At 40.9% G+C, this 58008-nt stretch overlaps 1 protein-coding gene across 2 annotated transcripts; it reads left to right on the top strand.

The window, feature by feature from the left end:
- The first annotated feature begins 21941 nt into the window (after positions 1-21941).
- On the top strand, positions 21942-35101 carry tmtc4 (transmembrane O-mannosyltransferase targeting cadherins 4). Of its 2 annotated transcripts, none has more exons than XM_080902167.1 (18): positions 21942-22373; positions 22471-22672; positions 22760-22875; positions 24576-24792; positions 29371-29458; positions 29644-29744; positions 29951-30043; positions 30244-30405; positions 30706-30908; positions 31163-31229; positions 31676-31807; positions 31956-32035; positions 32128-32235; positions 32332-32473; positions 32920-33034; positions 34310-34422; positions 34560-34629; positions 34840-35101. In XM_080902167.1, the coding sequence occupies exons 2-18, from the start codon at positions 22511-22513 to the stop codon at positions 34986-34988; spliced, it is 2118 nt and encodes a 705-aa protein (XP_080758293.1). In that variant the 5' UTR covers positions 21942-22373; positions 22471-22510; the 3' UTR covers positions 34989-35101. The 2 variants fall into 2 exon arrangements, with proteins under 2 accessions (XP_080758293.1, XP_080758292.1); XM_080902166.1 differs by having other exon boundaries at positions 21943-22373; positions 31163-31337.
- Positions 35102-58008: the final 22907 nt, after the last annotated feature.

The following is a 58008-nucleotide window of genomic DNA, read 5'->3' as shown; positions in this document are numbered from 1 at the left end:
CAAGATTGCTACGAACCATTCTGAAACGTAGCTCAAAAGAAAATGACGGTATAGAGACAGATTCTGTCCAGATGCAAAGAGACGGTACTTGATTGTTGAAATGTGGACCCGTATGAAATATAGCCGTGGAGTAGAAACCCTGAAGACCAAACCGCTATTGACTTAGCATGATCTACTCTCATACCTTGTCTGTGGAGTCAGAGCATACACGGCGCACCAATTTCGCAATTATAAATCTCTGGAGGCGCACATCCAATTCACCAAGGACTGGGTACAAGATTTGGCTATTTTTAAGCCTCCACGTTGTGAGTACGCCGTCATTCAAGCAAAGGTAAGTCAGCTTGAGTACTGCGAGTAAAATGCGTTTGATTCCCCCCAACATTCAAATTAGTGCTAGTAAAAATTCATTCGTGAGGGGGAAATTACAGTGAGAACATGTAGAGGCTCTGTTAGAGGGATAACATAGTGAGTTCAGTGCATTGATGTGACATTGTCCTGAAGGATTTAGTTATTCTTTATGGTTAAAGAAATTGCCCTAATTAATTCATATTTATTATAAATAATCCTAATTACACATCTTGCACACAAGAATTTCACTCACATGTGCTGTACCAATGTACCTGCACATGTGATGTGACAATAAAAAGTGATTCGATTTGTGATTTGATTTGATTTGCTTCCTTGTTTGTGTCCTGTGTCACTAAAAATACATTCATTACATACTTTAGGTTCATTTTTTGCTGATAGGTTTCTAAAAAGAAACATGCAGATTTAGAATATAACATGCAGCGTTCTATAGATGGATACATAAAAACACTTTATTTGTTACATTTATGATAAATGGGTTTGAAAGTAAATAAAACACATTTGTGTCGGACTTGGCTTATTAAAGTTCTTGTCTTTAAATGAACTTTGTCTGTGTGTGTTTTAGGTCCTGCACTCTTAAAGACTGAATTGCAGCATTGCAGCCACAGGTCATTGTGAGCATCACAGGGAAGGTTGAAGCCGCCCACTGCAGCTGTATGACTAGAGTCGTGGAGACTTGCAGCCATGTCACTGCTCTTCTGTTTAATGTAGAAGCAACAGTGAGGATCTGTGGCACAAGGACTGTTACAGATGAACCTGCATACTGGGTTTTGCTGGGTAATATGACCAAGATACAGCCAGAGGTTGGCCATAAGATAGACTTCTCCTCTTCAGCTGCCCAAAAAAAAGGTTCTTGATCAAAACATAAACAGACCATTCGTTGTGACAGGTAAAAGAAGCCATCCTCAAAAAAGAAAAGTTCCACCTGCTACTGTGGAGGAGTTGGATCAACTGATGGGACAATATTTTTCCAAGCATAGTTCTGTTCTGAATAACCCATAATGTTTTAATTTAGGGGGCCATGTAAATATTTTGCATTTACTGAATATGTACTTACTAAATACCACTGTTCAAAAGTTGAATAAAGAAACAAAGAAATGTTTGCCTATTTTTAATTAAAAGCACTTTGTCGAACATCACATCAGTTACAATGTAGAAAAAATGTTATGTATAGTTTACAAATGACAAAATGTTCACATAAAATCATGACAGCATTTGTATAATATCACCCACTACTAGCATTCTGTAATTTACTGTCTCTTTTGAAAACTTATCACTACATAAACAGCACAAGACTTAAAAGTATTTAACAAGAGCATTTTTCCCTGGTTTTACTACCACACTGGGGCACATGTTCACCAAAACGCAGCAAACCTTTGCCATCTTATCCAGGAAGGTCACCTTTTTACCCTCACATGGAAGAAGTAATCTGATTGGCATGGTGGTATGTAGCATGTAGTTTGAAGCAGGGATTTCGTAGTGCCCCATGTGTAGTGTTGGAACCCAGTCAGGATTTGTTTCATTCATTTCATAGGCTGGTTTGTTGCAATAATGCCAAATAATTAGCAACTCTATAAATAGAAGGTAGTTCTGCATGTTTGTTCTAAGTTTGTGCTATTGAAAATAAAATTAACAGGCTATAAATAATAATATGAACTTATTTAGAACTTACCTGAATGAAAATACTGGAGCACACCAACAGATATCTGTGGCTGGTAGAGAACTGAATATCAGCTCGTCTCGCAGCTGCTATCCAGGCTAGACGCCTTCTTTTGGTAACATCCAACACATAAATGGTAAATGGCCTGTATTTATATAGCGCTTTTACTAGTCCCTAAGGACCCCAAAGCGCTTTACATATCCAGTCATCCACCCATTCACACACACATTCACACACTGGTGATAAGCTCCCTCATGATGTTTCCAGGTGAGGAAACAATGAAAAGAGAGCTTGTTTTCAAGCTTATTCCTTTGTCGGTAGTGCAATCTAACATTACAACCGACCACACAGCAAGCATTTGTTTGGCCTGCTAATATGGCACCTTGACCAAAAATCGTGGCTACGCCCCATCCCGTAAGATCACGCTCCAGAGCCCTATTAACGTACGGATCTAGAAAGAAGACGCTGCATTTTTAACTCTGAGGGAGATGGAGAATGAGCCTATTTCCAAAACAGTGGAGTGTGTTCCTTTAAATACTAAATTGTATATATTGTCAAAAACTAAAGTGTACATAGCAGTTGTTGTATCTTGTTTACTGTATCACTGACAGATAATTTCAAAGTCAATGAACGCTACATTATAGTGAGATATTGTGTAATGTGAAATACTGTAAGCAAGTGAATAAACAACCTAATTCGTGATAGACCTTTGACTCTGTTTTGTTTGAATCCAACTGTTTTTTGCAGATGTGCATAAAACATGTTACTTTTAGTATTGTTATCATTATCATCATTATTGCACTAAATATATTTTAAATAAAGGATACTTTGATATACATTCTACTGTAAGGTTGGAAATGTATTTTCTTCACCCTAAAATATGTTTTGAAATGTATTTTGGTTTGAAAGAAATACATTTTCAATTTCAAAAATATATTTTTTTGGAGCATCACAAATACAAAATATATTTACCATATATTTGAAATATATTTTGGCCAGGAAAAATGTATTTTTTTACCGTATGGGAATGAACAATCCAGTTATCAAGGTAGGTAGGTAAAAATTATAACTTTCTTGTGTGGACTAAACCACAGCTTCAAACACCTTCTCAAATCCAGTGATTAATATTGCACTAGGACTGCATTATTTATTATTTACAATAAAGAAATACAGCCTCTCACACATGAATGGGAAAAGCTATTTTGCCCAGGAGTTATCAGTGCCCCTGATGAATATCAAAAGAATCAACCTGACCAAGGAAAATGCAGTAAGTAGTGGTACTGTCAAAGAAATACGTTATATATGTAACTGCGAAAGTGACCACGGAGAACTTTTCAACCCTTTGCCTGATCCACCGTAACTGTAACCCTCCCATTGTCAGAAAATCAAGATCACGTTTTATCTTAAAACATCAAAACATCAACTTCACTACTGGATCTGGATGTAATAACGCCTACTGAATATTGATTTTTGAGTTCCCTGAAGACTCTACTTCCACAACAAGGCTCTTTTTTTTCTTTTGCTGGGTAGAAGTTCCACAGATATTCTCATTATGCTAACAATTACAGAACAAGACAGTGCTATCTTCTCCTGTTTTGGGAGCGCGCTCGTGTCTTCACTTATGCTATTTCATACCCAGTGGCAGATGACTAAGAAAGCAAGGTTTATAGGGAATAAATTCAGAATCTAAGTACGATATGAGTGGATGCGTGCCTGCAGAGCTTCTTGATGGTGACTATCTGGTCTTTAAGTGATGAAGTACAAATCCTGTTTCTGGGTCCAAACTACTAAGGCTGTTGTGTTTTTAACATGTTTTAATGCTTCTTTATCTTGTTCTGTTCAATCTGAACAAGCCCCTAAAAACAGTCAGTGATCACTGTCGGTTATACAGTTAATATATATATTGTTTAGTATTAAGCTTTGCTTGTTCCATATTCAGTTTTTCAGCAAAACTTGTTTGAGTCCATAAGAAAAGATTCATTATTATATCTAGAGGAAGATTTTTTTTTCAATAAATATTAGCGTTAGCCCGCGACTTTGTTCCAGTTTTGAATTTTGGCCCACTGTGTATTTGAGTTTGACACCCCTGGTTTACAGCATCCTGCCATGTAATTGCATTTGTCCCAAACCATCGGGAACCCTCACGTTAACTTTTAGCGAGTTAAAAAAGTTAGCGTTCATCCTCCAGCTTCAGTGTGTTTATATTATGCTAACATAGCTGTGTAGTTAGCACATCGTTATATATCAGCTAGCCCAACTTCAGTAACCCTACAAAAGTCACTGCTGTTTAGTTTCCTGTCTTCATTTATGTCGGAAGTGACAGCAGAGCTGTACGTTTTAATTTTTTCAGAAATCCTTCAGTCAGAACATGCTATATTGTGTTTGGGTGGAAACTAGCGAGCTAACTTTAATTTAATAAAATCTGTTTTCATGGATGCGTGGATGTTAAACTTAACTGTTACACCTGGTAAAGCAGCATCACTGATCATTTTATTAAAGATAAAAGAATTTAGACAGTTTTTAACTCTCAGTGATGCGGCAGTGATCATTTGATTTTGGGACCTGAAGCGGAGTTTGGACCTGGAAACAACTAATGACGTCAGACTTAAAGACTAGACGACAGTCTCCCAGGTTCAGATCTTGATGTAGAGGCCTTGTCACAGAGGTCCACCATTCACCTGAGTTGTCCCTTTGCTTTTTGAAGAGAACAAAAGAATTCACCTTCAGCACCAACTGTCTAATAGTGCTAAGAGTGTGACTTTGTGAAAATACACATATGCACATGTGCTCAATATTTAACAACTGTGTGTAGAAAGCTGAATCAGTTTTATTAACTCAGATGTAATAGAAGCTGCATGAGATCATTATTATTTAGGCACATGAGGCATGTGCTGATGTTAAAAACAATAATATAAAATTATCCATGCAAACACACTGCTTTAGACTAACAGACGCACAAATTCCTAAATAGGAAAAGAATCAAAATTCAAATATTTCTAGGCGTGTGCATGATCCTTCATATAATACATCCAATATAACCCATGTTGCCCTCAGCATACAGTGCAATAATAAATACAACAATTAAATAAAACAGGCATGTTCTCACATTTGTCTGGGAATAAAGTCCTAAAGAAAAAGATGTGAATACTTTCCAAAAAGTCCAGGCATAAACATTAGGAATACTCTGAGTCACTGAGATATTTAAAAAAAGAATTTTTTGCTTATCTTGCTGAAAGGAACCATCTTGTTGTAAAAATACTGAATTTATCTTTCAACCTTTGAAAAAAAATCGATGTTTGACATGCGGACAGTCTTATAATGAAGTTGTAAACTGTCCATCAGAAACAAAATTGGCTTAAGAATCAGTTCTACTGCATATTTCCTTTATGAAGAAATTTACTTTGTTTCACCATAAAATGCTTACTTTGCACTTGTGCATTATTATAATGTGTCATCTCATCCCTTTTTTCTGTAGGCAATGGATATTAGCCACCATCTTAGCTCTTTAAGTGATAGTTTCTTGCTCCTGCCTGCTGTGTTTCCCCTCATTAATGGAAGCTATTCTCCATCACCGTCCTCTATGAAGGGACTCTCCTCATGCAGGCCAAAGCACTTTGACAAGAATAAAATTACTGTTAGCTTACACACCTAATTAAAGTGTAGCTAGTTTGCTTTCAATAGAGTTGATGCCATTCCACGGGGCTTCAACTGGAAATAGCTGCACTTACAGTCGATAGATGGATGCCGTCCGTATACGTTGCCTTCCTCCAGCTGCATTTGTCAGACAGAGTCCAGCTGTTTTCCATTCAGCTGTAGAGCACATCCATAACCCAATAACTGCAACACTTAGTGTCAACATCATGCCCTGTTTCAGATACTTTTGAAGTACATAAACTCATCCCACATCCAACTCCAGAGAGCAAAAAGTATGGTTTTGTTAGAATTTGTTCACGTTCATTATGAGAACATATTTGTCCAAGCTTGTTAACTGAAGTGAAACTGAGTAGCCAAGGCTGAGAAAAAACAAAAAACACTCCTGCTCAAGAATAGCAGGTAAAAAAAAAAAGTTGGCCATCTATTTAAATACTATGCTTTGTGCAATTTTGCACATGCGTATGTGAGCGTAGGTTTTGTGTGCTGCATATCTAAGTGAGTGACAAAAGGTGAACAAATTAGCAGTTCTTACATGCAGTTTGGCAGGGGGAGGTTTAGAAGAGCCTTGAACATCAGCAGCTACTGATGAAGAGCTTGGAAGTGCTTGAAACAGTGTTTGATTTTCCACGCAAAGTCCCTGTGGCTCAGCTCAGATTTGGATTCAGCACCTTTGAGGTGAGCATTTCAAAAGGAAGCAGTTCAACTCCATCGCATCAATAGTCGCTTACAAGAAGTTTTTGAGGAGATGAAACGCGTATAACGATACAGTGCTGTCTTTAAGCATAAGTTTGGGGATTGTGATATTAAGAAACTTTTGATCAGAAAAGATGAGGCTTACAGCTGTATCAAAATAATGAGTGAGGAGCGCCTTTTAAAGAGGTTCAGATGGGGCGTGTGACAAGTGATGACTCAGTACACAGTTTTAAGTCAATTAAATCTCCCTCACCTTTGTTGTAGATGTCTGTTAAACCTCTGATACTCAGACAAAAATAGGAATGTTTTTCAAGAACGCTTTGGAATCCAGTGACTTTAATAGGGGAAAGATGTAGAAAATAAATGGCTGTTGCATGTAGGAAAAAGACGAGAAAACTTTAACAGCTGAATACAGAATGCATTTTATGTTACTAACTAGGCTTAAACAAAAAAAGGATGAGCTATGCAAGCAGTTTTCTTCGAAACATGATTCCACTCTACCTTTAAAGTCAATCTAACCTGTTTAGTCTGTCATTGATGTACAGTATCCAGTCACGATGAAAGAAAGAACACCCTCCGTCAGTATATAGTTGATGCCCTGCCACAATTATATCAGTCTAGTTAAGGTCTGGTCATCGCTCCTCCACCGCTGTGCTTGACAGTTGGTATGAGGAGTTTGTACTGATATCCTGTATTTGTTCTTTTGTTTTAGTTTTTTCCAAAATGGGCACTCTGCATTACGGCAAATCAACCTCCAAATGTTTGCAGTTTGTTCGGATGCATCTTAGCAAACCTAAGTCTTGATGCAATGTCATTTTAGAAAGAAGAGACTTTTGCCTGTAATCCTTTTAAACAAGCCATACTTGTTTGGTCTTTCAGTCTGTTTCTTCTGCAATGTCATGACCTTTAGCATTAAACTTGTTAACTGAGCCCTGCAAAGGGTTCGACTAAAAGCCTTAAGTGCTAAGTTATCAGCTAACGCTAGCTTGGTTAGCTAGGTAGTGTTATCCATAAACTGTAGCCTAGCTGCTAATTGTTTAAAGCATCAAAATATTAAACTGCTAGAGTTTCACTAACCAAAACTGAAGCACAACATTCCTGCAGTTTTTACATTATACCCAGTAGCACAAAAGAGGTCGTGTTCAGTGACAAAAATGGCGTGTTCATTTTGATTAAAAATGTGATTTAGTTTTAGTCATAATTAAAGCATTGAAATTGTTCTAGTTTTAGTCTAGTCTAGTCTAAATATCATAGGATTATAGTAGACAAAGTTTAGAGTTCATTCAGTTGACCAAAATATAAAGCGTAAAAGTTTGTTGTCGTTTTACTAGTTGGTCCACACGGTTTAAAAATTGTGTGTTATTTTAGTTTATATCAAATGCTAAATTTATACATCTGCTCTTCTCTTTGTTGTGTTTCCACATGTTTCGTGTTTTACATGACAAACACAGAGCGTGAGAGCTAGTTGTATCCCCTGCCCCCTCAAAAAAAGCTGTGATGTTTTCTGGGGCAAATAAAATATCGAGTAATCTAGTATCACTATACTTGATCTTAGTTCTTGTCCTTGTGTATTAGTGTTTATTCAGTTATCATCTTATTTTCATCAGAAAAAATGGTTGTTAATGTAAACTATGAAAAAAATGTACTGGTCAATGAAATTAACACTGCTTCAATGAGAAGATGTGAAGGATAGCTGTTAGCAGCTAACTCGTAATAGCAGTTATTCATAAAGGCCAAACCTGTAATTTGTACCAGACATTAAGCATAAGCATTTAAAAATTAAAGTCTATGGGGACTCACTGGTATTTGAGACTTCTGCATTCATGTTACAAGTATCACTCCCAGAAACAGTAAGGGTCAGACAGAGGATATAATATGGGGTATTTTTCAGGCCCGAAAGTTGGTTCTTCAGTAGGCACAGCAAAACCATGTTAGTGGCAAAGGCAACAGAGATACTTACCTGCTCGATCATCTTGATTTCCTGCTTTCCCGTCATTTCTTTAGTGACTTGTCACCATTGTCTTGGCTGGCCCTGCTCCCAATGTTTGGGTAAAGCCAATATGCAGAGATTCTTTGTATGTGTTATGCATGGCTGTTTTTTTCTCACATTGGTGGTTAATACAGGGAGTGCAGAATTATTAGGCAAGTTGTATTTTTGAGGAATAATTTTATTATTGAACAACAACCATGTTCTCAATGAACCCAAAAAACTCATTAATATCAAAGCTGAATGTTTTTGGAAGTAGTTTTTAGTTTGTTTTTAGTTTTAGCTATTTTAGGGGGATATCTGTGTGTGCAGGTGACTATTACTGTGCATAATTATTAGGCAACTTAACAAAAAACAAATATATACCCATTTCAATTATTTATTTTTACCAGTGACACCAATATAACGTCTCCACATTCACAAATATACATTTCTGACATTCAAAAACAAAACAAGAACAAATCAGTGACCAATATAGCCACCTTTCTTTGCAAGGACACTCAAAAGCCTGCCATCCATGGATTCTGTCAGTGTTTTGATCTGTTCACCATCAACATTGCGTGCAGCAGCAACCACAGCCTCCCAGACACTGTTCAGAGAGGTGTACTGTTTTCCCTCCTTGTAAATCTCACATTTGATGATGGACCACAGGTTCTCAATGGGGTTCAGATCAGGTGAACAAGGAGGCCATGTCATTAGTTTTTCTTCTTTTATACCCTTTCTTGCCAGCCACGCTGTGGAGTACTTGCACGCGTGTGATGGAGCATTGTCCTGCATGAAAATCATGTTTTTCTTGAAGGATGCAGACTTCTTCCTGTACCACTGCTTGAAGAAGGTGTCTTCCAGAAACTGGCAGTAGGACTGGGAGTTGAGCTTGACTCCATCCTCAACCCGAAAAGGCCCCACAAGCTCATCTTTGATGATACCAGCCCAAACCAGTACTCCACCTCCACCTTGCTGGCATCTGAGATAGATAGGTGGATATCTGGAGCTCTCTGCCCTTTACCAATCCAGCCACGGGCCCATCCATCTGGCCCATCAAGACTCACTCTCATTTCATCAGTCCATAAAACCTTAGAAAAAACAGTCTTGAGATATTTCTTGGCCCAGTCTTGACGTTTCAGCTTGTGTGTCTTGTTCAGTGGTGGTCGTCTTTCAGCCTTTCTTACCTTGGCCATGTCTCTGAGTATTGCACACCTTGTGCTTTTGGGCACTCCAGTGATGTTGCAGCTCTGAAATATGGCCAAACTGGTGGCAAGTGGCATCTTGGCAGCTGCACGCTTGACTTTTCTCAGTTCATGGGCAGTTATTTTGCGCCTTGGTTTTTCCACACGCTTCTTGCGACCCTGTTGACTATTTTGAATGAAACGCTTGATTGTTCGATGATCACGCTTCAGAAGCTTTGCAATTTTGAGACTGCTGCATCCCTCTGCAAGATATCTCACTATTTTTGACTTTTCTGAGCCTGTCAAGTCCTTCTTTTGACCCATTTTGCCAAAGGAAAGGACGTTGCCTAATAATTATGCACACCTGATATAGGGTGTTGATGTCATTAGACCACACCCCTTCTCATTACAGAGATGCACATCACCTAATATGCTTAATTGGTAGTAGGCTTTCGAGCCTATACAGCTTGGAGTAAGACAACATGCATGAAGAGGATGATGTGGACAAAATCAGAATCAGAATCAGAATGGGTTTATTGCCAGATGTTGAGGTTTACAACATTAGGAAATTGCTGCGGTGCTTCAGTGCAGACAATAAGAATTAAAGTGCTATGTAGAAAGAAAGATATGTGCATGAGATATACATGAGATATATACATGAGAATAAGAATTATGAGTGCTACGTAGAAAGATATATACATGAGTGCAGGTGGTGATCAGTGCCAAACATGAAATGATGCAGTGACACAGCGTAGGGTCATGTGTTAGTGGCGGGGACAGTCATGTGGTTATTGTTCATGTGTCCAACAGCAGAGGGGAAGAAACTGTTCTTGTGGCGAGAGGTTCTGGTGCGAATGGACCGGAGCCTCCTGCCTGAGGGGAGCAGGTCAAACAGACTGTGTCCAGGGTGAGAAGGGTCAGCTGAGATCCGGGCTGCACGCCGCAGTGTCCTGGAGGTGTACAGGTCCTGCAGAGATGGGAGTCTGCAGCCAATCACCTTCTCAGCAGAGCGCACAACACGCTGCAGTCTCTGTTTGTCCCTGATAGTGGCTCCAGCGTACCACACGGTGATGGAGGAGGTGAGGATGGACTCGATGATTGCAGTGTAGAACTGCATCATCGTCCGTGTTGGCAGGTTGAATTTCTTCAGCTGCCTCAGGAAGTACATCCTCTGCTGGGCTTTCTTGATGACGGAGGTGATGGTGGGCTCCCACTTCAGGTCCTGGGTGATGGTGGTAAATACTCATTTGCCTAATAATTCTGCACTCCCTGTATTTTGAGTTTGTCCGGCCAGCCATTCTTGCAGTAGAGTTTGATTTGTTTTAGTGTTTCGTCTTTGTCTTGCTGCTCTCTTATTTGTTGTAGTCTCTCCTCTGTTGCAGGAAGACCTGAAATCACCTGATGTGCATACAGATTCATTTCGTCTCTTAATGTCTCGTCACAAACAGTTTTTTCTGGTGCTCTGGACAGCACGTCTGCAGTTGCAATGTGTTTGCCTGGGACATGTGAGATGGTGAAAGAGTACCGCATTAATCTCATTCTCAGTCTTTGTACTCGTGGTGGCAGTTCGTCTAAGTTCTTGGAGCCCAAAAGTGGTACTAAAGGCTTGTGATCTGTCTCAACATGGAATTCAATGCCTATAAGAAAATCAGAGAATCGCTCGCATGCCCAGGTTATGGCTAATGCTTCCTTCTCTATTTGAGCATACCTTTGTTCTGTGGGGGTTAATGCTCTTGAAGCGAAGGCCACTGGCTTGGTTGTGTCATCCTCTTGTTTCTGAAGTAGCACCGCTCCCAGTCCATAAGAGGATGCATCAGCTGATACTGCTGTTTGTGCTTTGGGGTTGTAGAGTGCCAAGTTCGGTGGTTTACTCAGTTCTGCCTTAATGTTGTTAAACGCTGTTTGTTGAGCCTCACTCCAACACCACATGTTTTTGGTACTGAGTAGTTCTCTCAACGGCTGTGTTTTCTCTGCTAAGTGGGGAAGGTACTTGCCTAGATGATTAACCATTCCTAGGAATTGTCTCACTCCACCCACATCGGTGGGTGCCTCCATGTTGCTGACCGCTTTCACTTTTTCTGGGTCTGCTTTGACTCCTGTAGTGTCAATGATCTGTCCGAGGAACTTGATTGAGGTCTTTGCAAACTCACATTTCTCACTTTTCAATGTCACCCCTGCTTTTGTGAGCCGTTCAAGGACTGCGACCAGTCTCTTGTCGTGCTGGGTCTGTGTGTCAGCATAAACCAGAATGTCATCCATCTGGCAGACAACTCCGTCCAGCCCCTCCAAAAGCTGAGACATTCGTTTTTGAAAATGCTCAGGGGCTGAGGATATGCCAAAACAGAGTCTATTGAAACAGTACCTTCCGAATGGTGTGATGAACGTTGTGAGAAGAGCTGACTGCTTGGACAAAGGTATTTGCCAAAACCCTGAGTTAGCATCGAGTTTTGAGAACAACTTTGCGCCCTCTAGCTGTCCTAGGGTGTGCTCAACTGATGGCAACATGTGTCTTTCTCTTTTCACAGAATTATTTAGTTTGGTCAAGTCCACGCACACACGCACTTCATCTCTGTTTGCTTTAGGTACTGGAACTCCTGTGTCAATTTTGAGCCAGCAGTCTACATGGTTAACTTTTATTTTAGTCAACCACGCATCCTCAGTTCTCTCTGAGGCTACTGTTCCCAAAAATGCTACCTCCCTTTCTTCACTGTCACCACCTGCTGCACGTGTTTCTCCTACTGCCCCAGACCTGCACACTCTTGCATAGTGACCTTTCTTTTTACACTGATTGCAGAGTACCTCTTTCGCTGGGCACAGGGTCTTGCTGTGAAAGGGTGTCTTTCCACATCGGTTGCATTGGCTTTTCACATTCCTCTCTGTGGTTTGTGGCACAGTCTTTCTTGGTTTAAAGTGTTTTATTTTTGCTTTAATGATGTCCACGTTACAAAGATTTTCCTGCTTGAAGTTGTTTTTAAGAAGATCCTGCTGCTTCTTAACAAGCTCACTTTGGCGAATCCCTATCACTGCTTTTTCTAACGTGAGCTCCGCGTCCATTTGCAGTTGCTCCGAGAGCCTCTTGTCTCTTATTCCGACAACGAGTCTGTCTCTTATCATTTCACTGTGCAGCGCCCCGTAGCCACAATGCTCAGCCAAGGCATATAGGGATGTAATAAACCCGTCTGCAGTCTCTCCTGCTTCTTGCTGCCTTTGGTTGAACTTTGCACGTTCAAAGATAACATTTCTTCTGACTACAAAGTGTGCCTCGAGTTTGTCTTTGAGAGTGTGATACTCACTCGCCTCCTCTTCGGTCAGGTTCAACGAAGTGATCACGTCTTCAGCTTCATCGCCCATTGTATATATCAGAGTGTTAACCTGGTTTTCGTCCGATTGTAGCTCGAGTCCGGATGCTATCCTGAACCTCTCAAAGCGTCGGATCCATTTCGGCCACTCTTCTGGCTTTGAAAAGTCGAACTTCGGCGGCGGTGATACTTGGAAGGCTGCCGGCGCGGCTGCCATGCTGCTCGCGAGATGCTAGTTAGCATTTGCTAATTTGTTAGCTTAGCTCTTACTGTGGCTGTTAATGCAAACTTAATTTTATTAATCCATCGGGTGGGTTCCTCCAGGGTTTTCACACAGCTGAATAAACATCAAACAGAAAACTGATTAAACAGAAGTGTGAGACGGTCGAGAGTATAAGTCAGCGCCCGGTTATATTTTAGATAGCAAGGAGCAGACGGCAACATTTCACTCTACCGAGGGAGCTCGTGACGTACTACCCGGCTTTCTTTAGAAAGGCCGGGTCCTCAGGTGGAAGCAGCCTCTGAATTTGGACACCCCCGCTGTTTCCAGGCCGGGTACATTGGGTAGGATGTTTTTCCAGGTAGGATGGATTCCCAGAACACCGGCCAATAATAATGGTGACATTTAACGTATTTTATCCGATAAATAAACACTGTAAAATGTATTTATCACCCCCCCACCCCAACAGCCCTTTTGAATATCTCCCTAATTCTGAGGTCTCAAGGTTGGCAAGTATGGTCACAACACCTCACTTTTTGTCACATGTATAGCAAACCACGTCTCAGCTGTTTGTGGAGGTAAAATAAGTCCGCACAATTACGCTAAGCCATTGTTGTGAGTTCACGCGCCAGCGGCTGCCAGACATTAATACAGTGTATTTCGCACATAAGTATGAAGGCGGAAGAGGAAGTTGTTCCTTTGAATGTAGACAATCCGAATGATGTAGTTTCTTTCCACTGTGTTCCTGTTAATGACAAACTACAAATTTACCCTAAAGTACTAAAATATCGATATTTTAATGTGAGAATCGATTCTAGAACATAAATGATTGGTACCGGAGGAATCGATATTTCAGGATCGATCCGCACATCTCTAGTGGAGACTTTACATGACAATAAAGCAGCTATGTCTGAAGCAGGCAGATGGACCCACATTAATTTTAACGGCTTCCTTTTGGAGAAAGCCGTCAGATTTCAAGTGAAGAGAGACCAGCGACTGACCTATGGGAGCATCAGGAAAAGAAGCCCTGCACTTGCCCCAGCCAGAGGGTTCAAGAAAAGAGCTTTCATTTCTATCTGGGATATCAGCAAGAATGAGAGAGGGATATAACTGAACGCCATCAACATCTTTATCAACGAGGGTACCTGCTTGGACTTACTCTTCAAATAAAGTAAGCCTGTGTCTGTTATTAACCTTTTATTAATATTGGCAGCTACTTTCCTGTTGTTGTTGCTTCTGTTTGGTTGTTCTTGGATTTTGTTATTGTAGTTTTAATGGAAATATTTATGGACAGGTATTGTGCCAAAAACTCATCTTATGTCAAAAAGCGATTTTCGGTACTTGCCAAAAAATGACTGCTAGAATTTAAAGTGTTATAAATGACTTGTTGGCCTTTAATCTGTCAAAAATATCTGAAACATGTCTCTCACGAATAATATCAGGTCATTTTGAGCCAGAAAGAATATTCCTATCACAAAGTAGAATCTGCAGTCAGTTTTTGCAAAGTTACTGTTGTTTTTTTGTTCTTTTTAAAAAGTGTCAGTGACATCAAAAATGTATTTTTCAAGAGAGATCTTTCGAGCCTATACAGCTTGGAGTAAGACAACATGCATGAAGAGGATGATGTGGATAAAATACTCATTTGCCTAATAATTATGCACTCCCTGTATTAATTGTTCTGGAAGGTGCATATATTTTAAAAGTAACCACAAATGAGTAAGCACAACCATTTTGCAAGTTGTGGCAGGGTTTCTTTCAAGGTTCTTTCCTTTTTTACCCTTTAACTGTTTGTATCCTTGTAGAATATTTAAAATTAGCTTCAGGACTTTCTGGATTGCACGTTCACAGTGGGAGCCATAGGAACTAATATGTGCCAGAGCCTTCCTTTGCTCAGAAAACAGTCTCAAATCTTTGAAGCATGTATTCCACGAGACGTTGGAAGCACTCCTTTAAGTCAGACCTTTGTCACAGCAGACATTTTGACATGTTATAGCAGGAAAAGCACAGGTGTCTTAATGATGGCTGCATTCAGCTTATGAGAATTCCAGCTGTGCGTGCTGGCTCTCTGTCATGGCTTACTGGGGCACTTAAAGAAACTGAGCCATTGTTAATGAAATTTATTTCACTTGTGCTTTTCTTGCTCCGACAAGTCAAAAAGTCTGTTGTGAAAAAGCCCTATTCTGTTCCATGTTGATATGATTGCATCACGTAATTTCTGCAAACTTGTCAGGTGCACATTGATGCTGTGAATCCTTTTCCACACCATATCACAAAGGTGTTCTATTGGATTCAGATCTGGTGCCTGGGGATACCACTGTAGTAAACTAGTGACATTTTCATGATGAAACCAGTTTGAGATGGCTTCTGCTTTGGGACATGGTACGTTATCATGATATAAGCAGCCTTTACGAGATGGGTAAATTGTGACTATAAAGGGATGCCCATGGTCAGCAACAATACTCATACAGGGTGTGGTATTCGAATCATCACTGACACACTCATTTCCACCTGATAGGTTTGCCTTTTATGGCAAATTCTGACAATAATGTCTTTGTCAGGGCAGAAATGTTTTTAAAAAACCTAACTTTCAATGTCATTAACATAGGTCAACACACATCTACCAAAACATAGAAAAGACTAGCTCAAAATATGACAGACAGAGAAAGTGTGACTTCATTACTACACTGCTGTTGCCTAGCAAATAGCTGCTCACTGCCATAATTATGTTCAAAGTGTCATACATCGAACCTTTAAATGGACAGCCATACTGGGTAGATGTGTTTTGCAGGTTAAGTGGAGAGTGGGTGTGTAGTGGTTTTTAAGCAGGGGTGGCAAAAGTACACTCATTCATCACTTAAGTAGAAGTTCAGATACTTGTGTAAAAAAAATACACAAGTATCTGAAGTACTGAACTCAACTTTTCATTTCTACTCAAGTAAAAGGGAAAAAGTACAAGCTGTGAAATGTACTCTGTGAAAGTAAAAAGTGTCTCTGCCAAATTAACTGAACCTCATGACATGTCATGGCATTTGAGTCTCTTTGTCCTTGCTTCTCTTCTGCTGCGCTAGGTTAAGTACTGTAGCCACGACTTATGGACATCTGCACCAAAAAACCCTTTAACACTCGAGTATTTTGCTATAAATGATGCATAAATTATGTATTTTTGTTGCTCTTTCATCTCTTTCTGTGTGATAAGCACCACTTGTGTGTGTCATTAGGCTCAAATCAGTTTGACTGCACAGTGATAGAAAATAATAACTCCTCTCAAATGTTGTAAACGTAAAACAAGAAGCTTGTTTTGAAAATGTAATGAGTAGAAAGTTGAGATAATTGTGTTAAGTTGTAGGGAGCAAAGTATATGTAACATGTCAACTGGTACTGCCTGCACACTAAATCATCTCCATTTGAGACTGAGTTTGTTTCTTTTTTCTTTTTATTTGGCCTGTCTTGTTTGGTACTTTAGCAATCCGAATTGTTGTCTGAAGGCCAGGAAAGAGCCCATGACATTTATTTTTTTAAGTGGAGAAATTGTTCCACTTGATTAATCTATATTATCATTGTTTATTTATTTTCTTTTATTTTAAGTTATTACAAATTGGACAGACAGAGGGGAAGGGGGGGACAGTAAAAGAAGACACTGCGAAAATCCGTTGGATCACCTGTTAAAAGAAGAAAAGAGAAAACAAACAACAAGAGAACAACACAATATAGAGAGAACAACCTAGATACGTGTAAGTAACATTAAATACAAAATATTGAATGTTATTGAGCAGCACGCAGGACCAACAGTGCACAATACGCTTTAAGGTAGCAGCCAAGGAAGATATAGTTTCTGTACGTGAGCACCCGGGTGTACACCTGTGTGCGTGAGCGCGCTTAAGTTCAAAAGGTTTCTTCATGTAACAATCTGCTAGAAGGTGTGGGGAGCCATAGCCCTCCCCCCCAGAGCATGAAGCGGCCGCGGAGGAGACCCGGGCCCCAGACATCCATAGGCTCCCCAGAGTGCAAAAAACCTGGTCCTCCTTGGGTTTGTTTCACAATTGTTCTGAGCCAATGACCGTGTTTGGGTTTGGTTAATTGTATTTGATTGCTCTTACACTCTAGTCCACTGATATGCCCCACTGCAAACACTGCTGTCACAGTTTCTCTGCGCATGTTATAAGATTTAAGATGGTTTATATTAAGAAATATTTTAAAGTAGATGGTCTTTTTGTTCTCCTGTGAGTTTTACAATGAAGACCACATTGTGGTCCCTAACGCCCATGAATAATGGGAGTCAACTGTTTGTGCTACAGGATGGAGGAAGAGTTGGCTTGCTGAGACTGGGGAGGATTGCCAGCCTACCCCGTACAGTGTGGTGGGACTAGAGAGTGTAGCTGACCTCTGGCACAGCTGGCCCTGGCCTTTGATTGTGTGTTTTGTCCTTTATGCAAGTGGTGCACTGGTCTGTTTTGGCTCTTAACTTTTATGCTAATACTGTAGCCGGGGCTGTTTCCATTTGATTTTGTGTGATAAATTATATTTTAAATTTTCTGATTCAGATGGATCAGACTGTTGCTCAGATATAGAACATGTCTGACCAGGTATCTGGTACGTGTTGCATACAGATAACTGAAAGTTCTACTTAAGTGCCTGGACTTTGTTACCTCAGCTGTTGAGTTGACTGATATGCAGTCCACGCCCTACGTGGAATTTTGGTTTTGTGCCACACGTTTTACAGTGTGACATGTTTTTCATTTACAGACCGATGACAAATTAAAGGAAAAGCAAGCACCAAGCAAGAACCTTAGATTCCTACTGTGAGGGGAGCCTGAACTACACAACCTAAAAATTAGTCTAAATAAAAACAGATTTTTATAGATCAAACTTGAGCATACTTTCACACACTTTAGGGTACTTACTACCAACTGAAAACATCGTATTCTTTGGTGAGTTACAGCAAATAAATAAGCAAAAGTAAAACTATGTATTATGATTAATTATTATTGTCTTAAGCCAATAAATATTTGATGTTTGAGGTCTACAGGGGAAAAACACATACTGGCTCAAGATGTATTTTTCTACATCAAGAAAAATACATTGCATCTATTGCATCTATTTTTACCATAATAACGCATGCTTTTCTTACATATCTAAACCGTGTCTGTCATTAGTAAACATCTCCTTAATAAACAAGACTTTGGAGACTATCACTGTATGTCACCCACTGTGATCAGAGAGAAGAAAACAGCGCCAACTAACATTAATAGTTAATGATGAAAAACACATGCAGGCTACATTGTTCATCTAAGGACATTGCGTGCTGCTTAGTCAATTTATTTACTTTCACGCCATTTGACCCTGACCTTTACTCTCTGCTGTGATTCTGTGTCAGACTGCACACAATCAATGTCTGTCCCCTTCTGCGTGATCACAAAAACAGTAGACGCTCCCTGACAGGGACTCCACTGGCAGCCCTGTCTTCTTGCATTTGGGCCACTAGATCATCCATTGGTGGTACTGGGACATCCCCCTCATTATCTCCTCCGCCCCACCATTGCCGTTTCTGAAAGCGATGCTAATAACATGAATTCCAACAGATTGACATGGGTGAAGAGCCAGGAGATGAAATCCATACTTCATGCATTTTGCATGTAGAGGTAATTAGAGGATTTGGAGGGTATTAAATGCTTCTGCCAAAGTATCCAAGTTCCTGATGAGATGGTAAAACAATCATTTTGAAGTTTATAGCATTAAAAATAGATGTTAAAAGAAAAAAGGGAGTAAATAAAGACTCATGCTAGTACTTTAAAGTGATTTTAAATGTTTTAGTTGACGAAGAACATAGATAGATAGATAAGGTCATGTTATGTAAAGCAGTGATTTGCGCCTTCAGTTTTAATGTAACCTTCAAACCTTGAGGTTTAATCCAAACTGCCTGTGACGGTACCAAGGGCTATGTTCTGAAGCGTAGCCTTAATTATGCACACTTTCTTGCTGAATAAGTGTCTGATTTTCTAACTATCCTTGAGACCCATGTTTAAAGGTCTAAGAATGTGCCCTTGACAATCTTTCTCCCCTCTCATCTCCCAGGGCCCCTGACTCTAGCCATTAGGGAGATCGCCTGCCTTCCCTAAGCAATGACAGGTGAAATGGAGCACAAAATCCCAAAGCTCGCCAAAAGCCCTCTCCACAAACGCAGCACCTCTGATTCTTACATACACTTATCTTCACACGAAAACACAGACGAACCAGTGTTTGCAACACGCATACCTATTATCCTATAAAATAAACAAAACCAAATAAAAGGTGAATAAAAGACCGCACACTCGTGCTTTTCCTACATTTCTTAAAATTGTCACTAGGTGAAACTTAAATATAATATACTGTGTTTTATATTGTGTATAGTAGAACATATAATAAATTGTTACCCATATATAATGTCTGAGGTCAATGTGAACTTGCTAATTCGGGGGTGGGGGGGATACATTCTCTATACCCAAAAACATTAAAATCAACCAACCAAAAGATCAGAGTGACACTATTTAAATGCATCACAATTTCCTTGCCTTTCCTTCAATGACCTACGGTATAATGTCACACAACAAAATAATTTCACTATTATAAGGGGAGATGTGCATATGATGCTATTCTTTTAAATGCAAATAAAAAAAATACTTGAATATATTCTGTTACACCTTACAATACTTATCTCAAAATGAAATCAAAACACATGCATAATGCTTTGATTGAAAAACACATCACATGCAGGAATGATTACCCCTTCTTCCTGTTATTGAAGCCACTTCATAATTTGCATGACCAAATCACCCAAAAAACAAATTGCCTTCCTTTTCAGTCATACTGTAACAAACCTCTGGATGGGTTTGCAGTCGAGTGCTTTAACAAAACCACAGTTTAAGGTGATAAACGAGTTACTAAATTACAGAAACATGGCAGATTGTAATTTTTTTGAATGTTTTTTTAACACGCATAACTGAAATGCTGGCAAGACTGTTTTGCACTGGTCTCTGATCTGATGTTTCAGCTGCTCTGCAAAAACAAGGATTGACAATCAATGACTGGATTATTACATTGTGTCAAAGGCTGAACCAGCGGGAGTTGCTAAACTGAGTAAGAATGTCAAAGGAGGAACACAGATACATTCAAAAAAAAAGAAAGCAACAAAAAATAATCATAGTTGAAGAAAAAGACAAATTTAACAGACCTTTTCACAGCAAAAAAAAAAAAAAATTGACTTGTCAAAGAAGAAAAGAACATGAATTGCTAATACCATTTAAAACAGTGCTGTTCTGTTCTCAGACATGACACTGCGACAAGAAGCCAGCATCAAAAATTAGATTATTCACATGCTTTTCCTAATATAACATGTGTGATTGGTAATGTCTTACATAAAACTTAAATTAAACCAGGTCTCTCCAATTACCAGGACAGTGCTTCCTTTTTAAAGGCGAATCCCAGCTAGCTCCCTTTGTGTGAACCAGGAAAAGGGTTCGTGTCATCGCAGCATGACACCTGAGCTCGATAGGAAGAGCTGATCATGGATACTTTTATCATAATCCAATTAATGTGAGATGCTTCGCTGTGTGGAGCCAGTCTGTTCTCCTCAAGGCAGTGTTCGAATTAGAAACAAAGATCCAGTCCTGTGGCCAAAATACAATCAGTCTGAACTGTAGGACAGTAAAAGAAGTTTTCTGTGGCTCATGGCAAGATAGATTGCTAAATGAAAATTGAATATTCTATGTTGAATCAACATTTTTACAGAAGTTACAGCTTACGTAGTGCATCAACATTTAAGTGCCTGAGTGTATCACAGAATCCAAACATATGTAAACAGACCCAAAAATTCTAATTGATGATCAGTAACTTTTCACAACGGTTCTAATGAATGCTATTAATGGAGAAAAGTACAACTGTGGACCTCTCCTCAGGAGATCTTGAGCTGTAAAGTGCTCTTCCTTTAGAGTCACAAACACAACTGTAACTCCATTTTCACCTCAAAAGTATGAAAGCAAAGGGACTGGTACTAATACAGTAAAGCCATTAAAAACAAATTCAAAGCCAAGAAAGACGATACGCAAGGACTGAAATGTTCTGGTATAACTGGACAGAGCCCTTCGATAAATTGGTGACCTGTACAGTGTGTACCCTTTGTCTTTAGCACTATGACAGCTCAAAGAGGCTACAACCAGGACCCTGAACTAGATGAGCGGAAGAAGGTGGATGGATGGATTTGCACTTAGTTGTCAGCACAAAACTGGAAGGCTATTATGACCTCTGTAATCAGCTAAAGAGAAGCCAACAGTGAAATCAGAAAGGTCAACTCCAACTGATCATGGCAGATGGCTACCCCTCGCTGCCTGGTTCTACTGGAACTTTCTTCCTGTTAAAAGGGAGTTTTTCCTTCCCACAGTCACCAGGTGCTTACTTAAAAAGAGGTCATCTGATTATTGGGGGTTTCTCTCTATTATTATAGGTTCTTTACCTTACAATATGAAGTGCTAAGAGGCAGTTGTTGCAGTGATTGAATGAACTGAATTGATTTGAATTGAATAGGACTTTATTCTGTCCTTTCTTTAAGGCTCATTTACATACTTATAAACTGTTGGTAATATAAAATAGAGCATCGTCTTAAAAATAATCTCCAAAGTTACCCAAAGCCATCAGCGTAAAGCTTCAAAATAAAATGGAAGTTATTCCAGGAGGACAGAGCCTTTTGATAACAAACTTTGGCCTACATTCACTGTTGTCCACCTGTTGATATTATTGGAAGAAATGTTTTTATGGCTTTAGAGAGCCTTGTACTGCTACAGCATCAAAGCGCTCTCCTCTGCTCAACCCTGCACACTCGTGTATCATTCATCTAGCAACAAGTATTGGCTGACACTGAACACGTGACTCTGACGCTAAAGAGGAAGTCGTTTACTCTAGCGTGCACATTTGTTTACAGCCTCGAGTACTCTGTCCGTACCTCGGCAGGACTGTTCTGTGCGATTCAAGGGCTTTGCTGATCAGTATAATAGTCAAACTACTGTCCGAGCACCACTGCAACTGCGCGCCTGTCATTTGTTTAGGAGCAGCAGAGACCTTTTAGCATGTCTCAGACATGCTAGCTGGCGACACACGAAGAAACCTTCCACGTTATACTGTGATGCCCCAGTGACCGCGTCATCATCGTACCTGTACATCGCCGCATTTGCATGCAGGTGGGATTCTCATGTCTCTGAGTGAGTCAACGTGTACTACCCGTTAGCTTTCTGGCAGACAAGCTAACATGGAGGTAACACAAGACACCGTGACCTCTCAGACAATGAACTGAGACGACAAGGTGTGTATGCAGCGTTTGCACTGTGTTTATTACGCAGTTATCAGTTTTTACAACCTGTGATTTGAATTGACTTCCTGCACCCATCTCTTCTCCTCAGGGATAATGAAACTGAATGACCAAAGACCCAGCAGTGCACTATGGCATTGACTGAAGTATACTGGGACCACCACATACCCTTGCCAAAGCTTGCTCCTGTTCAGGCCAAGGTCACCGTTGCCTTGGTGGCACTCCTGTGCTTCATTAACAGTTATGATGGAGACTTTGTATTTGATGATTCTGAAGCAATTGTTAACAACAAGGTGAGTTTTTCATTCATCAGCAGCTTGACTCCAGTTACACACTTACACTGGCAATAACCGTCACTCATTTTGTTTTTGTGGTTGCAGGATTTGCGCCCAGCAACACCTCTGAACAACATCTGGAGCAATGACTTCTGGGGAACCAACCTGAGTAGCAACTCTAGTCACAAATCCTACCGACCTCTCACTGTCCTTACATTCAGGTAAGGAGTCCTACTTAGTGTCTGAGTTTATACACACTTTATACATTCACAGCTAAACTAGTAATCAGATTCAAATCAGTTTAATCCACGACTCAGAATAAACAAGTCCACACTGATTTTTGTTTTGGTTGCGGAGGTGTGTCTCAAAACATCTGTACATGCTCCCTTTGTACATTGTAAATGTGTGCAGATGTGCACTTGTCTTCTTTACAAAAAGCCAAACTTGTTCTCTGTTGAGATTTTTTTTAATACAACTTTTTGGACTTCTAAAATGATTAAAAAAGCACTACACAATAACAGGCACTACTGGACTTGAAATACCTATATGCACTCACTGGCCACTTTACTACCTTGTTAGCACTATTCTGGATCCCCTTTTTCCTTTAGAACTGCCTATATTCTTCATGGCACAGATTCAACAAGTTGCTGGTAAAATTCCTCAGAGATTCTGGTCCATATTGACATGATTGCATCACACAGTTGCTGCAGATTTGTCAGCTGCTTATCCATGATGTGAATTTCCCTTCCCACCTTGGACCAAGTGATCTGACTGTGGAGGCCTTTTGAGTACAGTTACCTCACTGTCATGTTGAAGAAACCGGTTTGCTGGAAGCAGCCATCACAAGACAGGTGGAGCTGACGGGAGTGGCACCTGGTGTGTGGTATTGCATCTAGTTTCTGCCGTGTGATTTGTTTTATTAGAAATTGCATTAATCAGCAGCTGAACAGTAACTAATAAAGTGGCCAGTGAGTGTATATTAAAGGATTTGAATAGACATGTGACTAAATGTTAACACAGCTGTTGAGAAAGATAAAAGCATAGCACATTCATCATTTTTGCATTTTGCATTGATTCAATAATCTGTTCTATCAATCTAATCATTAGACCACATCGCATGTGCACAGTTGACCTGAAACCTTCAATCCAAAAGAGTTCAGTCAGAATTTAAAAAATATGTGCTTGTAATTTCAGCCACACACATTAGAGCATCATTCTTCGAATACTTACTCCTCTGTTAATTGCCAAAACCTCTACACGGTTCCTGTCAGTAGTTTAACCACAGTAAGGACTTGACTGAAAAAGCATAACATCATACTGTTTCTGTAGGTTACTTCTTCCTGCAGGAACTTGCACAATATTTTAGGTCAATCAGCACCTGTGTGCATGTTCTGACAGCAGGAAATCTCTCTATAGTTTCTCTTTCAAAGATGTTTTCAGGGTAGAGGAAAGGTACTTGATCCCCTAAAAACTGCAGGGAAGAACTCGACAGCAAACACAACCACTGGAGTCTGGTGGATAACGACAGACTCGAGTAACAGTCTTCTCCAGTCAAACGTTACCAACAGCTGCTTAAAATTATCCACAGGGAAACACCAGAGACGGCATCACCACTGCTATATCAGTCTGATGTTAATATATTCATCACTTGCAGTTTGAAGCTGTTACAAATTGATTACATCACCTTGTGAGGCTAGTTAACCTGCAGTGGAAACGGAAAGGATGATTAGGGGCCATTGCTGTAAACGTTTGTGCCATTTAGGAGTTCTGTTGTGTTTCTGTTATTGATGACCCTCACCATGTCCCATTGGCTTCATCGTGTCACATTATGCTTTATAATAGCTTCACCATACTCACACATATACTTTCCTACACCTGCTGTACATTCAGCTCTAGTTTTTCTCTTGTCTCGCTGTTGCAGGCTGAACTACCTCGTAGCGGGAGGCCTTCACCCCGTTGGCTTCCATGTGCTCAACATCATCCTCCATGCTGTCATATCCGCCCTTATGATTGACGTGTTTGCAGTACTTATTGGTGGACTGGCCTACGATGAGAAGGGCAGGATACTGAACCACGCTCCGAAGACCTCTTTGCTTGCTGCCATCTTCTTTGCCGCACACCCAGTTCACACAGAAAGTGTAAGTAGAGTTGAAGTGTTTATTTATATGCATAATATTATAAGTAAAGAGACAATCAAATAGTTCAGTATGCATTAAAATCATCATACACATGAGTGTGTAAAGATTCATATGTATGATTATTGTGTAGTTTGGACTTATTAGTAGTCTCAAAACTGAAAATACAGTTTTGCATTAAAACGCAAACAGTAAAGCTTAAAGAAAAACAATTATAGATATATAGATAGGTACTTTATTGATTTCACAACTGGAATTCATGTGTTACAACAGCAAGGTGATGAAAAAAAAACTAGAGTCTAAATAAACATAATTAAAGTGGTACACAGCCATGATGAGCACCTTATTTAGTGAAATAAAAAGGTTATACACAGTGGGGCAAAAAAGTATTTAGTCAGCCACCGATTGTGCAAGTTCCCCCACCTAAAATGATGACAGAGGTCAGTAATTTGCACCAGAGGTACACTTCAACTGTGAGAGACAGAATGTAAAAAAAAAAATCCATGAATCCACATGGTAGGATTTGTAAAGAATTTATTCGTAAATCAGGGTGGAAAATAAGTATTTGGTCAACAACAAAAATACAACTCAATACTTTGTAACATAACCTTTGTTGGCAATAACAGAGGTCAAACGTTTACTATAGGTCTTTACCAGGTTTGCACACACAGTAGCTGGTATTTTGGCCCATTCCTCCATGCAGATCTTCTCGAGAGCAGTGATGTTTTGGGGCTGTCGCCGAGCAACACGAACTTTCAACTCCCGCCACAGATTTTCTATGGGGTTGAGGTCTGGAGACTGGCTAGGCCACTCCAGGACTTTCAAATGCTTCTTACGGAGCCACTCCTTTGTTGCCCGGGCGGTGTGTTTTGGATCATTGTCATGTTGGAAGACCCAGCCTCGTTTCATCTTCAAAGTTCTCACTGATGGAAGGAGGTTTTGGCTCAAAATCTCACGATACATGGCCCCATTCATTCTGTCCTTAACACGGATCAGTCGTCCTGTCCCCTTGGCAGAAAAACAGCCCCATAGCATGATGTTTCCACCCCCATGCTTCACAGTAGGTATGGTGTTCTTGGGATGCAACTCAGTATTCTTCTTCCTCCAAACACGACGAGTTGAGTTTATACCAAAAAGTTCTACTTTGGTTTCATCTGACCACATGACATTCTCCCAATCCTCTGCTGTATCATCCATGTGCTCTCTGGCAAACTTCAGACGGGCCTGGACATGCACTGGCTTCAGCAGCGGAACACGTCTGGCACTGCGGGATTTGATTCCCTGCCGTTGTAGTGTGTTACTGATGGTGACCTTTGTTACTTTGGTCCCAGCTCTCTGCAGGTCATTCACCAGGTCCCCCCGTGTGGTTCTGGGATCTTTGCTCACCGTTCTCATGATCATTTTGACCCCACGGGATGAGATCTTGCGTGGAGCCCCAGATCGAGGGAGATTATCAGTGGTCTTGTATGTCTTCCATTTTCTGATGATTGCTCCCACAGTTGATTTTTTCACACCAAGCTGCTTGCCTATTGTAGATTCACTCTTCCCAGTCTGGTGCAGGTCTACAATACTTTTCCTGGTGTCCTTCGAAAGCTCTTTGGTCTTGGCCATGGCGGAGTTTGGAGTCTGACTGTTTGAGGCTGTGGACAGGTGTCTTTTATACAGATGATGAGTTCAAACAGGTGCCATTCATACAGGTAACGAGTGGGGGACAGAAAAGCTTCTTACAGAAGACGTTACAGGTCTGTGAGAGCCAGAGATTTTCCTTGTTTGAGGTGACCAAATACTTATTTTCCACCCTGATTTACGAATAAATTCTTTACAAATCCTACCATGTGGATTCATGGATTTTTTTTTCACATTCTGTCTCTCACAGTTGAAGTGTACCTCTGGTGCAAATTACTGACCTCTGTCATCATTTTAAGTGGGGGAACTTGCACAATCGGTGGCTGACTAAATACTTTTTTGCCCCACTGTATGCAACAGTGATTAGAAAAACAAAGACTTGAGATTTTACAAGAGAGTAGTAAAATACCATTCATAAATATCTTTACGCTATAAATCTAAGAAACAGCTGCAAGGAGGTATAATACAGAAACGTGTGATGGTTTAAGGTAGGACATTTTTAGGCTATGTGGTTAGGAGATGATACACTAGTGAATCCTTGATTCTGTTCCTATCCTGAATGACTTTTTACTGCTCTTTCACCAGTATTTTACATTTATTTCTACAGCTAACTTCTAACAGATGACATTTAGCTAGTAGTGTTTGGCCATGGTGTGTTTAGGTATTTCTTTTTATATATTTACAATATTTTCTTTCTTTCTGCATGCTGGCGAATGAGCTGTTAAGTCAGCTCCAGGTTTTTATTTGAACTTGGTTGGGCTGTTACTGTTAGGGACCTGTGCACCTCAATGAGGTAGTTTTGATTTTGAGCTACAAATAAACCTTTCCTAAAAACATGGTTTCAACACGGCGTCAAGACAAGCCAATCCAGAGCCTCCAGTGCTTCCGTGCCAAGAACAAATGCCCCATCTCAGCTGGGAGCGTGGGCCAAGGTGCGTGCGATAGTACGACCTGACTATTAGCCACGTTGGGATGCTTATTGACCTGCCCTCATATGTGTTTTTCTGCTGTAAAGTAGGGCTGAACGATATATCGCATTTGCGATAATATCGCGACATGATCAAGTGCAATTTTCTAACCGCAAAGGCTGCGATTATACTCTGGACATGTCCAAATTCATGGGCTGCATCCTCCTGAGGCCGCATTTGTAGACCGATTACGTCACAGCGACGCGCCGAAGGCTGTCCAAATTACTACCATATCCCAGAATTCATAGCGCGGCCCAGCCAAACTCCAGTTTCCAGCAATGGCGACCGCTACTAAGTTTTAAAATTACTCATACTAATCTTTCTGGGTCACAAAATAAACTTTTAACATATTTTCAAGTAGTTGTGTAAACATCAAATATCTGCTCGGTTTATCAAGATATCCCATATTTGCAAAAGTGCTTCGACGTTTTCAGCTGCTACCCACCAGCTCGACAGCTAGCCGGGAGCTCGAGGGTTACTGATGCGGCCGAGAACGGCACAACTCCCGGCACATCATTTTCAGATCACCGCGGAGTTTCGCTGCTCGGGTTAAACGTGATATATAAGTCACTTAGACAACCTAAAAATGTTATTGTTGGGCTTTTTTCAGTGTTTTGTTTGTTCGTGAGTAAATCGGTTTGGCTGAGATTAAAGTTATTAGATTAGATAAAATAAAACTTTATTAATCCCCCGGGTGGGTTCCTCCTTGGTTTTCACACAGCTGACTAAACGTCAAACAGAAAACTTATTAAACAGAAGTATGAGACAGTCGAGAATTTACACCAGTGTCTGGTTATATTTTAGATAGCAAGAAGCAGACGGCCGAGTTTATTAAACTCCACCGAGACAGCGGTGACGCTAATCAGAACTAGACCGTCCAATTTCACGCCTTTAAATTTTAAAGGCGTGTTTGTGTGTGTGTTTATACAATTGCTATTATGTTTGCACTTTATGTGTAATGTTACTGACTGCAGAGATCAGTAAGATGTGTGTATTTTTTATTTATTAGTTTTATTTATTTAATATTATTTTTTAATTGAATGACTGTCTAGTAGTTCACAGATGTCGAAAAACTGAGTGTGGTAAAGCCACTGATTTTTTTTAATGTATATTTCTGCAATCTGCACATTGTACTGACTTTCATTTTAATGTTTACACCAGGGTTCCTTGTCAGCACTTTATGCTCAGATGTTTGTAAGCTAAAAATAAACTATTGTGTATGTTCAAATATACTGTTGTGATTGAAGAAGTTAAATAAAAATGTCAGTCATCAATTCATGCATCACCTCATGTCATCATAACAGAGGTCTGTCTTTCAGGAAAGAACAGTTTAAAATTAATGTAATATAGTATTGGCCATACTATATGATGTATTGCTTGTCTTTGTTTAATAATACAGAAGACAAAGACCTTAAAAAATAATCGCATGTCGCATCGCAATCGCAATATTGGGGCAAAAAATCGCAATTAGATTATTTTCCATAATCGTTCAGCCCTACTGTAAAGCATGGCTGGAAAGAAGCAATTCCCTGTCCATTTCCCTTTAATCATGCAGGGCAAGGACTGGGTAAGACCTGGGGGGTGGGAGGGAGGCACACTGTCTGCTTGGGCCTGCTGTATGTATCAAAGCAGGCAACCACAGGATGCCAGCCATACTTTATATACACACACACACACACACACACACACACACACACACACACACACACACACACACACACACACACACCATATAGAAACACACACACACAACCGTGCTACACTGGTAATGAGAGTTTCTTCTGACATCTTTTTAATAAGCTTCCTTTTGTACTTGGATGCATTATGCAAAACTAATATATGGTGCATGTGTAATAAAATGAATAATTTCTAAAGAGGTTTACCAGATAATGTTGTTTCTTCAAGTATTTTTTGTAGTTTAATCAGTCCTTCCTGTCTCATGTATCATAGCTTTTTTTTCTCTCGCTTTTCTCTGTTTCTCATCAAGGTCGCTGGCATAGTGGGCCGAGCAGACCTTTTATGCGCCCTCTTCTTCCAGCTGTCTTTCCTCACCTACTGCAAGGCTTTTAACAAAGGTAGGTACCTGACACGAGTATTACTCTTTAGGCACACAGTAATTCTATACTGCACAAAGCGCTTTCCATATGTCACTGGCATCAAAACGTTATCGATCTGCCAGCATTCGATGCATCTGTCTGAACACCTACATTTCAATCCTTTCCTGTCTCTGAGCAGCGTGGTCTTGGCTTTGTGTTCTCAGGGAGTGACAGAGATGACAGGTTTTCTCTCCAGTGGGTTGTGGTCAGCCTCTTGCTGTGTGCTGCAGCAATGCTCTGTAAAGAACAAGGCATCACTGTCTTGGTATGAAGTCCTTCTGTAAGGTCATTTTTAGATCTGATGTTTTCATCCTGTCTTGCCATCCCACTGTAATTCTTGCTTACACAAGGAGAAGAAGTCTCACATTTTTTTACATATATGTATATATGAAATGAGCTAATTCGTTTTGTTGCTGACCTATATACATTTAAATGCCATTTCTCCTTCTTTCTCTATGTATTTTCCTTCAGGGTGTGAATGCTGCCTTTGATGTCCTCCTGATCTGTAATGTTAATGTGTATGAACTCAGCCAGAGGCTACTCCTTAGGAAGAAATCATTTGATGTGAGTTAGGTTTGCACACCCTCCCCTGCTTTTCTGTCATAAATTATGCACTGCTTTGTATGATTTATGTCACATTTCATACACTGTCTGTATAAAGTAGTTTGCAATTGAGTACATTAGCGATTAAACGGTGACTGAAAGTAACTAACAAGCTTTATATTTTTAATTGTAAGTGACAAGTGGTAATACTCTTGTGACAGGTAAGTGAGTTGGTGCGAATGGGATTGCTTACGCGACTGGGTCTAATGGGTCTTGGAGGCCTCCTGATGCTTTACGCACGCTGGAGGATCATGGGAACAGGACCGCCAGCGTTCACTGAAGTAGACAACCCGGCTTCTTTTGCAGAAAATATCATCCTCAGGGTAAGAAAGATTAGTTTGTAGAGTTTATTTCACAATATTTATTCATGCATTATAATTACAGACAATTTTATCTTTAAATGATTCTGATTGATCTATGTAATTATGAATTGACTTTATTGAAGCATATATTCCGTTTTTTTCATCATTTCAGTTTAATTCACCGTCTAATATCATGTTTGTCCTGAGTAATTTGCATGGTTTTTAAACACTGTTTACTTCAGAATTTTAAATGCTTTTCCCCTTTTTCTCCGCTGGTTTTGTTGCTGCTCTCTTCCTTTTCTGTTCCGTTTTGATTGGCAGATAGTGAACTATAATTACTACTACTCCCTTAATGCCTGGCTGCTGCTGTGTCCCTGGTGGCTGTGTTTTGATTGGTCCATGGGTTGTGTGCCTCTCATTAAGTCAGCCACTGATTGGAGGATAGTCTGGCTGCTGCTGCTCTGGTGCATCCTGGTAGGCTTGATAAGCCAAGCCTTATGCTCACAGGACAGCCAGAGGAGGAGGTGAGTGAGGAAAGCCATCTCAGATTTGCTGGAATGAAAGATGAAATAAAGTACATGTTGACTTCTAAAGACGTATAGTTGATTGTGACTATAAAAGCATATTCACCGCAGTGTCACCAGTGCACAACGCATACTTTTTGCTTGGTTTAGCACAGACTTGACAATTTTTTTGGGTCCAGTATTCAGATTCTTAAGCTTAAATCTCAGACCACATGTTTTTAGATGCTATGTGTGTGCTCTGTTTTCCTCACTAGGACTTTGACCCTGGGTCTGGTGCTACTGGTGGTCCCTTTTCTGCCTGCGAGCAACATTTTTTTCAGGGTGGGCTTTGTCATTGCTGAGAGAGTTCTCTATCTGTCTTCAGCCGGCTACTGCCTACTGCTGGCATACTCTTTAGGACACTGCTGCTGCCGTTGGTCCAAATACAGGGTACGCCTAAATGATGCCAAAAAGATCACAATAAAGCAAAGGACACCAAACACTGAAGCAGTTTCTAGTAAAGGTTTATTTTCCAAAGTTGTCGGTTTAAACTGTCTTGATTTTAAACTCAAAATCTGTTTTCAAAACCAGCTTTGATAATTCAGTAACTCAGTAAATGTCTAATGACTTCCCTATAAAGGGACGATGACAGCAGGTGGTGTCCATGTGCTGCAGAAATACATTTTGCAGGTTATTAATTCAGTGTCACACATCATTTGACTTGAAGCTTAATATTGTAATGCTTTATAGCACTTGGCTGTTAAATGGTTCCTCTTCTCTTTTTGCAGAAGTTGCTGTGCGTCATGGTGCTTGCACTGTTGTGTGTGTATGTAGTGCGCTGTGCTCTCCGCAGTCACCAGTGGCGTTCAGAACAAAGCCTCTTCACCAGCGCCCTTTCTGTCTGTCCGCTCAACGCCAAGGTAAAGAAAAATACATAAAAAATCAGTGATTTGCGCTTTCCCGCCTCGCTTCAGTTTGTGCCAGTAAATTATTTTAGTGCACATTTGAAAATGAATTCTAGTCATAGACACGTCCTGATGCTTTAAGTGCTAATGATTGTTCCCTCAGGTGCATTATAATGTGGGTAAGAACCTGGCTGACAGAGGGAACACCACTCCAGCTATTACATATTACAGAGAAGCAGTCAGGTATGTGTCCTTACAAGCAGTTACGACCTACTACATTTCTGACAAAGAAACAGTCATTGACTTGTTTGTTGCATGTTATTTATGGCTTTCAGGCTACACCCTACATACGTCCATGCAATGAACAACCTGGGGAATATCCTGAAGGAGAAAAATGAACTTGTGGAAGCAGAGCAGCTGTTGTCTAAAGCTGTTTCCATTCAGTAATGTTGTTTAACATCAAAGTTTAAACCAACGAGCTCTTTTAACAGATTTAGACTCCCTGTTCATGGCTTTGTGTTCTTTTTAAAACCGTGCAGGCCTGACTTCGCTGCAGCTTGGATGAATCTGGGAATAGTTCAGAACAGCCTGCAGAAGTTTGAGGAGGCAGAGAAGAGTTACTGGAACGCCATCCGCTTCCGGAGAAAATACCCAGACTGCTACTATAACCTGGGACGCTTGGTGAGGTCCCGGGCTCAAACCACGCAATCTGCTTTTGCCCGTTTACCATGTTCACTGTGTAAGATTAAGCTGTTAGCAAAACAAAACAAGGATAAGACAAACTACACCTCTACATGAAGCAGTACTAGCTAAAAAGTGGCGTTTTTAACTCTGTACGCTGACTGTTTTTCGCCAGATTCACTTAGCTGTTCTTCTTTTGCCATGTTTATATTGGTCAGCCTCAGGGAGGACGCCCCTGACAAAAGCCCCAAATAACTCTAACACGTTGTGAGGCGTCCCAGATGACACACTACACAAGGTCATGTGTAGTGTTGTTTTTATGTGATACATGTTATATGTTTCTCTTCTACAGCTTCAATCCACAATTTAAACTAAATAAAAAAAAAAAAATAGAAATTGTCATTGAATTCAAAAAGAGTTTTCTAACACTGTACCTCATATTTCAGTATGCCGACCAGAACAGACACCTGGATGCCCTAAACGCCTGGAGGAATGCAACTGTGCTAAAACCTGACCACAGCCTGGCGTGGAACAACATGGTCATTCTGCTGGACAACACCGGTAGTGGAAAAGTGCACGAGCTCACAAACAGACATGCTTTTAATACAACAGACACTAGACTACATCTATTTTATTGTTTTATGTGATGCGTTTTATTGTGTTTGTTGTTCAAAACCAGTAACTGATAACATTCAGCCTTTTGTGAATTTACATGAAAATGAGTCACTTTACTTAAAAAAAAAAGAAAAAAAAAAAGAAAAAGGAAAAAAAGCCTCTCTTGTGGGTGCACTTTGTTACAGGATTCAGAGCCAAGAAACAAAGTGTGGTTATTTTTGGGAAGGCAGTAAATCTAAATGGCCAACAAGATTAGACCGGAAGAGCAGGAATCAGCAATGCTTGAAATTTATGTATTAAAGCTTTGTGTTCTGAGTTTTGAAGGCAGTCTTCCCTGCCGTGTGGAGAATGCTCTGATTTCCAAACGCTCGAGCCGTTTTGTCAGAAGCTGCTCCCGTGGGGGCGGAGTCTCCCAGGAGGGTACTGGAACTGTCCAATCAGGGCCCAGTATGTTCCTGATCAAACGTGGGCAAGCACAGCCAGAACAGCGCCCCCTCAGAGGTTCCCCCACCGCATTTGTTCCCCAAATCTGACAGAAATAATTCTACCCATCTCCCCAGCTCCACTCCAAACACACAAAAAAGAGAGGAAGAGAAAAGAAGAACAATAGGTGTCATTTTGAAAAAGTGAGGAACTGGGAATATTGTTTTCACTTTGGTCTTGGCCCCTCCTTTGTTTTGATCATTACACAAACAAAAGACGGGATCAGTGTAAATTTAGGCACAGTTGCGCATGTAGTCATGTGTTGGCGAGCTGTCTGAAGGGCATGGGCCATGACTCAGGACATGACTGCCATTGTTTTGCCCTCCGTTTCTCTGTCTGTCTGTCTCTCTCCATTTCTGGCCAGACATCAGACGGATCTTTGACAGAGATCAATAACCCAGTGGGCCTTGTGTTCATCCTTAATTAGGACACTAAACCAATCCTCCATGTGTGGAGAGAGAAAAACTCTGCTCTAGATACTGCTGACAAATAAAGCACACGCTCAGACTCTCTGTGTTTTAGCCGCATCTTTGAATTTGTGTTTTCAACAGTCTGAAACGCTTTCATGTTGGGCAGCATTTTTAATATAATCCCCATGATTTCAATAGGCTTTGTCGCATAAATGTTAGCTGCCTTGCTGTGTAGATTACACTAACAAATACATAGTATAGATTTGCTGTGTGTATATTTGAATTTTATTTTCTGACATTTTTAGTAATTTTTCGTTCTGTCTGTAAGGTAACTTGGGTCAAGCAGAGCTGATCGGCCGAGAGGCTCTGAGAGTCCTCCCAAACGACCACACCATCATGTTTTCATTGGCTAATGTCCTGGGGAAATTACAAAAATATGAGGTCGGTAAACATTAGTACGCATAGTAGGCATTATAAGGATTTTATCCCTTACAGTACTCTGTCTGCTCTGAAATATGACTGGGACTAGTAAAGACAATTCAGGATGCGCTTTTTTTCCCCCCTTTGTTTTATCTCAGGAGTCAGAGGGCTTCTTTCTTCACGCCCTCCGGATCAACCCAAATGCTGCTAGTTGCCATGGAAATTTAGGTAAGGCGATTTTGGTTGTGTCACATATTTTACAGTGTTGCTAAGAGCTTCCAAGCACTCAGAAGCAACAAATATATATATATATTTATGCTTGCTAGTAAAAGTGTTATTGTGCAGTCTAGCTGTACCGAATGAGCTAAATGAATAGAATTAGAATCAGTGCAGCTTCTCAGCTTAAAGCAGCTTTCGTTCTCTTTTTTTCCCCCTCAGCTGTGTTGTATCATCGCTGGGGGAAGCTGGAGCTGGCAAAGAAACACTACGAGCTTTCTCTAAAGTTGGACCCTGAGGCTCCTGGGACCAGAGACAACTACAACATGCTGCGACGCAAACTGGACCAACTTAAACGCAGCACACCCTGAGGGAACCCACTTTGACTCCTGCCTACTGAAGAACAAATTGTTTCACTTGATATTATTTGAGCTCACACTAATTCTGGCTTTGAAACATTTGGAAATAAAGACCACGATCTGTTAATAAAGCTTCTGTTCTGTTATTTATATAATAAACATAAAAGAGAGAGGGGAAAGGAAAATGTAAAGCAATACAATGTTTTCTTTGCTAGTGTTAAAATGTGCATTGATTTCATCAGATGTGTCCAGGTTAGGACTGTCAGATGCCTGTGCTGTTTTGTTGCCCCATTTGAAGGCCATGTGGACCTGATCCATGTTGAACCCCGTTCTCTTTTCATCTTTGACCCCATGTTGTGTCAGCTGGATAGAGCACCATGCACGTGCAGAGGGTCTGCTGTAACATTTATTTGGCTTGGCCCTTTTTCAGGAGTTCCAAATGTCCCTACGCTCAAACGCTAAAATAGTTTTGACCAAGAGTGCTCGTCTGCATGTGGTCATAGCATCAGTGTTTCTTAATGCCCATCTTTTTAGTTCTGACTGGGATTGCCCTATGAGCTATAACCACCCCCGCCTCACCTCTTTACTGCTCCTGTCACCACTGCAGTTAATGGGGGAAAGGTGTTGGGGTTTTTTTTATATTTTTTTTAGCTCTGACATTTTTCTCAAGTGTCCATGAGAAGATGAGAGGTCAGCTGAGACAGGAAACCCATGGCCGGTGCTGTATGAAAACAGCTCTATATCACAGAACCTTCAAAGGGAGACGGAGATTATCTCCCGGGGGGGGGGGAGTATGTGTGCACGCACGCACATACGTTCCCGCACATGGGCCTGTTTCTCTTGAAGAACACTGAAGAGGGGAAAGGCAACCCCAGTGTGGAACATCAGTCAACAAGTGTGCACCCGGGGTCAAAGTTCAACCCACTTCTATTTTTTCACCTGCTTCCTACAGCTTGCAGGAAACTTTTGAAGCCATGGTGGGGTGGTATGGCTTTGCTTTAGGGGCTGCTAAGTTTGTTTGCACATAAAGTACAATACACCACTTGATGCTTTGATGCTTGAAAGATGTTACTGATAACATTGTGGGGGTGGGGGGGACAGCACACACGACCATCAATATCCTCTGTGTATATGAACTCTTAAATATGAGTCATCACGTGAAGAAATGTCTTTGTTACTCGCCTGTTTTCATTTTCCTTTAAGTCCGTGGTGGATGTATAAAGCATCTGCAAGTCCCAACAAAGCAAAAACCTATAGTGTATACACAGCACACTCAAGCATTGTTTCGTTTGAGATGAAATGCGTTTCAACAAGACTGGCAAAGGTCAGTGCAGTGAAAAGACTTCATGCTATGGAGCGAATGCAGACGCAAGGAGATCAAAAAACATTTGGATAGTGACATTCAGCACTGAAAGCGTTTCCCTCGTATTATTTTTCATCACGCCGTGTAACACGCAGTGCCGCCGATGTACGATTGGCCACACAACCATCAGCTCTTCGCTTTATGTACTTATGGATCCTTTCTTTACTTTCTGTGTGATCCTTTCATTCAGTGCCTGCAGCTGACTGTCTAGCTGCACAGCTGTGCTGGCACACCAGTGGGGGAGCCCACTTTTATCATAATCATTCTTTGAATACCTTTCATTATCATAAAATATGTGAGTATTAAAGGGATGGATTCACCGGCCCCGCCAACATCTTCATTATCCATTCTGACTGACAAAAACCTGCTGTCCTAGGGAGTGACATTAATAAAAGATGGGATACTACAGCCTTATGAAGTCTTCTCCTTGTTCTGTGGGTTTTTCACTGTACACCTTTTAACTGCTTGGATGCTCCATCACAATGATATAATGAAATCGTCTCCCAGGTGGGGTTCTTTATTGTGTTCTATTAATCACACTGATGACTTTTGATCATTATAATCAATGGATTAGGCGGAATCGCGTCCGATTGTTCAAAGCCAAAACCGCTCAAAAATCTGTAATGCCAAATTCGACGAGGCGTTTTTGTTTTGATTGCCATGAAACTTGTTATGAAAAAACTTATTGTCACCCTTTTGTCGCCGCGGCGTATTCGACAGGGGAAAAAATGGAAGCAGGGGAGCACTAATTTGAACCCAGTGAGGGTGTTTTGGAACAGCAGGTGTGCTATTTTGCATCTGATAAGCAACCCCCCCCTCGCCCCTCACCACCAACAAAAAAAAGAATCACAGGGCTTATCAGAAGTGCTACATGACAATGTGCTGAGGTATTAAATGAAGCAGCGATGGGAATAAATGTGATGGTCACCCTGAAAAAATGACTTGGAGACTCCCTAAATTGGAGTGGAGTTCAACTATGCTGTATGTGTGGAAAGGAGCACACACACACACACACACACGGTTGCAAACATGCTCTATAGCTATAAGAGGGGTTTTGAGAGCGTTCTCATCAATGTGACAGGATGCGATCAAGGGCAGTCCTGTGATGCGTCTGCTGGGCCTCTTTAGGGCCCTCGCTGTTCCTCTCTTATACTCCCCCCCAACCACAACAATCCTAATGGGCTCTGATGGGCACCTCCATCTTGCCTGTCTAATCGATGTAAATACTGCGCATTTGAACCACATCCTTCCCACCATCCCGGCCGGCCCCTCCCTCTGTTTCTTATAACAGTAGGGGTCAGAGGTTAGGCTGACTGAGTGGTCATTAGAATGGCAGTCCTTATTAGAGGAGCAGCTTGTCTGACACCCCGTCCGTATCCTGGAGAGGTACCCACCCTGTCTGCTTCATCTAGATCATATTACATGACACGACCTCACAACAGATACTACCAGTGCACTACAGCACTGTAGGCCACTAGGGCACAGCGGCATTTTCAGAGGGGTCTCCTCGCCTGTCACAGCGCTTCCCTGACAGCACTCTGTCTGTCTGGCTTGGATGGACTCTGTCATTTTAAGGAGGGCTACTGTCAGTGGGCATTGGGACTGTCGCGTCTACATGCCCTGGCATTTTCAGCAGCGCTCTCTGTAAGAGAGCATCCCTGCCATCCTCTCGAGAGTCCGTGATGTCGTGGCCAATGATTAATAGTTAGAGATGGGCTATAAGTGTCCAGTGTGGCCAGATGCTAGTCGGGGCTTTGTTGTACTGATATAATGGACAGAGTCTGCCAATTTGGCTCCCTGACAAAGCCTGGAAGTTCCCCAACACTGATTCTGTTTCTATGTAGTGGTGCCCTGGGGGCTGAATTTTGAGGATGTGCTCTTGTGAAAAACGTTGTGGTGTATTATCTTCAGCTGAGAAAAGCGCTATGAATGATCACGGATTAAACAAAATGGTCAATATACCAGCTTACAATTATTTTATCACTTTTTTTCTAAGCAAGGAAAGTCTCTCTGGCTGTGTATGAATTGGTGGGTGGGTGGGTGGGTTGGGGGAGGACTGGGATAATTTGCAGCGGGAGCCCTATGAGACTGTTTTGCAAAACAAAATGAAGCAGCCAGACCCTTATTGAAAAATATAGTGCAGTGAGACGGAAATTTATTAACTGGCACCAGTTAATGTGTGCATTATTCATTTCTGGTGAGCATGAAAAATGATCTAAAGAGGTTTGAAATTGCAGACGCACAGGCTGACTGCACAGTGGCTGGGGTTGCTGGTTCGTTTCATCCTCTTGCAGGGGTGTTTGGGCGGAGAGGTGGAGGGCTGGAGAGACAGAGGGATGCAGGATGGAGGGGAGGAGTGTGGGCCCCTTTTTCTGGACAGTAGGGCTTTCCAGTAACAGCTGTGCTACTCTCACGAGGGGGCGGCAGCAGCACCGGGAGAGAGGCTGCTTGGGACAGATGGATCAGCACCACCTCCCCTCTAACCTCCCCACCACCACCGCTCTTATTAAAATCTCCAATACTACCACAAGGTACTGTCTCTAGGTAGACGACTATATGTAAATAAATAAGCACTCATGTTGCACGGGGGTGTTTAAGTAACTGAGAGGGTTTCTCATCGCTTTATTTATCTGTATAAAAAGTGTGGCTCATATGAGTAAAGTAACTCTTTAGGGGAAAAAGACTTGTGTGTTTTGCAGGTTTTTGGCTCCAGTATTTCTTCTCTCCTGTTGTTCCCACTACTTTCTTTCTCTCCTTCTTCTCTACAGTAAGAGTTGGTGGGCAGGAGTTGGTGCCAGTGGCATATGGCTCGCCACTGTGCTAAACATTCATACAAAAGACAGGCCCATCAGTCATGGCTGTGGCCGGATGAGGGGAGAGAGCAGGCCACTGATGAATGGTGTTTAGGACTTACCTGCTGTTAAAACATTACCTCCCAAACATCAGCTCCCCCGAAGCACGCTGAACATTAAGGACTGTATCACACTGTATTTTAAAACACAACCCTCGTGAGCGCACATCATGCACGCCAGGTTATAGCAAATAATAAATTTGCTTCCTAAACCCTTTGCACAGAACCCCGGGTCAGGCCTTCATAGACCAATTAATGCAGAGCATCTGCTGTATAGAGGTTGCATGGAAAAGAACTTTTGAGCCATTTTAGGCTATTAAATAAGGAGGAGAGCCGGTTCCTGCTTGCTCCAATAGCTCTCATTGCTAGAGTGAGCATGGAATGGGTCTCCTCGATTAGACCGAATTAATCCATTCTTTAGGGATTCTTTTTCTGGTTCTATGGTGAAACCAGCACGCCTTTGTTCTTCCTTGAGCCCCGGTGTTTTTTCTGCCAAATTTAACAGAAGGCTCGGAGGGTAACAGGGGTCCAACCCAGTATCACCTTCTGGAGCAGAGCAACTAGCAGAGAAAGACAATCAGCCTGAACCCTGCTGTCTGCAGCACAAAGTGAAAAGACTCTAATTGGGCTTTTTTACGCTGCATTTTCCTGCAGGATTGCTGGATCATGAAAAAGCAATTAAACCTCAGAGACGCAATTCATTCATTCTCATTTTTATCCTTTCATTGGAAAGAGACAAATTTGAAATCACTTATGCGAGTCAAGACTTATGCTTTTTGTGATATTTTTTCATTTATGGCTTAGAAGGATTCCTGTCTCATACTTGGACAAATGGAAATACAGTTAAATAACAAGAAAATGATGCTTCATCAATAAGCAGGTCTGTGAATATAAACATATTATATATATTATTAAATTTTTTTAAAGACTTCATCAGTTTCACAGAAAGGATCTTAAAATTTATTACAAATTCTGACAGGACTGTAGTTCTCGGTGTTACACCTAGAGGCAGTGCTGCCCACAAAACCCCGACCTCAGGACCCGAGAGAAAAAAGTAAAAAAACCTTCTTTATGGGATATTGCTCATCGTGTATTTCTGAGGGGAAGAATACATGCCTGATTGGGGGTCACAGATAAAGAATCAAAGGAGGCTACATGTCTAAATAATAGTTTTAATGTCTGTAAGTGGAGGGGAAGTTCATGGCCCATTACTAACATAAATGTGTAATACATGTCATGAATGAAGATTTAAAATCTTTTATGAATTACAGATTGCTTTGCTGATATAGAAAATTCAATACCTGAAGGATCAGCCCTGTAGAAAAGGGATAAAGTGTAATATCATCTGAGAGACTCTGTTCCTAAACACATTATGTGACTAAATAATTAGTTGATATTGAAGCTTAAATTAACTTTTGATGTCTCTGTTGTAATTTATGCAATAGCATTTTCCCCAGAAGAAAATAGCTGAAAAAGGTTTTCTCAAATACATGAACTGCATTAATTTCAGATTATTATCGCACAAATAAAAGATGTAATCAAAATCTGCAAATTGAAAAAAGGGAAAACGTTATAAAGAAATGACAACATATTAAAAATAAAATTTAAAGTTGAGCGTATTTAAAAATTGAGACTATACTAATTATAGTTAAATTGTATAATACATTTGTTTTTATTATTTGACACAACTAAGAGAAACAAGGTGTTTTTGAATGTTTAATTTTTAAACTTATAATGTGAAACACACAAAATGACTGTTAGCCTCTCGTCCTGTTTTCAATCCAAGCAATTTAAACCAGGCGCTCAAATATCTGGTAACTACAAACGTTCCAGTCCGCAGAGTCTATACATTGTAAATCAGGTCTGTTAATGCACTCTACTCTGCTTGCAGACACAGAGAGGGACAGTGGTGGGTGTAACTGCACACACGCACGCACGCCCACACAAAGCACACACACACTCACAATGACTATGCTGTGGGGTTGGCCTCGCATGCACTTTTGTTTTCCCACCATGCACAAAGTGATCAACTATCACACCCCAGACGGTGAGATGTCAACATGAAATACCTTCATTTGCATCAACTTTAAAAACTGCCTGACTTCTTGTTATGCCAGCGACCCACCAGCGTCTCCATAAAATTCACTTTAGCCACGGGGGTCCTGAGACCTTGCTAAATACTGCCCCAATACTGCTGTCAACAGTCCGTCAATCACATGACAAATCCTTGTGATTAAACAGAGCTTCACTGGCTCCTTCACAATGGGCTGGAATTAAGTCTGGATAAGTCTCTGCTGCAGAATTATGTCATTATGCAGTTTTCACAAACTGAACCCATTTTTACGGCACAGAATTTAATCAAATCAAACTTTTAAAATCTTTTATGTAAGCCTTTAAATATTAGTGATTTTTGTGCATTTCTAACTTTGGTTTAGATTGACAGTTTTGGATATTTAATTAAATCCCTGCAAATGCAATGATCTGCAACAGGAAAAAAGAGCTCAAGACCAACAATCCATGCACAAACACTCACATAAAATAGTCAAACTTGTTGCTGTATTTGTCCAAATTAATTTTATACAATTACTTTAAATAATTGTCCTTTTTCAGATTTTTAATACAAAATATACATATTATAATAAATTATACCTCTTTAAAAACATATTGGGTTGTGTTCTCTTTTGTTTAGATTTGATTTAATAAGTAAACCAGCAAAAAAAAAAAAAAAAAAAGAACTCGCTGCTGAAGGAAGCAATGAGTGGACTCGTACAAATCGAAGCGCAGTGCTAAGAAGCATCTAAGCAGCCTGCAAAAGCCTCAGACAGACAGCCGAATAAAAAGGCAGCTCAAAAGATAAGAGACAACATCTAATCTGACTCAGATAGCTGATACAGCCCAGCCACATCTAAATCCTGGAGGTTTGGTCTGAAGAGGAAGGACTTAACTTAAAGCCCCTTTCAATGTGCTAAATGTGTTTTTGTAATTAAACTCATACAATTAACACTGACAAGCACAGGTCAAAAAGAGCACAGATCCTCTGTTCAAATGAACCTCTGTGAGTGAAACGGGACATAGAGGGAGGACAAGAGGGAAAGACAGAGAAAGCCCGAGAGACAGCACATGCTGCCGCACTACACAACTTACACGAGCTGCTCGATACAGGGACAGAAAGAAAGCAGTGAATGAATGAAGGGAGAGGTGGGGAGAAGAGTGAGGGAGGCACCGTCATTCAAGCGGTATGGATTTCAGTATTCAGGCTATATAGTGCTCTGCAAGTTAACCTCGAGACCACAGTGTTTATTCAGGGACTGTGTTCCAGATCTGGGGGGATATCCAGTTCCCTGACATCAAAGAAACAGAGCTGTTGGAACAAAGCTTTTAGCTGCTCCTTAAAGCTCGACATTAGGTGAATTGGAGCAGCTGTGGCAATATGTGACAATATTTTTACTGTAAATAAAACTCCACATGGCCCAGGGTAATGGATAATTGTAATTTTAATGTTTTAATGTTTAAAAAAAAACCTTCAGTGGGACAACAACGAAACAAAATGTTAATTTGTTTCTAAGTATCAATTGAGACAGAAACTAGTGTAAATGCAAGGACACCAACTTACACACTTAGACTTTGAATGAAAGTTCAAAAACAAATAAAAGGTTGGAAATGAATACAGTGAAACCAGATTCAAGGAGTTATGTAAAGTTTCAGATCTCACAGTGGATATTTACCTGTATCAATTTCACTGAAAACATACCAATTGCATTTTCTTTAAATCTTTACTGAATGATGTTTGCCTGTTACATTTCTATAGCTTTTTCAACCTGATATTAAATTTTTCTGTTGGATTTTTTTAAAACTACATTTTACAGTTAAATTTATTACTTAAAGTTCTCTATTATTTTAATTTATTCCTGTATTAAAGCTTTTGTATTTTTTAATTGGACCTAAACAATTATACATAAAAGCTATAACAAAAAGTCATATGTTGAACTATATCTATATATATCTATATATATATATCTATATATATCTATATCTATCTATCTATCTATCTATCTATCTATCTATCTATCTATATATATATATATATATATATATATATATATATATATATATATATATATATATATATATATATATATATATATATATATATGTACACAGATTTTTATAAGTGTATGTGGTTAAAACTCTGCCCAGCTCACACTCACCATAAAATCATAATATGTCTAATTCAGAGGTGACTGATGGATGCTTATTAATGTGGATCAATTCAAAACATTGATACTTACAATGCTGGCAGCACCATAATGGAGCATTTGTCAGTAATGAGTGAAGCAAGGCCTGTGTACTGAAAATAAATGAACAGAAATCTTTCTTCAGTCGTTGTGTTGAGTTATTTGTTTATTTACTCACAATTTGCATTTTATTTTCTGTGTAAATGTTTTTTCACAGTCATTTCTTTTTTCTTTTCTTTTTTTTAAAGTAACACGCTGTTCACAATCTCACAACAAAGCAGCAATTTTTACAGGAGTTTTGTTAAAGCACAGGATATGCATGTGTTTATTCTCAGTCTGAATATGCAGAATGCAGAGCTCTATTTACATGTGAAAAAATAACAACTGCAGATGTGATAATGAGCATTTTTTGATATTTTCCTAAAATCACTGAAAGAAGCAGATTTTCTGTGTGGGATGGAGGGTGGGGGGGGGGGGGGGGGGGGTGTTCATGAGGGAGCCTCTGCACATCTCCTCACTGCACAAACAGCTAGAAGAGCTGCTTTGCTGCCATGATCTTAGTAGGTTCTTAGCGTGTGACCCATGTCACGGGCATCATGGCCTGATGGACACAGCTGTCTTGCCGCAGGCAAAAAGGAGCAAGGAGGGATACTGGGAAAAGACGGGAGAAAAAAAAAGAGAGACAGACAGAGAGGGCAATAGATTGTGTGTGTGTGTGTGTGTGTGTGTGTGTGTGTGTGTGTGTGTGTGTGTGTGTGTGTGTGTTTCGCGGAAATGTTGATTGTCCTCTGGCACTTTCTGGGGCATGTGCCCACACAGCGTGGCATCCCGCTCATTCGGCACCCCACGCTGACCCCACCGAAAACTCCACACAATGGACAGAAAAGCAACAAAAGTAAAGTCAGACAAATGCTTTGGACACAGAAGGAAACAGTAACTCTCATGTCTCTGGTCCATGTACTGCGTTAGAGCACTGAGACACATTTCCATGAAACACTTGGGGCTAAATATTCAGGCACACACTCAGGTGCTCGGCATGGACACGTCACTTGCGACATGAGGAAACAGGACTGGTGAAATTGCCAGTCACCAAGGAGGAAGGCACACAGTTAATCCCACGAGGCGTCCTCGTACAAGAACAATGGAACGAATGCAAATACCGCAGGAGTTGGCTGAGAAACAATGACACTCATGTAGAGTAAAAATTTTCTATTAAGCTGTGCAGGGATTAATGCTTGTTTTCAGAATTCAGCTGAGACTTAAACGATTATCACAATGTAAGTGTCAGTGTCTCCAAATACTTCTGAAACAGAGAGCTGGAGGGAAGCTTAAATTCGCCACTAATTACTTAGAATTTTATTCTGATAAGGACATACATGGCAAATACGAGGAAAATTATCTGTTAAAAATGTGCAGCAACGGATAACTGGCGGCTTTTTAATTTCAGTGTGTTTGAAATCATTAGTTTGGATTACTGAATTTTGTAAATAAATAGCATAATATTAGAATTTCCCCATAACAGCTCTGCTCTAAGCAAATAAGTTTAAAGTACAGAATTATTTAAGTGTTTTATAATTTAGCACATTCTCTTAAGCTTGGTGAGGCCCTGTGTACGGCGGGCAGACAGGGCCTCACAGAGCCAAGCAGGGCTGGACAGGGAAGGGGAGGCACAGCACGCATGTTAGCAACAGAGGAAGGAGCCACTCAGACTGGAGGAGAGCCACATGTGCCGGGCCACGGAGAGAGGCTCCGACACTGCTCATACTGTCAGCGTGCTGACATATACATACGCAAACATTTGCGAAGAGGAACAGAAGCGCACACATACACACACCAATGCACGCACACACTGCAGGGCCAAGCCAATTAACACCCTGCCACAGCATAGATCATATACGAAGCAGTCGTGGAACAGGAGGGCATATGTGGATAATCATACATGCAAATTAGATGAACAAGAAAGGCACCTGAATTCTGGCAACAACTCGTGAAAACGCGTCAAATACAGCGTCCCGTCAGAGTGGGTATTCAAAGAAGAATACATGTATTTGTGATTTACTGGAACATTTTGACACGTTTTTAATGAAACTCGTAGAGATGAACTTATTTTGGTTGAGTTAACCGGGGCAGAGTGGTGATTGCTGACTAATTTGCAACAACATTTTCAATGTCAAATGAGGAAAATAAAAAGAATATACACATCTCTTACATTTAAGCCACAAATATAAGATGAAGCACTTAAGGGTCTCAGGAAGGAAAATGACTGTCTTCCCTGAAATTTGACTCCAGAACCAGAAGATGGCAACATACCTCTGGCTGAGACCTTGCCTCCCTATACTCCTTTAGCTTTCTTTTATGCATTCACATGTTCACCTAGTGCTTCATTAATTTATTTATTAATTTACTTGCACTGCAATACAAACATTATAAGTCTTGAAGAGAGGAGCAGGTAAATATAGTGAATTATTCACCGGGTTCCTGACTTGACTACTGGTGGTTAGGCAAGATAAAAGCCAGACAGACAAATCCCTATGGTTGGCTTTGAGTGTGTGCTGTACATACATGCGCGCATGCATGCACGCCTGTGTGTGTGTGTGTGCGCGTATATTCACTGTATATTCACAGCCTGTAGGTAAAAGGAGATGGATTGGTGATTGGATGATCGGTGTGGTAGCTGCAGCTCCCCCCCCCCCCCCCCCCCCCCCTTACATTTTTAGTTCTGAAGATCAGTTTACTATTCTTCACTATTCCTCACTGTTTTGCTTCTTCTTCCTCTCCTCCTCCTTCTCTTCACTCTATGACATTTGTTACGTAAGCCTAACGGACGCAGACCACTACGGGGTTCCAACATTAACACCCAAAAGCAAAAGAAATCAGAGTCAGCCCTGACTAATGCAGAGTGGGTGCCTTTCCAGCAAGCGTGTGTGAAAAAGAGACACAACTGAGTGAATGGTAAATGAGGCTCTCAGTTACAGTAGTCGGTCCCCACTATATGACAAGGGCTGATCCACTTTACCCACTCCTCGCAGCACTGACTGTCACTTCAAACAGACTGCGCTAAGATGAGTCTATTTGCCATAGTAAACAATTTAATATTTGATGCATAGTACAGTAAGCAACCCATCCCTTGTGTTTTATACCCCTCTCCTCTGTTTGTTTTCTTGTGTGTGTTTGTGTGTAGTGAGGTGGGAGTAAGGGTAGGGTGTGTGTGTGGGGGGGTGGGTGAGGAGCGGGGGGTTGCTGGCATACTCAGCAAGGGTAAATGAGGCAACAAGAGTATTTGAGTGCATACATAATCTCTCAGAGAGATGACGATGGAGAAATCGCTGCCTGCTACCAAACACTCAGACAGCAGTAGGATCTGTTCATCCTCACCGAACATGATGAACATGTAAAAACTCTCGTCTTTTTATCCAGGTCTGTGGTTTAGAATATGCTCCGGTTTAGAGTTTTGACAGATTTCTGTTCAATAAAATAAATAAATAAATAAATAAATAGAATGAAAAAAGAAGGATCGGCAACACCATATCCAAAAGAGACTTTGTAAAGATGATTTTCTGAGGAGTGAGGGCACAGTGAACCCAACTCTAAGCAGCACAGAGTTATAATAATTAATAAATCTGCATTTTCTGTAAAGACATTTCACATCAGCATATCAAACTGCGCAGTTCTATTTAGTCTTTGCGCTGGGGGTGGTTGGTGGTGGGTTGGGGTGGGGTGGGGTGGGGGAGTGATGTGGGTCCATGTCAAGACAGCCCATGAGGGCAATGTGGCACAACCAGGAGGTAGGAGCCAGTTGGATGGCTGAAGAGTAAGAGCTACAAGCAGAACAATTACAGCAGTCACTTAACATCACAGTGTCTGGTTGAAGCAATGGCACAGCAGGATGCCGCAGGGCAAGAATGAAGCTTTCATCCAGCTGGTATCACAAGATCAAACTGGTCATGCCAGAAATGACAAAACAATATGCTGAGCCCAGTAAAAGGTTTTACAACATTTTTTTTCTCTATCTTTCCATTGCTTGCATTGATTTTTTGGAATAACTGAGACTTAAAGATTCACTCACCTGTTACCACTTATTTGAGAAGATGATAAGTCCCTAAAATAAACGAATTAAATTAAAAATCTCTACTAATTCTGTACTCTCATCACTTTTTTTGCATGCTTGCCCTCAGCATTTGTCATGTGACACCTGTCAGCTTAGAGAAGGTCCAAAAACATACGTGATAAGCATTAAGAGTCAAACACTGCGGATATTTTGTCAGCTTTCAAAGTAAAATGGAACATCGTACAGCTAATGAAATACTTTGGGTCCAGATGGAGACTGTGACTGGAGCGAAAAAACTAAAAAAAAAAAGGAAAAAAAAGGAAAAGACTTGACTACATGTGCCAAGATAACCACCCACAGACATGGCCATTCAACGGCATGTGTTTACACAGACATTAACATATCTGCATGTAAACACTCAAACACAAACGGGAGCGGAGGCAGCTGACCGCATTTGCCCCTCGTCCTCAGGTTCAGTGGTGGCCGCTCCTGCAGCCTCACCTCCCCCTGTCAAGTCTGATTCTCCTGGTAGGATCCATCATTTGGTTGGCAGTCTGGGTGCCAGTCAGCAGCGTCCCAGGGGACTCCCAGGCAATGGGAGCCTGGAGGCACTGGGCTGAAGCCTCCACAGCTTCGGCAGCAGCTGTGTTGGAGACAGAGAGAGGTGCGGCACAGATGTGGGAGTCTGGAGGCAACAGAAGGTATGGCTGATTTCAGCGTCGGCCATGTTTGTTATTATACCTTTTCCTGGGAGGAAGAAGCAGGCCCTTGATCTGGCTCGCAGCTAAACACTTAGCCTTTGTTCCCGAGATGAATAACTGCAAGGAGAACGAGGCAAGAGGGAAAAGAGGGAGAAAAGGAAAAGAGACTTGGGGCCAAAGGAGAAATCCGGTGACATGGTGCAGAGTGAGGCTGGTCATTCTATACCCCGCTAAAGCTGAGCCCCTTTTACAGAACGAGAGCCACTGACACATCTTTGCCATTAAAGCTCACACGCATTATTTTACAATGCCTAAATTCTAACAACATGACAAGCCAAGCTTCACTCTCCTGAAAAAAGAAGTCAACATAACATTAATTTGCATAAAGAACAAAGAGGTTCGATGCCTTTTTGTACGTTAATTCTCTTTATTAAAGTACAAAAAAGATGTCTCAGTTTTCTGCCTCTCCACTTGCATTTACCAAAGGTGGGAAGGGATCCAGCCCACCATAAACAAACTTGCTCCGCTGACTCTCAGTGGACCCATGTGATGAATAGTATCAGTCAAAATTACTGCTAATGCTCATAACCAGATTTTCACAGGGAATTTTGCACAACTTCATTTTGTAGTAACACTATCCACCTTGTAAAAATGAACACTCTCGTCTAACAGCACAAGTGAGAAATGGGATAGTTTTCCCACTGAGTTCCCAGATGTAGGATTGCCATTGTATTCACACACCCGGTGTTAGCCCAAGACGGCACCCTCAAATACAGCTCTGTCTTGGCTTTGCAGAAAAAACAAGGCTGTGATATGGAAGAGGTGGCAGTGTGAAGCTGTCAGTACAAAAAGCTTATTTATACCAGAACGAGCCCAAAAAGCAGAATGGCTCTTCTCACGTTGCATTTAAGAAACCGTTCTCCTAATAAATATTTGAGTTCCCATGATATGCCTGATGCTGGAAAATGCCGTGCATGTGCATGTGCACGTGTGTGTGCAGTACAGCGGAGCAGAGTACATCTGCAGTGGTAAGGAAACAGTCTGTTAGCATACAGCTTTGACAACTCCATCAGGCCAGTCTCAAGGTAGCTGTCAATCACAACAAATCATCTCATCCCTCAGCGCTGCGAGGACCTCTCTCCACTACTACACACATGACAGGCCCCTACAGCTCTATTTACCCATGCACACCCTCCCAGTGCCAATTGGTTTGTAATTAGAAAACAGTAAAAAGAGAAAGGGAACGGGGGTTGCTGCTAAAAAGTAAGTCGGCAACAAGTTTGGACACAAAGCGAGTGAATGGTGCCTTTCAGTGGCTACATTGGCATTTGAAGAGTGGGTTGGCGCTCGCATGGTGGCGGTGCATTGAAAAGCGAAGGCATTCTTATTCACTCTCTCATTTAGGGGACAATGTAAGTGTGTGTGTGTGTGAGCGTGCGCAAGTGTTGGGGGTGGGAATGGAGAGTAAGGTTGTCTCTCACACACACACACACACACACACACACACACACACACACACACACACACACACACACACACACGCACACAATCCTGATTTGCAAGACTCATTTTCAGCTACCTATAATTAGATTAATGTGGTGATGGCATAGCACAAAGCCAGGCTCACACCACTTCTATCCGAGAGCATATGAATTAGGGACTAAACACATCTCTATTCCAAGCAGAGAAAGCGGCGGTGTGAGTGTTTAGCGTACCCTTTATGATGGGGAAAGATGTTAATTGTGTGCCATTACCTCTAAACTGTTTGCTTGTTGCATTAATCATTGTGCTAATTGATGCAGAAATAAAATTGTTGCCACGGGCGAGGAAAGGGAGTGAACCAGAGTGCGGGATGGCAGATAAAAGATTATCGTGGCGAACATATGGAGATGGCACTGCTTTGAAAGTCTGCTCTATATGCCTACCCACGCCACATGGACTGGTGAGTGGAGTGCCAATAGCCCAACCCGGTGAAAGGTTTAGGCAGAATGACACAAAATAGGTGATATGCAGGTCGAACATATTTGGGGGGGAGGATTTAATTGATATAGCAACTTTTATGGTACAATAATATTGACTATGGCTTTATTGATTTTATTAAAGCATATTTTCAAATATTGAACACAGAGCTATTAAGTCTTTGACATTTAAGTCAGGCGCTTAATAAGAGATTTTAAGGAGGATAACAGAAATACTGTTTTCTAATATTCATAATAATTGTGTCACTGTGCCATTATGCAGCACATAAAATAGCTTTTATTTCCATATATTATAAATAGCTAATAACCCGTGAAGTTGTTAAATCAACTGCATATTTAAGGGTAATAGGAAAGTAATAGGAAGGATTTATATTATGCTGCTGCTACGGAGCTTGAAGCATCCTTTTTCCCCTTCAAAGTCGGCTTGAGAAAGTCAGGTTTTGTCGTGCAGATAATAATTCCACAGGCTTTTCCAAACATCTTCAAAATTCAAGAATTTCCAAAGAGTCTACCTGACATTCAGCAGGTAAAAAAGATGTGCAGGTGCCAACCGCAAGCACAGAGGTTTTAATGTGTGGCTGCATGCCTGGCCGCCTCCCTGACCGCCTGTGCTAACAGGGAATAAACAGAGGCAGCCATTTAAAGGGCCGTGAGTCCATAAGGAACAGGGAATGAATGAAGAGATTCAGAAAGCGCTTCAGAGGCCCTCAGCAGCGGACCAGCCGCCGCCTCCAAACCTGCTGTGTTTTTGTATGCAGATTCCCCTTGTCAGAATTCATTTATTCAAAGGAAGTTATCCAAGAGTGCGGGCTGCGAGACCAAAATAGTTGCATTCACAGTCGTCTTGAAAAACATTTTGGAATGGTAATGCCATGAGAACATGCCATTTATGTGCCTGTGTTTGCGTAAGAATCCGATCCAGCGTTCCCCTCGGCTTGCTGGCCGGGAGGCACAGTTCACAGAGACAGGAGAGCACTGATGCCACTTACGGGGTTCAATAGCCTAAATCTCTTCTAGGAACACTTTTTATATTGCCAGGAACATGTAGCATTGGCAGTCAGTATATGCAGCAGTTTGATCCACTGGTGAAAAAAAAAAAATCGATATTTTTTTACACAGGTCATAAGATCATTCTGTTCGCAGCCAATCTTCATAAAATTGTACCTTTGTTTATCAAAATAGATGCTCTAGGTGATGATGACAAAATTGCTTGGCCTAAACAAAGAAACGACAAGCCTCTGGCATTTTTACAATAGCTGAAACCACAGCGTCACAATCTTGTTCTCTCTGTCTGTCTCTCGTTTCTCCCTCCCTGCGTTTCTCTCGCCTTCTCTCTCTTCCCTTCTCTCTCCTGCTCTGCACAGGTGGTAGAAGCTTCCTGGTAGAGTCTTTTTCATTCCTTTTTGTTCCCCTCCAATTGCTCTGATCGGGAGCTGTTGATGGTGATGACAGTGTTGGCCGTCCATTGATTTGCTGTGGCCCCTAGTTGCGAGTTCACAGCAGATGACACTCTTCCTTTGGCTTTAATTAGAGCTGGCCCCATCTTCTCTTCTTTCGGCCCTGGATGTGGTTCAACACATGAACACAAAAAGCTCCTACACACAAAACTCCCTGCTAGGAAATAGCCAACACTTTGCTACTGCAGCTAGTATTTAGTGCCCTTGACTATGAAACCTGTATAGGTTGTGTTTCTTGTGCTGTAAATAAAACCATACTGTGAGCACAACAGACCTTTCTATTCTAGAGTACAGAAGCGATGTAAACTCTTTTGTCCTGTGGTGCATATATTAAACTGCAGTAGATGAATAAATTGAGATACAAAGTGTACACATTTAAGCATTCACTGTACACTTTTATTTTCCCGATCCACAGGATCTACATGATAGAAAAAACAAAAGCAAAAAATCTCAAGAAACTGGCTGGATGGGAAATTTTGTTCATCCCCATCTCACCCATGAGGCTTTGTCCTACCCCCTGCACTGTCATGAGATACAAGGGCCTCAACTTACCATCTGTCCTGGATATGAGTCACTCCAAACCTTGGGTGGAGCGCAGCGGAGGAGAGAGTGGACAGAGAATCCGTGGTCTGGGCAGGGGCTATTATCTCAGTGGTCACGGGTCCTTGCACATATTTCATGCCTGCTCCCAGGGTGTCTTCGCTCAGCTATTAGCACACTGTATTCATTTAAAGTGCTCGTGGGTCACTTGTGGCCTGCATAAAGCTCTTTTGCTGATAAAAAGCAGATGAGATAAGAAGCACAAAAGGTGAGATCTGAAAGACAGTCACAACACAGAGAACATTCAATTATACTTCTGTGGCGTGTCCAACACCTATTGCTTAATTGTAACATTGTGAATTTGGGGGCTTTTTCCTCCTTTTCCTCCATTTTTTTCTCACTTGCATGTTTAAAAAACAATGAGGTGACAACTCCGGCGCAAAACAAATCAAAGCAAAATTTTGCATTCCATGTTGCAATTTAAAGCAGACATGTTCCTAATTTGTATTCCAAGCATGACAAGACTATTAATGAGACTCACTGGCAAATATGTTGTCTTGGTCTTTCTTTGACATACTTAGTTCAAAAGTGCATACTGTTTATTTCCTCACACTAGGCTGCAGATTACATGTGCATGCCAGGGGTCAGATAGCTGTCACCTCATTATGGTTTTGTAACATTTTCCAGAACAAGTTTTGATAGATAACATGAAACATGAGAAGGCCCTTTGTCTGTTCTAATTATTTCTAAAGTGAGGTTAAAGGTACTCCGGTGAAGGTACTCCTCATTCTAACTGTAAGTCTGTGATAAAGTTAACAGCAAAAAAGAGTTACATTGTTTCACATCACTGAAGATCAAACCTATCCTGCCTCGTGGGACAGTTGGTTTGAGGAATAATGTCACCCAGCTCAACACTTTTTAAAACCCCAGAGCATCAAGCTCATAGAGGGCAGATGAAAATTCACTTACTAAAATGAATTTTCTGCTCCGCAATGCAAGTAAATAATAATCTGCTATCTCAAGCAAAAATAAATAAAATAAAAATGTGTTTTGGTATTTTTTCTGTTTTCTATTTTTTCTTTTTTTGTTAGCATTAAACATGTCATTTTGCAAGTAAGTAAGATATTATGTTAAGCATTCTGTGTGCTAGTTATCCAGTTTTTTTTCTTCTGTTAGTTTAGTGTGATATCTAAAAGAGCAGATATTCTTAATGTGTTCATCTCAGACACACAGGTGTTGCTATAAGCATAGATGCCCCACCCACCTGCTGTTAAAATCTTTTTTCCACAGGCAACCAATCAGAAGAATGTGGCCTTATCTGCATAAGTATAAGATCAGTACAGGACCAGTAAAAGATAAGATAAATAAGATTTACTCTGACTGTGACTCATGCAGAAGTACTTCTATGGAGTTGGAAAAGAGCATATTGGTGCATAATGCGCAAGGGTGATGTTTTTAAGGAGCACATGCTAACCAAGACTATGAGTTTCCCCAACTAAATTGTGAGTGCAAGTGAAAACCACAAAAAACATCTAGTTTTCTAACTGTCTCCTGGTTGACAAATTTGTTCTTTGCATCACTGCCACATGTGCTGACTCCTTATGGAGATGCTGTCAAACCCGACACTTAGCTTTCAGCATCCAGTATTGCTGCTGTCAGTACATTGGTACCGTTGAATGAGAACATGCTGGATGACGACACGATCCTGCCAAACGTCCTAAAGATACTGGCACGACTTTGGTCTATGGACACGCCAGTTTACAAAAGCTCGCCGCAAACACAGACAAAAATCTTCGAACACGTGTCCACATGTCCAAAATGCACATGCTTGATCGCATGCTTGCAGAGAAGCACATAATCAATGCAGTCTTTCAGCAAGCCTGACCAGTGGGGGGGCATGACCTGCCAGGTGACCCATGCATGTCTCCACCAGTGCCAGAGCATGCCCATGAGTATGTATGTGTCTATTAGTGTGAAAGTCAGCTGTTCATCCAAGCGAGTATTGTGTGTTTCAGTTTACAAGTTTAGCAGCGTCACCACATAATGAAGCTGCAGCACGTACACGGTCATACAGAAAAAGGTGAATGGTGTACTTCAGATATTCTTAACTCATTCTGTTCCCACAACAATCATACCTCTCAACACACTAGATCGATCCTCCAGTAAATCTTTGTCAAACCATTCTCTACAGTCAAGGGTTAGAGTTGAAGACATCCTGATGACATTAGTAGGGAACAGAGTGGAAGTCCAGTCATAAAGCCAATCAGGGGAGTCCTCAACGGGCCTCGTAAATCTTTTTACTTTGTAAGGTTACTGGGAGGTCTGGGAAGTGGAGATTTCCCACTTATTATTCTCGGGAAACCACAGACAACCTCCCTCTGAACTCAGGTCAACAAAGGTTATGACCTTGGGATGATCATCATTGTTGTTTCAGTTACCATGGCACTAAAGCTCCCCAATGTGAGATTCATACACTTACATATACAAAAAAATCAGTTACTATTTAGACCTTCATACATGTGGTACCTGTAATATTTTAGACAAAAGATCCATTCAAATAATGATTCTTTACAAGCATCATCTGTCAATCAAGTATCCTGGTCGACTCAGAGAACTGTTCTAATGATACTGCAAGACCCGCCTTTCAAAGTCAGTACAGTTCTAATGAGATTATGACTTTACAATCAATTTTTAAGAAATCAAAAGTTGCTTTATGTTATTAAAGTATTATTAGTATCAGTTAGTAGCAAATTTTTCATTAGAGAAAAATTACCAAAACATCTAAATTAAACATAATACTTATATGTTTTTTAAAATGCCTTAAAGCACCTTACCACACGATTTGCAGACACATTTTTCCATTTGCAATTATCTGTGTGTGTGTGTGTGTGTGTGTGTGTGTCAGTGTATAATTTTTCTTTTTTTCAATTGCACCTATCTACTAATATTCTTGACAGCTTAACAGGCATAAAGACACATTTCCTGTGAAAGATCAATCATCACCACCTCCAAAGTGCGGTTCTCCAGGACCAGCCCGGTGGCATCAGCACATGGTTAAGCTTTATGAAAGAACTCTGACAGGCTTTCAGAGTCACCTCAGGACATTTCAGACCCCGAGAGGATCAGCGGGCTTCCAACAAGTGGTCTTCAGGGCATCTCAGGCTTTCATACTGGGGGAGAGCCTCTAACAACTGAACCACAAGAAAGCAAGTGACAGGAGCCAAAGAGCAAATACACTGCAGCAAATATATCCCTGCATCTTGTTCCCGTATTTTGTGGTACATACTCTCAATTCAGACACAAACACAACTTTTGAACTGCTTTTTTTTGTCCAAAACGCAGGGCCAAGTTAAATATATATTTCTTTTCTGATGGGTCCGCATTGTTTAGACAGCAGGATCAAAACGTCACTATGTGTCATTAGTATGTGAAACAAGCAGCCCATTTCCCACACTGAACTCAAAATCTGAAGCGAAAGGTAGACAAAGCGCACCTTCCACCTCACCTCTAGCACTTAAAAAGTTTCCCCCAATATATCTAAACGTCTTTTTATGACTTCTGTTCCACTTCTAGTTCTTGTAACAGCCATGTAGGCCATGCCAAATGTGCCCAGAAATAAGCTGGGCCTCCCCACTGTCTCTGAGATTGCCCACCCAGGAGTCTGGCACACGCCACAGTGAGCAGGAGGCCCTCTGGATTACAGTAATACACACTATCTCATAATGGAAAGCTGCCGTGCACATTTCGCTCTCTCTGCCCTCATTGTCCACACTACCAACTGCACAATCAGGATATGAGACTGTGATTGCACCCGTTAGCATGTGTGAGTTTACTGGTGTGTTGCTCAACCCCCTCCCTTTTTCCGGGCTTGGCGCTGCTTGGCTCCAACAAGGTAAAAAGTGAGTTAAAAAAAGGTGCTTTATACTGCTAATAATTATGTTGTGACAGGTAAGAATCTAGTTCATCACATCATGGGCTCTTCCAGCTAAAAAAGCTACTTCAACCTTTAGACATAAATAGTTTGATTAATTGAAGGCAGCAGAAGTCGGGGGTCACGAGGAAACAATGGCACTTAACCCGAGATAGTAACATGGTTAAATAAACAGTCCGAGTCCAAATAGGGACGGCGTTTGGACCCACCACAGGTTAGGCAAACTTTGCCACTTTTCCTCTCACCCTGTAATCATCAGAATGTGTAATTAAGTGGGAAGCTGACCTACAGTTTGGAGAGGAAATCCAGACAAAGTTGAAAGCCATTAAGGAAAGGGGGGGGGGGGGGGAGGACAGAGGCAAGCATGGAGGACGTTGCACTTTGTTAGTCAGCCTTCCCTAGGTGACTAACAAAGGTGCAGGTGGGCCAGGAGGATGGAGACCTATTTTACCTTGAGTTTAGACCACAAGGCCACCACAGACTGTACATAATTACACCGCAGAGGTTATTTACTCCACTAAGTGGCTTGCCTACCAACCCTGTTGGTGAGTGCACACTAATCAGGCCGGTGTGCCAAACAATGGACCATGTGTGCCTCTGAGTGTTGTGGGAGGAGCAGAGGTGACCATCAGACCGCCACTGATCAACACCGGCAATATATTTCAAAAGGACTCAAAAAGCTCTGAAAAGAGACTGAGGCAGACAGACAGACGGACCGGTAAGGGTCCGATAAAGTTGCAGATTGGCACGTCTTAAAACCTATATTTAACCAGGAGGTTCAAGAGGATAAAGGCGGATACAGTGACACTTGGGACAAGCATAGAACAGATGCTTTCTCACACAAGGACAAAAAGGATTTGAAGACTTCAATAACCCAAAGGTCTCAAATAACCACTTTATGGAAATGGTTTTGGTCTATTATTTTCTGTTACTGCTCACATTACTGTATTATATTTCAGTGATAGACCCTAAAGGTAACAATTGTATGTGAAAAGTAAATAAAAGATACAAAACAAATGGCAGGAAAGACTTTAAAGGATTCCATTTATCCAAGTACAAGTAGCCTTAAACCAGGACCATCAAACATAAGGCCTGGGGGGCCAGAACTGGCCCTGCAAAAACTCCAATCTGGCCCACTGCATGAATTTGGGAATAGTGAAGGAGAGCATAAATTTTGGATTTTTAACTGTAATTCCTCAAGTTTTATAGCTTCTTCTACATTCATACTGCATCAGTAATTACTGGAGCAGGCAGTAATTATGTAATAGCAAAACAATTAAATGACAGAAATGTTCCTGTTTTTTCAGTATCTATGTTTTAAAATCGTTTTGAGTTAACAAAATCATTTTGTTTTATAATTTTTGCAGAATATATCTGGAATTTTACACTCTTTTACACTCATTTCTTTATCATTTATAAAAAGTGAGATCTGAGGTTTAAATTGCACTTCTTTTTCTCATATTAAGACATCTATTTAAATGTGGGATTTGGGATTAAATGTGTAGTTCAACTTCTTTACACTGACAGAAAAGGGCCACAACTTGAGGTGACAGTTGATGTGATTTGGAGCTATATAAATAAAACTGAAGTGAACTGAGATCAAAGTGGACTGTATGGGGCTTTCAACCATAGTGAGCGTCACCTGGTCAATTGTGGTTTGTTATATGATCAGATAGCTTATCTTTAGAAATGGAACGGAACAATTTAGTACTAGTACTGCACGATTATAGCAAAAATTATAGTCAAAATTATTATATTATGATTACGTAGAATATCATATATTCACAGAAATTAAAAACTGAGTCCATTTTCTTGAATCCTAAAGATATTTTAGTAGAAAACCAAATTAATAAATGAAAAAAGGTTTTGTGGGAGGACACAGGGCCTCCCAGATGAGAGTTAGGGGTTGTTTTTCACAGTGAAGCAC

The sequence above is a fragment of the Rhamphochromis sp. 'chilingali' genome (assembly GCF_963969265.1).
Source record: "Rhamphochromis sp. 'chilingali' genome assembly, chromosome: 14".
NCBI lineage: Eukaryota > Metazoa > Chordata > Actinopteri > Cichliformes > Cichlidae > Rhamphochromis > Rhamphochromis sp. 'chilingali'.
Note: the sequence above shows the minus strand (reverse complement) of the source record. Positions and strands in the feature narration are given on the sequence as shown.

What these genes read in the sequence shown, in the direction of transcription:
- tmtc4 (XM_080902166.1), top strand. Translation starts at nt 22,511, where the DNA reads ATGGCATTGACTGAAGTATACTGGGACCACCACATACCCTTGCCAAAG. An exon ending in CATTCTGCTGGACAACACCG is followed by an intron (nt 33,035 to 34,309) that starts GTAGTGGAAAAG and finishes TCTGTCTGTAAG; the next exon opens with GTAACTTGGGTCAAGCAGAG. An exon ending in GGAAATTACAAAAATATGAG is followed by an intron (nt 34,423 to 34,559) that starts GTCGGTAAACAT and finishes GTTTTATCTCAG; the next exon opens with GAGTCAGAGGGCTTCTTTCT.